Source organism: Muntiacus reevesi, chromosome 1 (genome assembly GCF_963930625.1).
Source record: "Muntiacus reevesi chromosome 1, mMunRee1.1, whole genome shotgun sequence".
NCBI classification, from domain to species: Eukaryota; Metazoa; Chordata; class Mammalia; order Artiodactyla; family Cervidae; genus Muntiacus; species Muntiacus reevesi.
This window is the reverse complement of record NC_089249.1, coordinates 164,286,536-164,347,483: the sequence shown is the minus strand read 5'-3', so window position 1 is coordinate 164,347,483 and position 60,948 is coordinate 164,286,536. Positions and strand designations below refer to the sequence as shown.

The window sequence follows — 60,948 nt, the reverse complement described above, 5'->3', positions numbered from 1 at the left end:
TTTGCATCACGTGACCGAAGTATTGGAGCTTCAACTTCATGACATCAGTCCTTCCAATGAATACTCAGGGTTGATTTCCTTTAAGATTGACTGGTTTGATCTCCTCGCTGTTCAAGGGACTCTCAAGAGTCTTATCCAGCGCCACAGTTGGAAAGCATCAATTCTTCGGTTCTCAGCCTTTTTTATGTTCCAACTCTCACATCCATAATGACTAGTGGAGAAACCATAGCTTTGGCTATATGGATCTCTGTTAAGAGGTTTAGAAGGTAGTGAAGTCGCTCAGTCGTGTGCGACTCTTTGCGACCCCATGGACTGTAGCCCACCAGGCTCCTCCATCCATGGAATTTTCTAGGCAAGAGTACTGGAGTGGGTTGCCATTTCCTTCTCCAGGGGATTGGATCTTCCTGACCCGGGTCTCCCGCATTGCGGGCAGACGCTTTACCGTCTGAGCCACCAAAGAAAGTAGGACCCTTCTATTTGACTGTTGAAGGAAAGAAGCAGCTTTGGAGCATTCACAACCCAAAGGTTACATAAGGATGGTAAAATTTTAACTCAGAGAGGTTTGGGGGCTTATATTGGGGTCATTCATACAAAGCGCTCAGCACAGTGCCTGGCACGTAGTAAGAGCTCAGTTATTTGTTGTTTCCCTTCACTTTCCTCCACTGCCTCCACCCGCTCTCCGCTTGCTCCATTCATTCTTTTCCAAGGACATGCAGGGGGCGTGCCCAATCCTCTCTCCGCCCCATCCAAGCCCCACCCCTCACTTCTGCCCGGATTGGTTCTTGAGAAGCGGAGCGGAGGGAAGAGCCCAGTCCGGAGCGGTGGGGGAGGGGCGCATGCGCGGGTTGGGCTGGGTGGAGGAGGAGAGGAAGAGCTGCCGGAAGTAGGCGGCCGAGGTGGTGGCAGAGCAGGCGGCAGCTGCCAGGGAAACCGAGGCGCGGGAGCCGTAGCCCGCTGACAGGCAGGCCCGGGGTCGTCTCTGCGCCCGGCAAAAGCAGGAGGCCCGGGCGTCCCTGTTGCCTGGGCCGAGGGTCCCTGCCTATCCGGCTGCCTCGTTGGGACCCGGGCCTTTCCCTAAGCCCGCCAGGGGGCGCCGCTCTGAGGGGGCTGCAGAGTTGGGGGGCGGGCGCGGCAGACTGGAGAAGGGGCGCTGGACTGGGCAAGGGGAGAGGTCTCCCTCGTTCTCAAGAGGTGCCCTGGGCCGGGGACCGGGAGTCCTCACCTTCGGACTGAGGCAGGGGTTTCTGGGGGCTAGGAGGGCGCGTCGCCCTCTGCCCCCGCCGGCACCCTGGCCATGACGGGCAAATCGGTGAAGGACGTGGATCGGTACCAGGCGGTCCTGGCCAACCTGCTGCTGGAGGAGGATAACAAGTTTTGTGCGGACTGCCAGTCTAAAGGTAGCGCATCCTTCCCTGCGGGCGAGGGGTCCAGCCTCCGGGCGGCACGGGGGAGGCGGCCTGGGTGGGGAGGGGGAGTCTGTAGAGCTTAGGGGGCCCCGATCGTCTAAATGGTAACGCGTGCTACCCTATTGAGGAGGCTGCTAGGTGTTCTGGGGCGCCGGGTTTGGTGTGGGGAGAGGTTGCGAGGGCGAGTGTGTGTGTTGAGGCTGGGGTGGGGGGCGGGGGCGGGGATGGTCGGTGTTGGGGGAAGTGGCATGGTGTGTGTGGGTGAGAAGGTCTATATTTCAGGGCTCTGAATGAGTTCTGCGCCGACTGTCAGTGCAGGTCGCAGCCTTCCACTTGCAAAGCTGGGGGTGAACTGCAGCGGGGCGCGGAGGGGGTGGGGAGGAGAGGGAAGTGAGATGACGGGGAGGAAAACTGCTTAAATGGTTTTTAAAGGTGGTGAGCGTGGCTGCCTGCTATTTGGTTAGCAGTTCCTTCTGTCATTTTACAGCCTTGCTGAGATCTGACAGAGTGCTTAGGTGGCTTTCCTCTTCCAGGATGTGTGGAGGGGGGAACTGGCTTATGCAGTGACACAGTGCGGATTTCTAGACAGCCTAACCCTGGCTTGTGGAGTGTGTTGGAGGCCTGATGTGTGTGTGGTGGCAGGAACTAGCAGATTATGGCTGTAGTGCAGGATCGGTTTAATCAGTGCAGAGAAGGAAACAAGGGCTGCATCGAATTTATTACTTCCATGGTGATCATCCTTCTAAAGGTGAAATATGATCATGGCAGAGCTATTTAGTCTTTGTTTTCTGTGTCCTCAAAGATTCATGATTTGATACAGTTACAAATCAGTATGCTACCAAAGCTTGGTTATTAGTGAAGTATTTGCACTCGAAATTGATAGATTATAAATATTTTGTTTCCTTATTTTCTTTCTGAATTCTTTGGAATATAAATTGGAGTTCGGAAAATTCCTTTTTTGGTTTGGGAGCTATTGCTAATTTACTTTTGTTCATAACGCAGTGAATTTATCTGGATTGTTTGCCGTATAGCATGTTGGGCATATAGTACACAACAAAGATTCGAATGTATTTGTCTTTATCAGTATTGAGAAATGAATTCCATGCTTAATTGATACTTTCACTTAGTTACCTTTTATTTTGAAGAAGTAAGGTTATGTAAGGAGATGGGGAGAGAGACTTTGGACACCGAGTAGTATATTTTAGTGTCCTTTACCAATGACTAAAAGGCATGTGCCTTTAGGAAAGTAGATCCCCCGACTTCTTTCCTGAATTTTTGCATTGGCAAGAATTCATTTTAAAAAGTATTATAGAATCAGTTTATGTTGAGTAGGTTAATTTCTTATAGTTGACTCTCGTGAGATCTTCTGCTAGCTCTATGGGAAGATTTGGCTTAAAATTTGGGAGTATATCTCTTTGACTTGACTCCAATTCCCTTGTGTCCTCAGTTGACAGATCTTGAGTCACAGTGAAGCAACCCTCTGAGTGAGCACTGCTCCGTTTGGGGAGTCAGATACCATTTTGATAATCAGTACCACCCCCATCCCCCGTTTCCCATACCACTCTTGTACTTACTCATTTCCAACAAAACATAGCACATGGAAGAGAGGTTGATTCATCACCTCCAAATTTTCTGTTGCTCTTTATCAACAGAATTACTGGGGATCAGGTAATAAAACATTAGTCAGTTCATTCTTAATGAGAGATGGTATCTGCTGGCCTGTAAACTTTATTAACTGCTCTTGATAGTAGAATCCTGGGTCCTGAAATGATTTCTTTTCACGAATTAGCTTTACATTTTGGCTTGGTGGCTTCAGTGACTTGGCCATTCTATTAAAAATGAGATGACCATGTGTCAGTCAGTCATCGTTCAGTTCAGGTCAGTGAGATATTTGTGGCCTCAGTTTTCACAGTCTGTGAATTAACTAGCCCCTTCTACTCTTTGAACTCCTCCCATTCATTTTCCCTCTCCTTTTTCCTGATTGTGATTGTCGTAATGGTCATGTGGACAAATGTCAGATCGTGGAAGGAAGAGACACTTGAATCCGTAGATTAAGTTATCTCTTAGCTCTGGTAAAAAACACATTTAGTGGGAGGAGGAATTTTAAAGCTGCAGGCTAAAATGAGGTTTGTACTTGGGTATTTATCTCTAGGTCTCATGTCCTTTCTTACTGAGAAAACTGAGAGCTTAATTGTATAGGACCTGGTGAGTGATTGCTTACTAATCCATTAACATAAAATCAGATGATGTAACCCTGAACTGCAGACCTATGAACAGGTATTTTTGTAATGTTTCAAAATAACTCTGGCAGTAATTCTTTTTTTTTGGCAGTAATTCTTAAAAAAGAATCTTATACTGATTTAAGAATAATATTATAAGATACATAATTTGAATATCAGAATAGAGAATAAACATGTGTTCTCTTTGTGTAGTATAAGTTTTGTTGGTTCTGGGTTTTTTGTTTTTGTTTTTAACTCTCTCGAGCATGAGACTCACAAGTTTCCAGTACCTCTAAGGCATTGAAATAATTTATGTGGGAATGGAGGCTACTTTGGTACTGCCTTTAAAATAAATGCTTCAACTTGCTTTAGGCTGAATGATGTGGTTTCATCACCCAAAGCCTTTAACTTGCTGTGACCTTTAGGGTAAAATTTTGGGCTGACTGAAGTTGTGGTAGAAGAGAGGACAAACATACTGAAAATTTCAGATATGTTAATGGTTAACTCCACCTTGTTGAGGCCAGGTCCCATTTTTGGAGGTTTAGTCTGTAGCTCTGCAGTTCCATATTTTATCTGTATGCCTGGAATAACTCCTAATCACCTCTTCAGAGAGTGGTTTAAGCTGGACACTATCCTATTTACCATGAAAGGATCTATCTTTCTGATGACCTGCATACTTACGTCCAGTGTTGGGATGTTCCTTTCTTGGTATCAAGGTTCGTGAAAAATTGAGAGCTGTTTAATGAGCAAAGAATTAGAATGGAAGAAATTTGAGGGTCTTGAGGAATATTTACTTTCAACTGTGAAATACCACATATAATTTTGGAGTCTGACAAAAACTTTGTAATACCTTTTTACTTCTCTGTTCTCCTACACCCCATCTCAGAAATGTTTCACTTCAAATCTCCTGGCCACTGCCTTTATTCCAACTCCCATTACGTGTTCTTAAATTCAAATTTCCTTTTTGAAAAACCACTTTCATGTGGTTCAAAATTCAGAAAGTTCAAAAGGGAATATATTCAGTGAAAAGTTGTGTTCCTGTCCCTGACCCCTTAACCAACTTTTCCCAGTGCTTCTGGAGGTAGCCCCTGCTGTTATGTGACTTTTAAGAGATGATACATACATAGACAACTTCATTTAAGTATATTCCTTTTCAGTGCTTTTATGCAAATAATAGCATGTTACCCAAAGTCCATGGCACCCTGCATTCTTTTTCTTCTTCTTTAATATTTACTTATTTTATTTTATTTTTTGGCTTCATCAGGTCTTAGTTGCAGCCCACGGGATCTTTCATTGTGGTGCTTGGGCTGAGTAGCTGCAGCGGGTCCAGTAGTTGGGGCACACAGGTTTTAGTTGCCCTGCTGCATATGGAGTCTTTGTTCCCTGACCAGGGATTGAACCTGCATCCCTGCACTAGCACACAGATTTTTAATCACTGGACCACCAGGGAAGTCCCATCCTTTCACATTTTCAGTCAAGTGTATAACATGAAGGGCATGGAGATTCCCTCTCCACACACAGTAAGGTGTGTCCCTGTTCTCACAGGGTATAAAGCTGAAAGATATGCATGATTTGGAAACATCTGCTCTCATTGAAGTCATCTTAGACAGTGCCCTAGCCCCCATCCATAACACCTGTAAGCTCACCTTTCAGGTGCAAAGAATCAGAGCTGTAGACTTTTAAAAATATGTATTTATTTATTTATTTTTTACCTCCTCAGGTCTTAGTTGCCCCAAGGCATGTGGGATCTTAGTTCTCCATAAGGGATCACACCCACATCCCCTTCATTGGAAGACAGATTCTTCCAATGGAAGGACTTCCAATGGAAGTCACTGGATCACCAAGGAAGTCCCAGAGCTGTAGACTTTTGTTGGAAAGTGAAAGTCATGTCTGACTCTTTGTGACCCCACAGTCTATACAGTCCATGGAATTCTCCAGGCCAGAATACTGGAGTGGGTAGACTTTCCCTTCTCCAGGGGAATCTTCCCAACCCAGGGATCAAACCTAGGTCTCCCGCATTGTAGGCAGATTCTTTACCAGCTGAGTCACAAGGGAAACACAAGAATACTGGAGTGGGTAGCCTATTTCGTCTCCAGGACATCTTCCTGACCAAGGGATTGAACCGGGGTCTCCTGCGTTGCAGGCAGATTCTTTATCAACTGAGCAATCAGGGAAGCCCTTTGATGTTGGAACATCCAGTTAAAGTCTGTTATTCTGCTTATTTTAGCTTTGGGATCTTCAGCATACCACCTGACTTTCTCAGTTTAATTTTCCTCATTTGAAAAATAAAAATGCCTTGTAAACTAAAGTGTTACACACACGTAAGCACTATTTATCATTACTATTGCTGAATTCATTTATTTCGTCTTAATTTTATTCATTCATTCCACTTTCAGACTTTATTCCCTTAAATACCCTAGTTACTGGAAGCCACAGTTAGAATGACTCACTGAATAACTCACTGAATAAAAAAACTCACCTAGTTTTTAAGCCAAAACCATCTCCTGTATATGGGTTTTTAGCATTTTTGCAAATGCACTTTATGTACTCTTGATGATGGTCCCTGGATGTTGCTTGACACTTAAAAGTTGTATGAAAGATTAGACCAGGATATCTTTGTGTAGACATTTTTAAAATATTAGTCCTAAATTCTAACTCTGGTAAATTCATCTCTAGTTTTGCTTTACTTTTGTTTTCTGTCAATAGCTAAATCATTGCTTGTTGAATATCATTCCTTAGAATATGACCATTGTTATTAGTTTTTAATTATTTTAGCTGTATCTGTGGCACCTTTTAAGAGATTTTTTTCTTAATTGCCACAGACCTGGACAGTAGAAGGTATTTTCCTTCCATCTCTAGTTGTTAGACACCCTTCTCCAGCCAAGATCAAATAACTCTCTTATCTTTTTACAGCTCATGCATCTTAACGCTGACCATTGTAGTTAGGCTGACAGAGTTATACTGAAAGTAATTAAAGTTATTAGGTTGTCATTTATTTTATTTTACTTATTTATTTGGTTGAGGCACACCAGATCTTGGCTGTAGCTCACAGGCTTAGGTGCCGCGCGGCATGTGGGATCTTAGTTCCCTCACCAGGGATTGAACTGGCATCCCCTGCACTGCAAGGTAGATTCTTAACCACTGGACCACCAGGGAAGTCCCTAGGTTATCTTTTAATATCAACTTGTTCAACCTGTTCCCTGGGAGACACTTTCCTATTCGTTCTCCCTGTCCTTTAAATATCATCCAGTGGCAGTGGGATAGGTAGTACAAAATGCCTTGTCTTCTGAGAGTGCAATCCCACACTGTATGTATTCATCCAGAAAATGCTCTTAAGCACCTGCTTTGTGTCAGACACTACCAAGACATGTAGATTAAAAGATAGGGCCTTTGGTCTCAGGGATTTTATAGTCTAATGGGCAAGCAGATGTGTAAACAGATAAATGAGGCAATGTAGTAATTATCATTGTAGCATTGTGTGCAGGGAGAAATGAAAGCAAGGAAGGAAGGAAGCAAGTTGAAGGAAGCAAGCAAGTCTGCTTAGGAAGTCATGGCTCAGAGAGACAAGTAGGCTATGTCTTGAATGATAAGCATGATTTTGTCAGGTGAATTCAGGGGACTTTGCAGTCCAAGCCGGGGAAGAAGAATGTGCAAAGCCTCCAAGACATGCTGTAAGGTGTGTGTGAAGTTCTTTAGTATATTCTCACTACATGTTGGGGATTGACAAGGGCTAAGGTAGGCAGAGACATGTCAGCTTAGCTCTGTAATTGACTTGCTGTGTGGCATTGAAATTAGAAATATGCATTAGACTCTGTTATATAAGAAACCCACAGGATTAGAAGTCCACCTGCTACTCAAATGGAGTTGTAAATATAGCAAATGTGAAATGTTTTCTAATTGCTGAGTAGTAAGGAGGGTCAGAGTATTGTGCCCGCTAGATCTCCCTTCATAACTACTTTCACTTATCTTAAAGAAGTCTAGTGAAATACCAGCTGTAGATGTCATGCCATTTCTGGAGTTGATGACATTGAATTTTTGAGGCTGAGCATGCTCTTACACTTAAGCAGTCTAAGAATATTTCATGCGAGCCCTTGGTTGTTCAATGCTTGTGTGTGTGTTCAGTCGTTGTCTGACTCTTTGCGACCCCATGGACTGTAGCCCTCCAGGCTCTTCTGCCCATGGACCTTTCCAGGCAAGAATACTGGAGTGGGTTACCTTTTGCTTCTCCAGGGAATCTTTGCAACCCGGGGATCGAACCTGTATCTCTTGTGTCTCCTGTATTTGGCAGGTGAATTCTTTATCATGAGCGCCACTTGGGAAGCCAGATGTGTAAACAGGCAGCTGCAGCCACCTCTCTCAGTATACCTTTCAGCAAATCTATTGCTTTTAAATAAATCAGAAAACTACCTTCTTTCTGCATTTTTCATCTGATATCATGGTATGTAGGTGGCAGCTTTCTTGGGCAGAGTTGTCTGTATAACTGTTCACCACATGAGTCATTGTCTGTTTCTGTTCTGCCTAAAAATTCCATCTTGGAAATAATGTCGTGCAGTTGGAGACCACAACACTTGACTTGTTCTGTGCATTGTGGCTGGCTTTGTATGTGATACTGAAAGCTACCTGCGCCATAGGGAGGAGATAAAGTGACACTAAATGGACACAAACTCAATTCCTCCAAATGATAGCTCCTGGGAGAAAGATACCCAGCAAGAATCTGCATCAAACACTCATGTGTTTTTCATTAAAGCATACAGTGCCTAACTTTTGTTATTGTGACTGAAGTGACTTAGCAGCAGCAAATGCTTATCACAGTTGTATTTTTGTTTGAGCAAGTTGCCAGTTTAAGTAGATACTAACTTTGAAGAAGTTCTCTACTGGCCCCTGGAATGTGACATTTCAGCATACCACACTGAAAAGGTAGGAACCACATCAATGTAGAGTAGAACCCCTTAAAGTTAATTCACTTTTACCAAATTCCTCTATTTTTAAAGAAATACTCCTCTGCTAGTTAACTTCTTAAAATTGTAATTTGCCGCAGTTCACTAGAAGGCAAACTGCATGAGGGCAGGAGTTTTGTGCCTGTTTTGTTCAATACAGTATTCCCAGCACCCAGTATGGCCGGGCACAGGTCAGGCTCTCAGTAAATATTTGCTTGAATGATACAAATCCTTTGTTTCTTATTAAAAGAAATCCTTTATAATTTATCTGAATGTGTAATTCTTAGGAAATCTAAGTTTTAAAAATATATTTAAAAGTCAGGGACTCTTCAGAGAAACAGAAAACACCATAGGAGATACAAGCAGAGGAAATTTAATATGGAATAGGTTCCACGGGTGATTAAAGAGCCAAGAAGGTCAGTGGGCTGGTGAGACAACCCAGAGATTGGCAACACCTGGGACCTCCTGTGCCCTAAGGAAGTTAGAAGGTGCTGGTGCCAGCCAAGGCCAGAAGCCTGAGCCATCTGCGGTGACCAAGAAGAGTGGAGAGTAGAGCTGTCTGGTGGCAGCTGGAACTCGGACCAAGTCAGATAGAGAGTGTTACCCTGGCTTCCCCCCTTCTCCTGCCTCTTATCCTTATCAGTGCCTCCCATTGATGGAACTTACCGAGAAATTAGTTGGCAAGGGAGCCTGGGAGATGTAGTTCCCCATGATAGTGTGGAGGAAGGGGAGGATCCAAGTTGAGACAGGCAAAGGCACTTAAATCTCCAAGATGCAGTTCTTTCTGCTTGTAAGAAAACAGTTGAGTTATTTTGGATAAAGGATAAGAAGGGTGTTCAGGCCAATGCTTCTAAAGGAGCTTAACTGTTGCCAAAACAATAATTAGTCCTGGGAAGTAATATAACAACTCAGTCATTGCCTGTTTAATTAGGATGCATGACTTCTGTGAAATCTGTATTTGACTTTCTGTCTGTGCCAGGAGCAGTTTATCGTTTGGTTACTTGGAAAATAAGTTCCCACCCTGCTAGTTCTGGGAAGCCTTAGGCATGATGTGTGGATACTGAGCTTGCCCCATCCACAACTAAAAACTCGAGTGGGTAGCACTTAAGATGTGCAAAGAGTTTTGAGGATTGCAGCCTTAAAACATGGTACGGATTAGACTTTTCTGATTGTTAAGCTGGAGCCGATTTTCCTTGTGTTGGGTATCTCTTTGAAATAGTTAGATTGGTTTGTCTGTTCCCCTCCCTCAACAAGCTTAGATCAGTTACCACTGGGTGAGAGAGGTGAGATCGCTGGACATACTGTCTTCTATGTTGTTGTTGCTCAGTGACCGAGTCGTATCCGACTCTTGCGACACCACGGACTGCAGTCTGCCAGGCCTTACCGTCTCCCGAAGTTTGCTGAAGTTCGCTGTCCTCTATACTGGACCTGAAAAATATTTTGTCTTATTCAGAAGGTTGCTGCTGCTCCTTATAAAGACAAAGCTTCTCAGGTTATTGCTACTAGTTTTCTTCTTGATGATGAGGTGTTTAATGAGTTATGTGATACAAATTGAGCACTTTGTAGAAGTGCTTTTTTTGTCAATCAGGTCATCTGCCTTTGGGCACCTGCCACATTATTGGCATTGGTGGAACTAGGCCAGCAAGGGTTTTTCAGTGGAGTGTGAGTATGCTTTTGCTTTTAGGTGGTTATTTTCCCGCAGAAGCTATGGGTAAGGACCTCTCATTGAGTAAATTTACCATTGGTAAAAATTGCATAGATTTCATTGTTTTTCTCTTCTTTTCTAAAAATTAGTTTCCTCATAGCAGGTACTACTGTAATTCACACATGTGATTGAAGTGTAATTTGATATTGTAAAAAGCATATCTGCCTGCTTCCCAGAGTACCAGTTCTTCCCAGCCAGTCCCTTTCACCTTAAGAGGTACACCTATGTGTTCTTGAAGCCCTATATTTATTAATTACAATATTTCACTACTGTATTTGACTCTTTCATTTTCCAAACTTTCTTCTTTCCTACCCCACTCTTCTGGATCCTGTATTTTCCCCACAGGCTTTGTGGATGCTGCTCCATTGATGGCTGTACTGCAGGTCCCTTCCCAGTGGAAAACCCCAGAGATGAGCCAAATCTGCCTTCAGCTGTGGCCACCCATCAGCGTAAGGTCACCCTGGTGGTCGTCTTCAGTTTGTGCATCACTCCCCTGAACCCCCATGCTCCCTCTTGTGTGGCTAGAACTTGTCCTGGGGTCCCACCTCTGCAGCCTGTTGCTGGGATTTTATTGTTGCTGCTCGTTTTCAAATAATGTTAAGTAGTTTTCTGACCATTTTTGTTGACCATAGCCCTCTTTCCCCCATTTGTATATTTCCTATGGATATTCTGGTTTGCTTTTTAAATAGCTGTTGGATATGGTTTATTTAGAAAGTACTGGATTTCATAAGTACACTTGGAGAACGTCTTGTTTATCCTTACCTAATTTCAAGTAAAAACTTTCAAAAAGAACTGTCTTAATCAGAAACAATGAGAACTGGATCCCTCAGGCTTCATGTCATTTCTCCTCACCCAGGGAACAAGCATGTAACTTTTCCATTTTATGATATATTGAAAATAATAGAGCAAATACAGGAGGAGAGACCTACTCTCAGCTGCAGCTGATAAGCCTGTCCCCACATAGAGATGTGAGGAGATAGAGCACCTTTTCTTTCCCTTTATTGCAAACAGCCACACTGTCTTTCATGGCAGTTGCTGGTGATGGGAAGTCCATAAATATCCCCACGCCTGTATCACAGAGCTTGCATCTTGAGATGTGGGTTTACATGTTAGTCCTACAGTGTTATTTCCTGAATGCTCACAGTGAACTTTAACTCCTTCCGCTTTTCTTATCTTAGTGGAAGTCCCCTCTGTGTGTGTGTAAATTTAGAAATGCGTTCTCTAGTGTTTCAAGTCTTGAGTTAAAAATTGTGTATTAATATTATTTAGACGGTTCTTGTTCGAGTGCCTGAAAAAAATAATTACCTACAGAATTTTCCATCCTGTGCTGTTGATGGAGGGGACATTGGTGTCTTTTCATGTTGACACTTTACCACTTGGGTTATCACTGACCCAAGCCCTCTGATGAGAAAGAGGAAGGAAACTCCCTATTCTTATCATGATGCTTGTGTTCAAAATAGCTGGAAACAATGGACTTAATGGAGACCATTTGAAGTGTGACAGCCGATTTGAAAAAGAAGGAATGAAAAGACTCAGCCTCTTCTGCTGTGTTGAAAGCGTTTTTATTGAGAGAATAGCTGTAAGGGACTGGGAACTTTGTCTCTCCCAAGGTAGATGTCAGGAGTTGAGTTAGAGGAACTGTTTCAGACTGAGGGGAATTTTGAGGTCTTTCTGGTAGTGTGAGTGCGGTGTTAACATTCCTAGCTTTCCTGTGAGAAAAAGGAAGCATCATTAAATACAGCATTGGAATCCGGAAGATTCCAGATCAGCTCCTCTGAGCCTTCTGACTTGGTTTTGAGCCTTGTCTGTGAATAGGCATCTGACGTAAGTGACTCAAATTAAGGATCAATAGGAAGATTCCCAGGCCAGTTGTGCTTATTAGTTAAACATCATTAAATGCTATTTCCTTAAAAAAGAAAAACTATCTTTTTCTCATTACGAAAGTTATTCATATTTGTGATGGAAATCATTGGAAAGTGTGAAAAAGTTTAGTAATGTAGAAGATATTTCATATAATCCTTATCACCCATTTTTACTTCAGCTTATACTATAATATAATTTTATATCATTATTGTTTTGCTTAATATTTATCATAAGCATTTTTTCTGACATTAAAAACATTTAAATGCCTTTATTGTGCTCCATTGTTTGAATATATCATTACTTAATTCTTGCCCAGTTGTTGAATATTTGGGTCTTAAATTTTCAGTGTTACAAATTTTTTTGTAATGAGACAATGTGAATTTTGGTGTTGCTGTTAGACTCATGGGTTATTTATGCATTCAGAGTTGAGTAGTGATGTGTGCCTTTTAATTTTAAGGAGTTGTCAGGGAGTTCTCCAGTTGAGCCCCTGTAGAGAAGGAGATCCAGCCAGTCCATCCTAAAGGAGATCAGTCCTGCGTGTTCATTGGAAGGACTGATGCTGAAACTGAAATTCCAATACTTTGGCCACCTCATGCGAAGAGTTGACTCATTGGAAAAGACCCTGATGCTGGGAGGGATTGGGGGCAGGAGGAGAAGGGGACGACAAAAGATGAGATGGCTGGATGGCATCACCGACTCGATGGACATGAGTTTGAATAAACTCCGGGAGTTGGTAATGGACAGGGAGGCCTGGCATGCTGCGATTCATGGGGTCGCAAAGAGTCGGACATGACTGAGCGACTGAACTGAACTGAACTGAACTGAGAGGTGGCCTTGCTGTGGGGGCTGCCGTTTTGAACTGCCTCATTGTAGTGGACATTTGAGACAGCAAAGAGCTGGGGAGAATCCAAGCTTAACCATAAGGAACAGATTTACAGGACATGATCACAGCAAGATGAGCCAAGATATATTTTTATATCTGACGTGCACTTTGCACATTATGTACTTGATAAGTGGAACTGTTCTGTCGGGCCATTGATCAGCATCTTATGCTGTTCGTACAGGCCTCCTTCACTTAAACTCAGGCCACTGGGAAGAAGGATTAGAAGCCCTACTATGGTGGAAAGGGGATAACAGCCACTGGTTTTGGTTTTGGTTTTACAAGGCTTTCTTTAGATTGTGGATTCCATAAGGACAGGGACCGTGTTCCATGTTTCCCTGTTACCTAATGCTCAACATCTGCTGCATAGTGTCTGTGTTTCTGTAACCACTTTTTTGGAGTATAATTTGCAACATTGTGTTAGTTTCAGATGTACCGCAAAATGATTCAGGTACACACAGAGACACTCACACATACATGTGTGTGTGTGTGTGTGTGTGTATACACGTTCTTTTTCATTCTTTTCCTTTATAGGTTATTAAAAGATATTAAATATAGTTCCCTGTGCCATACAGTAGGTCCTTGTTGTTTATCTATCTTATATATAGTAGTGTGTATATCTTAATTCCAGACTCCTAATTTATCTTCCTACCCCCCAAAATTTTGCTTTTAGGTTGAATTGCTTTACATTTGTCCCCAGTATCATCTTTTTCTCATCTCTTTCCAATCCGCACTCTTGACTGGGTTGGTGCAGAATGATGTTGTTTGCTGAATGGGGTAGACTGTGTTCTGTGAGCATCGTGAGCACTATCCTAGTCATGCATGTTCAGGTCATGCTCTTTTTCCTGTTTTATTTCTTGAAAGTCACCTTTATCCTCTCAACTCAGATATTTGAAGCTCTGTGACATTGCAGGAGGCCCAGCAGGTGAATTTCCTGGTTGCTTTGTGGTCATTGCTTTTGTGTGCCATTTCTTCTGTGTGCTCCTGGCATCTGTGCCACGTTGAAAGCTGGAGCCAGTCACAAACCTAGTACTCTGTCCTTTCCATAGGAGGTTTTATTGTGACACGTCACTGGGTGGGGGAAGGGGGCGGGATGTAGCAGGGGGCATGAAGCTGGAGGCTGAAATAGTAGCCCTTTAGCCTTTTTTGTGGGATGGGAGTGAATATTTAGACACTGTTCTCAGGTGCTGTAGAAATTAATCATAACCTTGCAGCGCTTTTAGAAGCTATCCTTGTCCCTGCTGGAACAGGTTTGTCTAATTTGAAGAACACTGGTTTGGCTCTTTTGAAGCTGTGGTTTTTCCTTGAGACCTGCCCTGGTTCCCCTGCATAAAGTTCCCTTTGCAGGAACTTTCTATACACACAGCTGGCATCTTGCCCCACCCGCTTCTGACCTGTACCTCATCATACCCAATTCTGAAACACCTGGCTTGTGAAACCTTGTAGTGAATGTCTTCCTCTGGAAGGGCAGAGCTCCACCTTTGCTCCGCTCCTTTAAGCCAGGGCTGTTTCGATGACGAACATTCTGTGTGTCCCTGAACTAACTGGCTGTACTTTGATCCTGGGATTCATTTCTGTTCTGCTGTTTGTTGAGGAATGAAGGTTCTCTAGCTTTTGCATTCGGTTGTGATGCAATTAACCTGGCCCTGGTTTTCCGTCTGTGCTCTTGGCTGGGGGCTCCTCTGATGTGCTGGGAAAGCCGGCGTGGGAGGGAGGAGCTCACGGGTCTGTGTTCTTGTGCACGAGTTCATCTGCTGACTCGGAAGGTTTTGTGTAAAGCCTCTCTCTGCCTGTGTGAAAAGCATGAGCTTCCCTTCAAACAACTGAAAAATGGGTTCTGCCTGGCCGCTTGTTCTTCACTCTCCTCCACTTCTGGGCTTCCTCTGAGGAGGAGGACTGTGGGTGAGGAAGGGTGGGAGATGAACCTTCACACACAAGCTCAGGCATTGGGCTTTCCAGGAGCAGAGAGCAAAAAGTATGTGGTAAGAGAAAAGAGCACTTGAAGAACAGGGTGTCGATATAGTGACTATTATTGAGCATCTTCTGTGTATGACACATTTCAGGCGGAGAAAGATGATTCTAATTCCAGTCCAGCTGATGATTTCTTCTATGAACTTGGGTAAATGACTTGACCTCTCTGGGTCTTAGATTCTCCAGCTGTGCTTGGACTAGATAATTTCTTAAAGTTCTTTCCAGCTTTGGAATTCTGTATCTCAGTGTTTATCTCTTTGTTATGGAACAAGAGGGGCAGCTTTTCCACAGGATTGGTTTATTCTTATATCTCACATGCTCCAAACTAAATGGCTTAAAATAAAGATGGCTTCTCTAGGGCAGAACCTCTCAACCTGAGCACTATTCATGTTTGGATACTTTGTTCAGAGGTTGTCCTGTGTAGGAGGTTAGGGATTACCCCTGGCCTCACCTGTTAGGTTCCAGTCCCACTGTCTGCCAGTTGTGACAACTAAAAATGTCTCCAGACACTGAAGTTGCCACCTGGGGGGAGGTTACTTCATTTGAGAAGTACTGCTGTAGAGGAAGAAGAGTGGGAGTGGAGGATGAAGAGCTGTTTCATTGGTGAAGAGCTCTATCACCCCTCTTTGGCAGCTTATTCTAAAGATATGCCTCCCCCAAATGGGCAGGCTCACTTTGCATCTTCAGTATTTTTTTCAGGATATGAATAGATACTGGTTGTTGCAAAGAGGAAGTTAAAGCTTTAACCGGAAGTAACTAAAGAATTAAATGTCCCCAGAGGGTGAAGACAATACCTTCTGGTGAATCAAGTTAACGTCCGTTTCCTGAAGTGAGGTCATGAGTGATAGGAAATTAGTTTAATTATAATGTCAAGTTTTGAAATATCAGGTCCACCTGGCCTTGAAATAATTGCCCAGCTGTCAGCTCAGTGATCCATCTCTATATGCCTCCTCCCCCCAGCCTGATGAAAGCCATTGAGATAGTGACCGAAATGTTCTAGCTTTCTTACAAGATCTGGGTTTTCTCCTTATTACTCTTGCTACAAAATGTTGGTTTTATTTTATTCTTTAAAATATTTTAAATTTTTTAACCATTTTTTGAGGTACAATTTGTAACATTATGTAATTTTCGATCTACAGCAAAGTGATTCAGTTATACTTGTATATATACGTGTGTGTGTGATTCTTTTCCATTATAGATCATTAAAGATATTGAATATAGTTCCTTGTACTATACAGTAGGTTCTTGGTGTTTATCTTATGTATAATAGTGTGTATATGTTAATCCCGGGGCTTTCCAGGTGGCTCAGTGATAAAGAATTTGCCTGTTAAGCAGGAGATGCAGGTTGAATCCCTGTGTCAGGAAGATCCCCTGGAGAAGGAAATGGCAACCCATTACAGTATTCTTGCCTAGGAAATCCCCTGGACAGAGGAGCCTGGCAGGCTACTGTCCAGGGGGTCACAGAAGAGTCAGACACAACTGAGCAACTGAGCATAATACACTTTTACTTGTCCCCAGGGTCATCTTTTTCTCACCCCTTTTCAACCCACATTCTTGACTAGGTTGGGTGCAGAATGTTGCTGTTTGCTGGTTGGGGTGGAGTGAGCTCTGTGAGCATCCTTGGGATGTTCTGGGCCCCCAGAGCCATGACTGAGACACGTGAGCCTGTGTCAGTGTCGGTCCCTCAGTCCTGGCAGGCTCTGTGTTCCATTCCAGCTGAGCCTCCGCGGGAGTAATTGGCCACATGGAGCCTTCAAGCCAAACAATTGTTTGTACTGAGATAGTCTCACTGTTTAGCTCCTAATGAAATAATCTCCTTCCTGCCCCCAATGAAAGCAGCTCTTTTTCATTTCCTCCCTCCCCTTTTCAGAGAAGCCATGCCTCAGCTACCACTCTCCTGGCTTATTCATAAATGCTTTAAGCAGGGTCTTTGTGTAGAGGAAATTAGCTAGAGCCAAAATATCCCGGCTAACTGGGATACAAGGAACATTAAGCATCCTTCTTCCTAATTTTCTGTGTAGGATATTTAAATCATCTTTGTGTGATTTTCTGAGTAATAAGGGATTCAAACCTCAGGTCCACATAGGAGAAATACTCATACTAGGTTTTTTTTAAAAGTATGCCATCTTAGGCAGTTATTACCTAAAGAGCTGACAAAATAAAAACATACAGAACCCAGCAACAGAAAAACTGTAGATGAGTGCCATAGGAGTACTGAGAGAGTCAGAATAGGAAGGAAAAAAGACTTGCTGGAGAAAGTGGATGGAGCAAGATTTTCACAAAATGATGTTTTGCAAGTAATAGCTCATGTAGAGCTGTTTGTGAGCTATGTTAAGTTCATTCAGAAAGTGTAAGTAATCCAGTTTTCCTTGCTTGTCAAAACTGAGGACCTCCAAAACGTAAATCCAGGAAAGTGAATCCACAGGAGAGATGGAAAGGCATCCAGGTGACCCCAGCGTGTCCTGCTTCTCTTTCCGTTTTATGTGCCTCTCCTGGATTATTAATGCTCTCAGCACACTGCTGCCTCTGCGCTAAAGCTCTGGCTCATACATAGACACCATCATTTCCTTTGATTCTTTGCTCTTAGTCCAATTAGCACCATTCAGAACTCTGAGTACAAAGAGGGAGCAAAAAAGAAAACTTACCACAAAATATATGAAGCTGAAAAACAGTCACCCTTTGAAAGTTTAATTGCTCATCCTGCCTCGACTTCTTCTCAGTCCATGTTCAGCTTCATAATCCTGAGGTCGCTTGCCTTAGCTTACAACCAGTGTAGATGCTTGATTACCTTGCTTGATTTTTCTTTTTCCTCAGCACCAGGCCCTCCTCCATGGGAATGGTGCTATTTAAGAACCCACCACCAGGAATTTTCTCTCTAGAGAGCTCGACCCAGAGCATAAAGCCAAACTAGCCTTCTTGTGGTGCTGCTGCTCACTTAAGGCTCTTTTACTCATTTCTCAGCAGATAGAGAAATCCGGGCCTCTTCCTATGGTTACTGGTGTAGTCAGAGACCTGATCCTGCAGGCGGATCTCAAGATTCTGGAGGATCTTGAGGGTCTTCCCACTTGGAGGTCCACCACTCTGTACCACAACTTTCATAATGGTCTCTCGTGGGAGCATTTATTTAAAAAGAACTGTGAACATACTGTTTTTGTTTTTTTTAAGAAGGTAAAACTATTTTGATGGCATAAAATTTTAAAACATTTAAACAGCAAAGCATATGCTAAACAAAATAACAGAGGTTAAAGAGAAATTAGAAAAAAAAAAAAAGAAAAAAAAAAAAGAGAAATTAGAAAATCAAAAAACAAAAAAAGTTGCAAAATGAGTTCTCCTAATCTATGCATTTATGGCTGAACCAATAAAAATAGTATTGTTTTTAGCTGGGAATGTTTTGTTTTTACATTCTTTTAAAAACCAATAAAAAATTTTGGGGATAAATATTGTTACTTTTATAGATTTTTAATAAGTTTATTACACTTCTTGTATTGTTTCAAATGCCTCCACCCAGTCATATCAAGCTTCAATTAATGAATTAAGTAATAGAGGGTCTTTTATTGCAGCCAAAGTACAACAGTTATACTATCTAATTCTAGAGAGCCCAATAAAGCAGGACTACTATGTTCTTAGGTATATTAGGCTCCCCAGGTAGCTTAGTGGTAGCTTAGCAAGAATCTGCTTGCCAATGCAGGAGACCCTGATTTGATCCCTGAGTGGAGATGATCCCCTGGAGAAGGAAACAGCAACCCACTCCAGTGTTCTTGCCTGGGAAATCCTGTGGACAGAGGAGCCTGGCAGACTATAGTCCATAGGGTCACAAAGAGTCAGACATGACTTAGCAACTAACAACAACAACAATAACAAGCATTATATTAAATCCTATCTTAGAAATTATAATAAGAGCAAAGGTAACATCAATTGAATAACAGCCATTAAGTAAAAAGAGAGAAAACAAGGTAACTTTTGAAGAGAGGAAACAGACAAATGTCCTGCTGTGGTTGTGAATATTGAGGACGGTGGCTGCTGTGGAATTAAAGCCAGACATGACCCTGGGTCCCTCAGCCTTCAGGGTTTAACTCCCCCTTCCCTGGGAACCTGATGAAAGAGAGGGATGCCCTGACCTCTCTGGCCTCTGCTTGCTGGTCGGGGGTGGGGATGGGGGTGGGTGGGGAGAAGCTAGGGTTTAAATTCTGCTTTGGCCAATTTGTGTCTCCATTTCTTTTCTTAGCTCATTGAGCTTTCTCTCAGTCAACGGAGATGCCAGCCAACTTTGTTGAGGATTTTTTTTCTCATGGGACATGATCCATCTTTGATAGAAGGAAGTGTTTCTTTCCAATTCTCCCTCGAGGTCTTTGGCCAGTTTTCTGTAGGAGTTGCACTTCTGGTGTACACTGCTGATGTTTTTGTACACTTTTGGAAGTTTCTTCTTTTTAAGTTTTTGTGGTTTTTCAAAAAAAATTTTTTTAGTTTGTTTATTTTTGGCTGTACTGGGTCCTCATTGCTGCGTGTGGGCTAGTTGCAGCAAGCAGGGGCTATTCTTTAGTTGTGCATAGGCTTCTCACTGCGGTGGCTTCTCGTGTTTCGGAGCACGGACTCTAGTACTGGCCTCAGAAGTTGTGGTACACAGGGTTAGTTGCTCCCTGGCATGTGGGATCTTCGCAGACCAGGGATCAAACCTGTGTCCTCAGCTGGCATTGGCAGGCTGATTCTTAACCGCAGGACCACCAGGGAAGTCCAGTTTCTTCTTTATTTCTAAGCAGTAAATTCTCTGCTTGATTACCTTTGAGCAAAGTTTCATTATATATTCTTGGTGTGGTTCAGTCAGTATTTCAAGTTTCAGCAGAAGTTTTTGAATTTCACTTTCAGGTTATGAATATTCAAATTGCAGAGAGGCTTGTTCAGTTTGGAAATTTCTCATTTGACTTGTAAGCTCTTTTTCATTTGATTGTCTTCACATAATTTTAAAAATGTTCCTTGCTTTTCTCCTTCAAACCTTTTTAAGAAAGTATTTAAATAACAGCATAATGAGTTTCTTTGAATTGACTTCTCACTCATAGTCTAGGTGGTCTCCATATTCTGATCCATTTCTTTTTTTTGTTTTTAACTTTTTATTTTATACTGGGGTATAGTCAGGAGAAGGAAATGGCAACCCACTCCAGTGTTCTAGCCTGGAGAATCCCAGGGACGGGGGAGCCTGGTGGGCTGCCGTCTATGGGGTCGCACAGAGTGGAACACGACTGAAGTGACTTAGCAGCATAGTCGGTTAACAATGTTGTGATAGTTTCAGGTGAACAATGAAGTGACTCAGTCATACATATACACATATCCATTCTCTCCCAAACTCTCCTCCCGTTCAGGCTGCCACATGACGCAGAGCAGAGTTCCCTGTGCTGTAAGTAGGTCTTTGCTGGTTAACCATTTTAAATATAGGATCCATTCTTTTTATGTAATTCCAAATTACTGTCATCCATAAAATCTCTAAAGAGAGCAGGGAAATTTATCCTATTTGTCACAGATTTTTAGCTGGCTCTTTTTATCATTTACAGTCTATTTCATCCATGTATTTGAGTTTTCAAGCATTTTTTCCCCTTCCGTTCCCACACTCTTTGCCTCCATCATGCAGCTTGTTGGGAAAGCAATCCTAGGTTTTTCTAGAATGAGTGTTTTCAACCATACCATCCATTCTTTCCCTCTGAAGTTATGCATTCTTCTGGGATGCTTTTAGGGTGTTTTGGCACCAGTCACTAGGGTTTGGAGAGATTTTGATGTATATTTGAGTGGCCATGTATGTCCTTGAAAGCAAGCCACCATCACTCTGTGAAATGAAAGGGGGTTTTCATTTCACATTTAGTTCTTTTTCGGGGGCTTACGTTTAGTTCTTTTTAGACAAAATCTACTGTGTCCTCAAGTAAAGAGGTGGACCTGTTCAGGTTTTTACTACATTTTGCCATACCCAGTGTTTGTAATAGCAGAGGACTGGGCTCCAGTGGAGGGAAGCACCAACTTGTGTGAGATTCTTCACCCCAGCGGAAGATGTTTTGGCCAGCTCTTTCCCTCTCCTTAGAATATATCTGCTCTCTATTATGAAAACAACCATAGCATCACATACCAGAACCTCCCAGGGAAACCCCAGGAGATTTGGGCTTTGTCTCAAGCTTTCAGAGAGCACCGCTAGCAGTAGCGCACAGCTGCTGCTCCCGGACTGGCTGGAAAGGTACCTCTGTGGCAGTTGAAGACCTTCTGGGCAGAATCAGGGACTTACCTTGTCCAGGAAGGAGTCCCACAGTCTGTCTCAAATCAGAAAAAGGTATCTGGGTGTCTGTGGGTAGGAGTTACCCTCTCAAATTTTTCTGTGTGGCTGGAACCTGGCAATTGGCAGCTGCACACACAGTTTTAGGGGAAGTGATGTCTTTGTTGGTGTATAGAAGTGAGAAAAGGAGTAATAAAAGTTGATTCTACAAAGGCCCAAATCATGGAGGAATTTAAGCCACATTTAGAAATTTGGAGTTCAGTTAACAGTGGGGGTGTAAGTTACATGTCTTTGAATGGGACAGTGGCATCATTAGAACATACCTTGGCAGAATGTCGTTTTCAAAGCCAAACAAAAAACAAAGTTCAAACTTGGACCTGGTCCTTTCCCTTCTGAAGTATTCTGGGAAGTAGAATTGAGTAATAATGGTACAGATTGGTTGATTTAGGAGTTTAGAAGTTCTTTAGTACTAGAAATATCACCTGAGTATACATTACCATCCACTGATGGGATAGCCAGAAAGGAAGAGTTAGAGCCTAAAATGAAAGTGAAGTCACTCAGTCGTGTCCGACTCTTTGTGACCCTATGGACTGTACCCCTCCAGGCTTCTCCGTCCATGGGATTTTCCAGGCAAGAATACTGGAGTGGGTTGCCATTTCCTTCTCCAGGGGATCTTCCCGAGCCAGGGATCGAACCCAGGTCTCCCACATTGTAGGCAGACACTTTACCCTCTAAGCCAATCCCTGCCACCTAGTAATGCTACTGCTAAGTCCGACTCTGTGCGACCCCATCCCTGGGATTCTCCAGGCAAGAACACTGGAGTGGGTTGCCATTTCCTTCTCCAGTGCATGAAAGTGAAAAGTGAAAATGAAGTCTCTCAGTAGTGTCCAACTCTTTGCGACCCCATGGACTGCGGCCTACCAGGCTCCTCCGTCCATGGGATTTTCCAGGCAAGAGTACTGGAGTGGGGTGCCATTGCCTTCTCTGAATAATAAAATAAGGCAAATAAGCTAAATTTACTGAAAGTTAACTGCCCTTCCTTCGGTCTTTTCAGAGCAGTTTAATGAATTTTAGAGATACAGTTACTCTCTTTTAGGCCATAGCTTTGTGGCTAGCTAAATAACATGAGATATGTACAAGCATGTTACTGGACTAGTTCACAGCAAGGACTGGTTTTCCTAGACTTTAAAGAAGATGGATAGCCAGTGTGTGAAGAAGCTGAGAATGTTGCTGCACCCAGCTGTAGACAGGTGCCTTGTTTTAGCTCTGGCCCTTTGACTGTTTTATTGTTTTAGACTTATTCCTTTCTGTAGGCTCTTTTTCAGTTATATTTAACTTTCTGTATCACCACCCCGCCTCCAGAGCAAAGTCAAGGCTGGTGTTTTGTCTCTAAGCAAGCTCTGCTTAACAACAAGAGAAAGATGAAGAATGTCCTCCTTTTTTCCCACTAGTCCCCAGTCTGCTTCCCTGTTGACTTCCTAGTGTTGCAAGCTTTAATGTCTTTAGAGAAAGACCATTTTAAGTTAACTACTGAAATGGGTTTAGATGTAGATTGACTCCTTATTTCATCAGTGACTGCTCAGCAGTGTTCTGCTTCACTCACCACCTTTTTCTGGTTACCTGGTGGGAGGATAGTGTTGCTTTGCTTCATTTCCACGGATGTCATAGCAGTTTGTTTGCGTCGTCTGTCTTATCGTTCGTTGACCTCCTGGATTAAGTTGGTTCAATTGGCTTGTATTTTGGTTGAGTGTAGAATAGCTGCTCTCTCTAGAATCTCCAAACCTCTATCTTTATCTTACATTTATTGTTATTTTATATAAATATGGGAGGAGTATAGAAGCAGCACCAGGAGGTAAAAGTGATAAGAAGGCAAATTAATGGGACGCAACATAAAGAAGACATCACTAATATTCAGTGCCATCCAGCAGTAAAATGGCCTTCCATTCAGGGAGGAACCAGATTGAAGGATCTCAGTAACTAATGAGAAGTTTAGACTCAGTGGCTTTTTCTTCCTTTTATTTTTTTAAAAAAGAAATTATTTATTTATTTATCTGGCAGTTCTGGGTCATACTTGAGGCATGTGAGATCTAGTTCCCTAACCAGAGATCAAACTCTGCCCCCACCTCCACCCTGGTTGGGAGCGCAGAGTCTTAGCCACTGGATCACCAGGGAAGTCCCTAGACTCAATGACTTCTAATGTTCTTTCCACCTCTGATTTTCCAATTTTCAATTCCTTGGTATAGTATTTACCTTTATTCTCTAATCAGTCTCAGAAATCTTTCAATATGTTTTGTCTCAAACATTTACAAAGTGTCTAGCTTCTTTTTTCAAAAATGTGAATATGGATAGTGTCTCTTTTTGACAGAAGGAAATAACATTTTTGCAAGATGAACCAGGTGGAAAGGGACTGACTTCTCTTGCAGAGCAATCTGAGAGCAGTGGTTGATTGAGTAAGCTCTTGTTTTGGCCTCATGGTTCCTTAAAATGTTTGTGCTTACAGAAGTTCAAAGTAACTGTTGTTATTTTGGAATAGGGAACTAGGTGAATTCTCTTTTGGGTAGATAGAAGTAGGCTGGTAAACATACCCCCTGAGTAGCCCTATGTAATTTCTCCAAGATGCCTCTGGTGTTTATGTGTATTCTTCTTTGTAGTAAATCAGGGGTTGAAGGGATATAATGAAAAAAAAAAAAAAAAAAAAAAAAGAAGGGATATAATGAATGGAACTGAGATAACTAGCATTAGAATTATTCTTAAGACAAGTATGGCCTCTTCTTCACTTTGACCCCAGTTTCATGTTGCGGTTAATGACAGGCCAAGTCCAAGAGAAACTGAGGTCTGTTTTTCAGACCAGAACATGTTGATGGAGGTTCTTCCTTATGTGTCTATCACATTTCAGTGCCAGTCATAGGTTTCATGAACTGAATTTGATCTCATTTTTTTAGATTCATCAGGACATCTTTGTATGTTAGTTAGCTCACATTACATTTTCAGAACCACTGAATTTCCAACAGGAAAGGATCAGCCAGTAGAACTGTAGTAGCTGGAGAACAATTATAGTTAATGGCTCTCCCTGAGAGTTGATCATCCAGCTTCTTCTTGAACACTTACTCTTATTGGTATTCCACTTTTTCCGGATATGCTGCATTTGCTTTCACACAACCTTAATTTTGAGTTAGGAAATTCTTCCCCAGAGTGTGCCAAAATCAACTTCTACTCATTGGTAATAGTGCTGCCTTTGGAGCCCCATCAAAGTAACCTAATCCCTTTCCTGTGTAATATCTTGGCCTTGCAGGTGTTTGAAAACTTTTCCCTTCATTTTGCAACACAGGAAAAAATGGTATGCTTTTTATCTTGCTAATTGGTGACTTCATTTACCAAAGGAAGTACATTTTGCATGTACTGCTTGCAAGCGCTGTGCTAGATGTTTGGGATAAATGATGAAGAAATGAGGTTGTTGCCTTCCAGAGCTGATAGTCTATTTAGGGCAAGAGAGTCTTGTAAGCAACCAACTTTAATAAGATATTCAGTTTGGGAAGAGCAAAGCATGCAGCCATAGCGAAGGTCAAGATTTATTCCCTTGATGGCCTCGCAGAAAAAGGTGCCACTGGACTAGACTTTGGAGTTTGTCCAGCGGGGAATAGGGGAGAAAGCTGTTCCAGGTAGGAACAAGGTGTAGTCAAAGAGAGGCATGAGTCATGACATGTTTCAGAATGATGACTTGCGCATCCTGCATGAAGCACAGGCTCTTAAAGGGCTTTACTGTCATGCTAAGGTGTTTCAACTTATCTTGCAGCCACTAAGGAGTCATAGATGACTGTGTTATTTTGTTTTTAAAATACCTGTACTGTTTTTTCTCATTACAAAAGTAATACAAGTTCCTTGCAAATAAGTCAGAGAATGTATAAAAAAATAGGAAAACAAATATTTCACAATCCCACTATCCATAAATATTAAATAGCTTCTAATATTTTACATATATTCTTGTAGACATTTTCTTCTGTACATACATATACATTTATTCGCATCCTTAAAAATGGGTTGATTTGTTCTGTGTCTACTGTTTAAAATCAGATTTTATCACTCCAGGGTTCTGTTCTTGCCTTGGAAATCTCATGGACAGAGTAGCCTGGCAGGCTATAGTCCATGGCATCACAAAGAGTCAGACACAACTTAGCAAGTGAACAACAACACACAATCAGGCAGACTGGGATTTGGGGAAGTAGCTCTTGATGGAAATGTGGCATAAAATGGAGAGTGAAGTGACCTAGAAATATGGAATATAGAATTTGGTAAGAAATTAAAATTTGTGTATAGAATAATAGCTGCAAATATTCAAACAATAAAGTCCATGGCTAAAGGAAAAAGGAGATCAGATTTTATATAATTACTATAACTTGTACATGTTTCTTTATTAAATAAAGAGCTATAAATTTTCCCCTTAATTTTATAGTGATATCATAGTTCTTTTATGTAATCTGTTGATATTTTTTGTTAGAACATGAATATTTTAAGAACATTCTTAATGTATTTCTTTGTGTATTTGACCTATTGTTTCCCTGATGAATTCTTACAAGGGTAGAAAAGGAGGGTTCAAAGGATTTACTTACTTCTAATTAATTTTTAAACAAATTTTGCCTCCCTGTTATGTGCTAGCAACTGTGTTATGTGCTGGAAATGTGACAATGAACAGCACAGATCTGTCTGCTCTTGTGGCGCTTATAGTTTAGTGGAAAAGACATGTTCAGCAATCACACAAATAAATATATGATTAAATATGATACAACTTAGAAAAAAATAAGGGTAAGTGAAAGTTTATAACCTTTAAAAAGTCCTTATTTCTAGAGATATATACCAAAGTATATATAGATAGAATGGTATGATATTTGGGGTTTGCTTCAAAATATTCCAAGGTTGGGACTTGAGTATGTGGAAGTATATTTAAAATAAGATTGGCCAGGGGTTGGTAATTGCTGAAGCTGCTGGTTAATTACACTCAGCTTGTTTGAAATTTTCCATAATGAAATGTAAAAACTAGAAGAAAAGATGGAAATGAGAATATAATCTGGTTTAAGTTGAGGGACTGAGGAAAAGCTCTTTTGAGGAGGAAACTTTTCAGCTGAGACTTTCATGATATATGGGCGTTGACCAGGCTCTCAGAAATGGATGGTGCTTGGGGAAAGAGCTATTTAGGCAGTGGGAGTGACTTGTACAAAGGCCAAAAGCACTAAGTAAGGAACAGATTGGTGTTTTGAGGAAATGAAAGAAGACTGGTGTGACTGGAACTGAAAAGCTGGACCAGTTAAGGATTTTGTACTTTAATCCAACCATGATAGAAGGCTTCCCTAGAAAGGTTTTAAGCAACTGAGTGACAGGGTCACTTTTGCTTCTTTAAGAGCTTAATCTGGCATATGGGAAAAGAATCTAAAAAATAGTAGATATATGTGTATATATATAACAGATTCATTTTACTCTGTACCTGAAACTAACACAGCGTTGTAAATCAACCACATTAAAATTAAAATTAAAAAAAAAAAGGAGTTCAAGCTGACTGTTTCACAGAGAATGGTTTTTGGTTTGGTTTGGAGGAGAGAGGAATGTAAAAGTGGAGAGACATTCATTAGGAGGTTATTGCACTAGTCCAAGAGATCTGGTGGGTTTGAATTAGAGAAATAGTGTTGCAGATGGAGAGGAGACACACCAATTTGAGAGAGACTTGGTTTTGGTGATGCTATAGAGATGGTGGTTGAAAGAGAGGTATAAATGAGGTATGAATTTTTGACTGCTGCATTTGATTGAATGGAGGTGAGATGGAGATGAATAGATCAAGATGGAGAAGAATGGAGACAGAAGATTTTGTGGCAAGAGATTGAGAGTTCAGTTTGGAATACACCATTCAGAAAACTTGCACCAATTTATATTTTCACCTCTATGTTTGAGACTGTGTGAAAAGTTTTTATCTGGGGCCTGATTTGTACAGTTCTGTGTTTCAGAGAGATTTTCCTGGTGGGAGCCTGGAGTTACTAGTCTATGAGCTCTTTGAGTTAGAGAATCTCATCTTCACTGTCTCTGCCTTTGTATTCCTGGTACCCAGCAGGCAGAGTGTTTGGCCCATAAAAGGTACTCAGTGAAAAATGAAAGTCGCTTAGTCATGTCCAACTCTTTGTGACCCTATGGACTGAGCCCGCCAGGCTCTTCTGCCCATGGAATTCTCCAGGCAAGAATACTGGAGTGGGTAGCAGTTCCCTTCTCCAGGGGATCTTCTCAACCCAGGAATCAAACCCAGGTTTCCCACATTGCAGGTGGATTCTTTACCATCTACCAAATAAATAATATTAAAAGAATAAATGCCCAGGACATGGAAGCAACCCAGATGCCCATCAGCAGATGAATGGATAAGGAAGCTGTGGTACATATACACCATGGAATATTATTCAGCCGTTAAAAAGAATTCATTTGAATCAGTTCTAATGAGATGGATGAAACTGGAGCCCATTATACAGAGTGAAGTAAGCCAGAAAGATAAAGAACATTACAGCATACTAACACATATATACGGAATTTAGATAGATGGTAGCGATAACCCTATATGCAAAACAGAAAAAGAGACACAGAAGTACAGAACAGACTTTTGAACTCTGGGGGAGAACGTGAGGGTGGGATGTTTTGAAAGAACAGCATGTATATTATCTATGGTGAAACAGACCACCAGCCCAGGTGGGATGCATGAGTCAAGTGCTCGGGCCTGGTGCACTGGGAGGACCCTGAGGAGTCGGGTGGAGAGGGAGGTGGGAGGGGGGATCGGGATGGGGAATACGTGTAACTATATGGCTGATTCATGTCAATGTATGACAAAACCCACTGAAATGTTGTGAAGTGATTGGCCTCCAACTAATAAAATAATATTAAAAAAAAATAAATAAATTAAAAAAAAAAGAATAAATGCTTAACACAACATTGTAAATCAATTATTTTTCAATAAAAACTTTTTAAAAGCTCCAACAAGAAAAAAATCTTATGCCATTAAAAAAGAGAGATTGAATGCTTATGGGTGAGATAGGAGAAGGTCTAGGTAGAAATGGATAGTTTCTGGGAAAGTTTCCAAGGTAGATTCAACAGGGCTTGAATGGAAGATGGAAGAGCGTTTCTCTCCCTTCCTGGACCCTTCCTGTTGAAGAGCTTCTCAACAGCTCCAAGATGCTGGCAGTTCTAATTATGGGTAACCATCGATTTAGCAGGTTTTTTTTCTTTTTTCGCCTCAACATTTATTTTTTGGAACTCTACAAGTTAGAGATTCATGAGTTGTAATTATTATAATAGTGACTTCAAGCTATCTGTAAGTCTAGTTCTTTTGTCTCTGCTGATTTCTCAAGCCCAGACAGAACACTTCTAGGCCCAGCAGCTCTTGTGATGAGGGAAATTTTAGCAAGGAAAATTTGCAGCCAAGCATCAGTAGTTAACTCAGTTATGCAGAAGCCATCCAGTAGTTGAATGTAAATTGGATTTACTCATATGCTTTCCATTTTACAAATGGAGAAATAAACCCTCCAGATACTTGTTAGAAGGCGTGCAAATAGTTAGGGCAAGCCCAGATTTCCCTGATACTGGGTTGGTACTTATTAGAGCCGATTTCTTGACAGATTTGCCAAATCCAAATACTTTCTTCATTTTTACTGATCCCTTATTGCAGAGTGATTATTTGTTAATTTTAATATTGCTTAATGCTTCCTGAGCCCGCTCATAGGCCCCTGTTGAATATGTTCACTTAGCCATGACTTTGTCCTTATGTTGTGCTAATTGCTACCAGTTTATGTCACTATCTATCCTCTTTGGTTTCAAAACAGTTCAGAATATTGCCTCTCAGAGTCTCTTTCTATTTTCAACTTCAAAATGGCATCTTTTGTATATTTTCTCCTTGGTTGCCATGACCAGTGTGTATGGAACAACTGGATTATCTTTGCCTGTAATGCCATATTCCAGCAGGTTGGCCTTGTAGCAGCAATACAGGGTACTGTGTAATCCAGACACGTCAAATAGTTGTCAGCTTCTCGTCTTCCTTTGTGTGTGTATTGGAGGCATGTGTGGACACAAAGGCAGAGTGCGGGTGTATAACAGAAAAGGGTAACAGGTGGGGGTTTAGGGAGTACATTTCAAGGAATATTTGGGGGGAGATTTAGAAAACTGCTTCAAATTTCATGTTTTCTAGAAGACTTTGAAATTGTATCAAGGGAAAATTTCTTCTTTCTCCTGTTCAGTCAGTTGATTCTGGTTCTGATGTTTTAGGACTGGAGCTCACATTTCTGTCTAACAAGAGCGTTCTGTGGTCTTGCATGGTGTTGATATATACATATGAGTGCGTTAACATGCCCTTATTGATGAAAGTAGATGAATGGGAAGTGGGTTCCAGAAATCTCACTATGTACCATGTTCTTTTAATGTTGCTCTCTTTTATTATTATCCCTCCATAGTCTCAGCACTGTAAGATGAATATTAGTGTACACATTTTGAAGATGAGGAAACTGAGGCTTAGGAGGTTTCAGTGTCTCTCTGAAGGTCACACAGCTAATTGTTATTGAAGCTGACCTTCAAACCTCAGTTTTTTCCTGGCTGCAAAGATTATGCTTTCATTTTTTTTTTTTTATTAGTTGGAGGCTAATTACTTCAGAACATTTCAGTGGGTTTTGTCATACATTGATATGAATCAGCCATAGAGTTACACGTATTCCCCATCCCGATCCCCCCTCCCACCTCCCTCTCCACCCGACTCCTCTGGGTCCTCCCAGCCCACCAGGCCCGAGCACTTGTCTCATGCATCCCACCTGGGCTGGTGATCTGTTTCACCACAGATAATATACATGCTGTTCTTTCGAAACATCCCACCCTCACCTTCTCCCACAGAGTTCAAAAGTCTGTTCTGTACATCTGTGTCTCTTTTTCTGTTTTGCATATAGGGTTATCATTACCATCTTTCTAAATTCCATATATATGTGTTAGTATGCTGTAATGTTCTTTATCTTTCTGGCTTACTTCACTCTGTATAATGGGCTCCAGTTTCATCCATCTCATTAGAACTGATTCAAATGAATTCTTTTTAACGGCTGAATAATATTCCATGGTGTATATGTACCACAGCTTCCTTATCCATTCGTCTGCTGATGGGCATCTAGGTTGCTTCCATGTCCTGGCTATTGTAAACAGTGCTGCGATGAACATTGGGGTGCACGTGTCTCTTTCAGATCTGGTTTCCTCAGTGTGTATGCCCAGAAGTGGTATTGCTGGGTCATATGGCAGTTCTATTTCCAGTTTTTTAAGAAATCTCCACACTGTTTTCCATAGTGGCTGTACTAGTTTGCATTCCCACCAACAGTGTAAGAGGGTTCCCTTTTCTCCACACCCTATGCTTTCAATAACAACCCTGTTTCCCTATATTTTCAGCCATATAAGTAACTGTCTCTCCCGTGTTTTCCTTTTTTTAAATTTTGGAATCCTTTATGGAGCATAAAGTTACAGCTTAATAAATCAAGCAGTGTAAAACTAAAGGAAGCTGAGTGTCCGAGATGGAACAGCCTATATTTCACTGGGAAAAGGTCGTAGGAGAGATGTGGGAGTGGGGCAGAGGAGGCTCTCCTTTGACTTTTCATGAAAATATTATTGCCTGTGTTTCTATACTGAGGCCTTGTTGGCAGCTCCAGGATATCAGGATTTAGTCCTGTATTCCTCAGAGACTTTATACTCTGGAATGCGATCTGGAGAAATTCCACAGTTGTGACAGTGGCTTTGATGTTTGGGAATCACCTTCTCCAGACTTAGGGTCAGGAAGCAAATAGCGTAACACTTCACAGCTAACTTTTAATTAGTGTTTTTGGCTTGTGATTTTGTAGCAAACAAGTACAATTTAGCTATCTTATCATGAGTTCTAGAATCTAGAGCAAAGGGAAAATGGTAAAGAGACATGAAATATTAACTTTTGGTCCCACTTTTAATCCTGTATAATTTCTATTTTATCTTGAGTTCCTTTATAAAAACTGTAACCCGAAATAGACCCACAGCACCCTAAAGAATCTCATTTCCATCTATTTAGGTTTTCCACTTTGTGTTTATGTAACTCACTGCCACTGAAAGAAGTGTCTGGATCATTTGTGTGCTTGTTAGTTACATGGCAGATCTACTGTGCAAATCTGGGGATTTGAAGGGACTGAAGGTCTTTTTAGAAGATAAACCTGAGTGTATCAAGATTATAGCAGTAAGAGGGTATTGGGATAAAATTTCAGGCAGAGAACACCACCTGGTGGTTGTAAGGAGGACGTGAGCCTTCTGTATTTGCAGTTTTTAACCATAGTATCTGAGTGATATCTTTATCCAGAAATTCCCTTTTTATTTATAATAGCTACAGATTCAAATTTCTAAGAATAATCTTCTTCCATATGACTCTAGCACTCCTTCATTAAATTCTGTCAAGGAATCTAGAAAAATGGTACTGAAGAATTTATTTACAGGGCAGCAATGGAGAAACAGTAATAGAGAATAGACTTATGGACATGGGGAGAAGGGAGGAGAGGCTGAAATGTATGGAAAGAGTAACATGGAAACTTACATTACCATATGTAAAATAGATAGCCAACAGGAATTGCTGTATGGCTCAGGAAACTCAAACAAACAGGGGCTCTGTATCAATTTAGAGGGGTGGGATGGGGCAGGAGACGGGAGGGAGGTTCAAAAGGGGGGACTATATGTATACCTGTGGCTGATTCATGTTGAGGTTTGACAGAAAACAACAAAATTCCATAAAGCAATTATCCTTCAATTAAAAACAAACAAACAAACTTCTGTTAAAACCCTCAGACTAACCACACTGTTGTCTGTGTTCAGCAGAACCAAAACCTTGTGTCCTTTTTTGTTCCAAATGCAGGTCCTTCCTGTTTATCTCTGTAGAAAACCAGTTAGTGTCTTTTCACTTCTTTTTCACAACCTCTAGCTCTTGACATCATGCTTCTTTTATGAGGTGAATTTCTGTCTATTGGAGTGGTGGCAAAAGAAATATTAGTGATTTTTCAGTAAATCTTTGGCAGATGTCATATAAAAGTAAGTCGCTTTTACCCTGTGTAAAAATTATGAAGAGGAGTTTGAAATTTCTCCAGAATGATTATTAGGGTGAGCAAAGTTGGCAGGGGATGAGAGATTATGTAACAGACTTTTATTAAAATACATGTCTGAGATTTTTTTTTTTTTTGCTATAAGCATCTTTATTATATGATAATTTTTAATCTAGATAATGCCGTAGTTGGGTAAAGTAGGGACATTAGCCCTAGAGAAAAGGATCCTATTAAGTGAATCTGGATGCATATTTTATAGTCCTGGTGGGGAGGAGAGGATAAACAGTTTCAAATTTCAGGCTTAGCCTTGAGCTGGCATGGCATGTCTGTATCTTTTTTCCTAGTAGGAAAATTGAATCCAGGTCTCACCACCATTGAAAAGTTTCTTGAGGGAGGGCTGTTCATGAAACATATTAAATAGAATGTGACATGACCTGCCACTGTTTTCCTGGGATTTTTAAAAACATAAGTAACAATGTTATAATATTTGCAGTTCAACCTTTATGAGACTCTAAAAAAAGCTATTGTTCCATACACAAATGTCCACATGTTATATAATTCTATTTCTATGAAATGTCCAAAATTGGCAAGTCTATAGAAAGAAAAAGTAGATTTGTGGTTGCCAGGGGCTGGGGTGGGGGGAAGTTTGGAGGAAATGGGGAATGCCTGCTACTGGGCTTGAGATTTCTTCTTGGGGATGATGAAGACATTTTGGAATTAGATAGTGGTGATGGTACATAACTGTGTGAATATACTAAAGACCACCATATTGTACACTTAAAAACTTTAAACCTTTTTTAAAAAGGCTCATTTTTGGAAAAATGAACAAAACAATGACCAAAAAAAGGTGATTGTAGGAATTCCCTGGCAGTCCAGTGGTTAGGACTCAGAGCTTTCCCTGCTAGGCCTGGGGTTCAATCCTTGTTCAGGGAACTAAAATCCCACAAGCCTCACAGTGCAGTCAAAAAAATAAAAACAAAATTTTAAAAAATCTAAAAAGTGATCATGGTAACAATTCTCTCACTTATATATATTCTAACTGAAATGTTATCTCATAACCTAAATAATTCTGGTTTGGGTCTTGAATGTTGTTTTAATTTTTACTTTATTGCCCTGCTCCTGACCTCCACAGGGCCACGATGGGCCTCCTGGAATATTGGTGTGTTCATCTGCATTCGATGTGCTGGAATCCACAGGAATCTCGGGGTGCACATATCCAGGGTAAAATCGGTTAACCTCGACCAGTGGACTCAAGAACAGATCCAGGTACTTACACAACCCAGGAGCGAGTCAACCACTCTCATACTTCATGTGAAAGTAGTTCCAGATGAATTTCAGTCAAACTGGGCACAAAGGTGAAGATGGAGGGAAGTTTAAGTGTTCAACACTAATGCCATGTTAAAAAATTTTTATCTTTATATTTAAGACACAAGTTATTCCACTTATATTTTACCTCCTTCAAAACACAAATGCTCTATGGACTAGGACCCCATGGATTCATGAAGACATGAAGGAGGATCTTTGTATTATTTTCTAAGGCCCTTGGCATTTTCAGATCTAATGTTTGTAATTTTAGATACTCACTTAAAAAAAAAGTCCAACACCTATACTTTTAATGTTTTTTATTGCAGAAATGCATATATGAATCCTGCTTGCTGTTAGGTTGGTGGGCTGAGTGTGAGACACTTAAGTTAGTGAATCCAGCCTGGCTGGAGAGCTGCAGCTTGATGTGGCTTCCCTGTTTTTTGTTCTCTTCCTGCATTGAAACTTCTTAAAGTAATTTATAGAAATATATATATATATATATATATATATATATATATATATATTTTGTTTGGGGGAAATCTCCTGGCTCCAAAGAAAACCAGTTGCTAAAGTTGATGTTGTAAATAAGAGGTTATTCTTGACAGAAAATGGCTTTAGAAGTTACTTTAGGTTATCTTTATAGATTCACTGAAGGACTAAAAGATTAGTTATATTTTTCAGTTATACTTGACTGTATCTTATGGAGGAAATTACATGCCATGGAGATAGTTGAGAATTTGAAGATGTTTAAAACTCTTGGAATTTATCTCTCACAAATGTTAAGGAGTCTTTCAAAAGCCTAATGAGAAACATATTTGTTGGTAATACAGTGGATAGGTTAATTACTACTATAAACTCAGAATTGTAGTTGTTCCTAATTACTGCCTGCCTGATTAGACACTGATTATTGCCTGCCAAGTAGGCATTTGGATTGGCAGCTCTATGTCTTGGACTTTCAAATGGGATCTTAAATTACTATTGAATCAAATATATCTTGTTAGACAAATCTTTCAATAAAAGGAGACAGAGTGGCAGGAAAGACGGCTGTGGAAGGAAATGGTTGGGAGCAGAGCAGAGAGAATCATGGATTGGAAATCAGAATACGCAAGTTTAAATCTAGATTCTGCCACTCCCTCAGTTGGTTCTTCAATTGTAAAATGATGCAGTTGGATAAGAAGTTTTTCAGTTCTTCCCTAATGTGACATTCCTTGTTTCCACATCTCTTTGATTGCAGTGCATGCAAGAGATGGGGAATGGAAAGGCAAACCGACTTTATGAAGCCTACCTGCCTGAGACCTTTCGGCGACCTCAAATAGACCAGTATCTTTTTTGGAGTAACTTTGAAGGCTGAATGGTTTTATTGGTAGTGGTGGTGGTGGTAGTGTCTTGGGAGAGTTACGAAGACTCAGGACCCATGATCTGACTGGGCCGTCTTTATATGTGGATGAGTTGAAGTCTGGCTTTTCCTCTCTCCTGCAACCAAGACATATAGAAAGCCCACGTATACTCTCTAATGTCAGAATGGTGGTGTCACACAGGGGCAACGCAGCCAGAAATTAAGACTGCTGTGGTTCACTGTGAATTCTTCCAGAGAGTGACATCTCCAATAGTCTTTGGATCTCTGAAACTGTTGTTTGATAAAAAGAATAGTTTATTGTGCTATGTTGATTCAGCAAAACTGCCACTAATTTTTAATGCCTTTTTATGCCCTACCTGAAAGAATTAACTTATTGACCAGTTAATCCATAACTTTCCCAGCCCCTCAAATGGAGATAGCACCCAGCTCATAAAACCAAACTCCCTGAAGGCAGTGCTTCTCAAAATATGGCTTGTAGACCATCTTGTTAGAGTTTGATTTGGGTGGGTACAGGGGGAACGTACTAAATGTAGATTTGGAGCCCTGCAGAGGACCCCAGATCAGAATCTGGCAGTGGGGCATGGGAGTCCCGTATATTTTTTTTAAGGGGCACTCAGATGTCTGTTTCAGTCCTGTTGACTTAAGGACTTTAAAATAGATAACTGACTGCTTTACCTATATTCTCTCAGTAGAACAGCCACAGGCTCCACTGATGTCAAAATGAAGAGTGACCCCATTTCTGCTCTCATTTCTCTGAAGGAAGATCGTAGGAAATGGTGATTCCCTGCAGTAGCCATGAAGGAGGCATTTTAAGGTTTTGGTTAGGGATAGGCCAGAAGAGACAGGAGCCACATGGGGAAACCAGGCAGAAGGAAGATGGGAGAACAATGCTCATGGGATACCAATTGACCTTTTATAGTCATTCTGTGAGAAAGATTTGTTTGCTTTATCCTTAATAAGCTTCTTACAGTGCGGTCGAGGGATTTATTCGAGATAAGTATGAGAAGAAGAAATACATGGACCGAAGTCTGGACATCAATGCCTTTAGGGTTGGTTTTAAATCCTTCAAGTTTTGTTTATAATAAATAATTTGCTTATTAATCAGGCCTGGGGAGAATTTGAAGAACAGCTACCAAAATACTCTAAGACCATAAAAACAAAAATTGTTGAATAAAGCCAGCTATTGAATCAAGACCATGAGATATCATGGAGCAAACTTTTGCCTCAGGGATGGACCAACCATCAGTGAATTCTTTACCATGATCTGAATTTAGATGTCAGTGATTCCCAGTTCCAAATTATTTCTTTATATGGATATGTTGGGCATACTAGATCAAATAGAATAGTATGTGTGTGCATATATACGTGTGTGTGCATTTTTTTTCTGTAAATGAAGTCATCAAAATTAGTGTAATTATATCACCAGAGTTTCCTCAAATTTGACCAGCATATATTTATTTCTATTGTGTTAGTGGACTGACCACCAATGGAATGCTTGTTCTCGAGAGGAGTTTTAGGAGACTCCCAGTTGCCAAATACACTCTGCATCCTAGACATGTGGTTAGAATCTGAAATACAGCATACAGGAGGAAATATAACATGGTTTCTGGAAGAAGAAAATATGCCTAATGACAGCTAGAGGGGAACCAATAAATATGACTAACTTAAACCTTCAAAAAGCCTTTGACAAGACTGTAATAAATTTGCTTTGAAATAATCGACTGTTTCTCTAGCTAAGGAAGTGTGGAGAATATGGGATTCTCCAGTTCCAGCAAAAGACCTATATACCTATCATCTGTCCTCTGTCTGTTATTTATTTTAGTGGAAGAGGTACTAGCCAATGAAATCATTACATTTACACGGGGCTCTAAGCCCTTCCAGATAAAGTCAAACTAATTGGAATTAGCTCAAGACTGATCTTTTGATCTTGTGTGAAAAGGGGCTCTAACCAGTAGTTGATTTCAATGTGGGCAAGCAAGTGCAGGGTAATACATGTAGTTAGGTAATGATGATTCCTTCTCAGCTTTGTGTGAAGGACTCTTATGCCACAGTCAACCAGAAAAGGGATGTGTCGTGTCTCTTCCAAGAAAGACTTAACCCAGCGTGCGTTTACGGCTTGGATGGCACCATCAAGAAGAGTTTGAAACCAAAAGAAGCAGACATTTTCTTTCCTTTGTAGAGAACTGTAGTCTGTCTGCTTAGCTCTATTTTTTGTACCAGAACATATGAAATCAGACAAGGTCAAAAAAAAGGTATCTGAGGTAATTCAGAAGGTAGGAGAAGAGGAAAGAGTTGCTGTATGGAGATAGATGGTATTCATTCATAGTTATGTTGCTGTTGTACCATACCCATGAAAGCAGCCTGTTTTACTCACTAAATGTTTTCACTTAGAAAGGAAATGTCTCCTGTGTGCCAAAGAGCTATTTCAAAGCTTTTTATTTGATGTATTTAGAGTTTTAAAAAAATATCTTCATGAAGATTTATATGCCAAGAATTAATATTTGCTAAGTGAAGGCATTTAATATCAAATCTAAAAGAAACTGGCTTTGTTGAAGAGTATTCTTTTTAAATGGACAGATAAGATGTTTTTAATTTTGAGAAATAAAGTGTTCTGTATTAAAGTGTTACACTATGTATGCAACAAGCATAGCTGCGTGTGTTCTTCATGATTATAATATCACTTTACAGATAATATGAACGTTAAAGTAGAAAATCTGTGCCTACTCTTAACTTCATAATGACTGTCATCCCTGTGTTTCCCCCATTTTCCCCTGTGTAGTTACGTTTGGGAGGCATAATTGTAACATAGTTGGATAGAGTGTCTCCTGTTTTCCTTTAACTTAGCACATCATGTGTTTTACCTGTCACCTGTTTACTTGTTACTTTTCACAACTTGTAATCATTGCCTCTTGTTCAGTGAGTAGCTAGATCACAGTTTATTTTACTATTCCCCTCTGTGGCATAAAGTTTAAGTTTTTCTTCAGATATGTTATTCTGGAATGAATTTCTTGGCATATGTAACTTTTTCCATGTTTTGGATTATTTTTCTTAAGGTACATTACAAGATACAATCTTGGTCAAAGGGTTTCAATATTTGTCTCTTCGTACTTTTGCCAGTATATTTTTTAGAAGTTGTTTTGTTTTATACTGTCTTCTTAGCATTGGATGAGTAGAGTAGTTTTACTCCATCCCTACCAATATTAGATAGTACTATTAAGATTTTTTTCTCCTCCCCAAAATGGGGAGCCTCAAGCCATGCCTCCTGGCTTGAAATCCTATTTCTCCAACCAGAGATCAAACCTGGACTCTCAGCATTAAAAGTTCAGAGTCCTAACCACTGGACTGCCAGGGAATTCTGCCCAAAAGTACATTTTAAATTTCATTTTTTGATCATTGTCAGGCTGACCATTTTTCATGTGTTTGTTGTTCAGTGGCTAAATGGTGTCCAACTCTTTGTGACCCCATGGACTGCAGCATGCCAGGCCTCCCTGTCCTTCACCGTCTCCTGGAGTTCACCCAGGTTCATGTCCTTTGAATTGGTGCTGCGATCCAACCATCTCATCCTCTGCCACCCACTTCTCCTTTTGCCTTCAGTTTTTCTCAGCATCAGGGTCTTTTCCAATGAGTCAACTCTTTGCATCAGGTGGCCAAAGTATTGGAGCTTCAGCTCCAGTTGTGCTGCATTTTACAAATAAGATTAGTGAGGGCAGGAGAAGGGGGTGACAGAGGATGAGATGGTTGGATGACATCATTGACTCAATGGGCATGAGTTTGAGCAAACTGTGGGAGATAGTGAAGGACAGGGTAGCCTGGCGTGCTACAGTCCATGGGGTCACAGAGTCAGACACGACTGAGTGACTAAACAACAAAACCCTCTGGCTAGAAGAGGCAGATGGGGGACTTCAAACTTTAGTCATTGTATTTATACAATATCCTTTAATATATAGCAAATTACATTTGTGTTCTGTTGTTCTTTTGATCCAGGTGATAGCCCTGTGGGGTTAGTTCACAGCTCTTATTACTCACATTTATATATAAGGAAACACTTCACACTTGGCTCATATTTGTAAGGGAGAGAACCTTTGATTGAAGCCTATATGTCAAGTAAGATGAACATTTTTCACTACTGTACCATGATGAGCAAGTTAAACTTGGGTCCAAAAGGGACAACAAACCGGTGAAATGTTTTAACCTCAATAGATAACCCGGTCTTCACACTAACAGTCATACATGGATTAGACAGAACAAGGAGGGAGGTACTTAAGAAATTTGAAAGATGCCTTTCTACAGCCTTGAGGCCAGAGTGGAAGACGCCAGTGCTCATGCCCCACAAAAGACCCTCCCACAGTCCGTCAGACTGCTGCATCAGATTCAGTAGGGATTTGTGTGTCCTTTTGAGACATTTAGGATTATAATTTGTTGAACTGTTAGTCACCATGGGGCCTGTTCTTTGTCTTGTTTTTTTAAATCATCGTAGAAAGAAAAAGATAACAAGTGGAAAAGAGGGAGCGAACCAGCTCCAGAGAAAAAAATGGAACCTGTTGTTTTTGAGAAAGTGAAAATGGTAAGTGGGGGAAGTATGTGTGCTGTGTGGATGGGTTAGGGTGTGTTGACACGTGTGGAGGAGAGGAGGTGGGAGGGGAGGGGTGCGGAGGGGGAGGGCCAGTTGAGAGCACATTGCACCATGACACCTGGGCCTAAAAGAGGGCCACATGCAGATTAGATCACCCACTGCCATTCCTGCTGCTTTCCCATCGCCTTGTTGCTACCTGATCTGCTCTGTCACGTTGCCTTTGAAGTCCAGATGGGAGCTTGGGAACGGCACCTGTCCCATCTGAGCAAGAGGCACGTTTCATGGCAGAATGCCAAGGCTCTGTGACACCTTCTGAGCAGATGCTACATTAGTCCTTCTCTCCTTAGGCCTTCTGTACCTCATTTTCCTGTTGCTGTTAAGAACAGTCCAGAAGCCAGGCCATACTAATTCATTTTAAACCATCCCTTCTTGTATTCTCGCTCTGTCATAATGAAGTAGGCACCTTTCTTTTCCCACTGGACACCTTATGGCTGTGGTAGTAGATACTCTAAGATGGGGCTTCCCAGGTGGTGCTAGTGGTAAAGAACCTGCCTGCCAGTGTAGATGTAAGAGACAAGGGTTCAATCCCTGGGTCACAACTCCTTTAACAAAGGAGTTTGGAATCTTGGGAAAGAAGACTTTTTACTGTTTTCCTTCGAGGGTCTTTTAGCATCATTGTGAATCATAGTGTCTTCAGAACACAGTCCGTAGTGATATTGGCAGAGCGAATTAGGTAACCTATAAAATGAGTTCCCTTTTGGTATTAAAGGCTTTCTAATCACTGGGAGAAGTGTTGACCATTACCTTTTGTACCATCAGACACCTGCCTTTATTCTTTGCTTCTCCTGGGACCAAAATCTGCTGCTTCTGTTGGATACCCTGGTCTGTGGTTGTCTTGGTTTTGGAAAGATCTGTCTCTTTAGAAAGCCAGACAAGTGCAGATGACAGTTTTGTTTTTCACTTTAGGTTTGATTTCTGCACTATGCCTTCTGATTTGGTTTTTTTCACACACCACTTCCTGAGTTCTGTTTCTTTGGTAACTCTCTTTGAATAACAGCATCCATGCCACAAGAATCCCTGTGGCTTTACGGTTGGAGAGGGGAATAGAGGCTTCAAAAACACCTGCTTATTTCTTTCTGTAACATATTTTAACCCTAGCCACAGAAAAAAGAAGATCCACAGCTACCTCGGAAAACCTCCCCGAAATCCAAAGCTCCTGTGGTGGATCTCTTGGGCCTTGGTAAGAGCTAGACTTTTCCACACCTGTAATCTCACCAATGTTGATGAATCCTCTGTGATCCAGGGGAGGTAGTTAGAGATGGGGTTCTTCAGTTGGTGGCTTCATCACTAAGGTTGTTCCCGCCTATTCTTCCTGTTGTTTTATATCTAAGCAGTTGTTCTAAGAAGTGCTGACATTCTCTAGGAAGACAGTACAGTAATAGAGGAGTGATTAAGTCCAGTACCGGTTAAGCATGGCCTTTGAAGCCAGAGTCCCAGCTCTGCCACGTACTGTCTTTGTGATCTTGGGTAGCTTGCTCAACCTCTCAACATTACTTTCTTCCTGTAGTAAGGATGATGAGTCTACATCAGAGATGTTGTTGGAAGGACTAAATGAGATAATGCCTCTAAAGCTCTTAGCTCCTTGCCCCCACACACTGAGCATTCAGTAAGTGTTTGCAAGTTTCACTAGACCAGCCCCTGTGAGCCCTGCCCCCAACCCTTGTTTTCCAGGTGCATCCTGTTTCTGAGATGGCCCCTTACCTTGTGGTCATTTTCCTCCAGACTTTTGAAACCCTGAGCTAGTGGTTCTGCCCCTTTCAGAAATAGAGCCTATTCTTACCTTTCATGGTACTGATGGCTGTACTTTGTTTCAGTCCATTCCCGCTGATTACTGGCTACTTCAGCTTCTAATGTCTGTACTTGTCATTTCTCTCTGAGAATAAATCCTACACAGCTTTGCCGCTCAAATAGCTAGAAGGGAGCCAGCCAGCTCCTTTGCAATGGTGCTAATGTAGCCTTCAAGCCCAAGTTCCTCCTGTCCTCTGCCTGAGCTACAGGCTTTTCCAGTGTGTTCTCGGGAATCTTGTGAGATGCCTCATCCAAGCTGTATGGTTCCAGAGCCTAGATTTCAGGGTCTGTGATTGGAGCATGTGGGCCTTCTCTACTTTGTGTCTGGAAAAGAAGAAAGGAATGGGCTTAATAAGCAGGGCTACATTTTAACTTTGGTCTCTTTTTCCAGATGCTCCTGTATCCTGCTCCATTGCAAATGGTAAGACCAGTAGTACCCTAGAGAAGGATTTAGATCTTTTGGCCTCTGTTTCATCTCCCTCTTCTTCAGTTTCCAGAAAGGTGAGTCTTGTGGGTGCCTCAGGAGGAAATAGCATTCTGTAAACGGTGCTTTTGATAACTTTAATCCTGGAATCAAGTCACGCGTTCTTGGTGGAGTTTGACTTTGGTTTTCTTGATTCTTCCCTTAACCCTGTCATCTCTGTTACAGCCTACTCATTCCATTTTGTCTCTTGCCCAAAAAGAGTGGGCCCTTTATGTGAACTTCTGTTGAAGATGTGTCAGATTGTAAAGGCTAATCCTATAAGTCACCTCCTCAGCCTGAGTTATTTCCAGAGAGTTTGTAAATAGGAAAGGCTTGAAACCGTCAGTGACTCCCATTTGTGGAATACCAGCTGTGTACACCAGGCACAGTGCCAGGTGATTTTGTGTATTTCACTTATGATTTAAAATATTCACCACAATCCTGCAAAATGGGTCTTCTGGATGAGGAAAGAGTTCAGAAAAGTTACATGACTAGCCTGTCGTTACACAGCCAGTAAACAGTGGTTCTGGGATCTTAGTTCTCTCTGACTGCATCATTTGTAGGTCATTTTAATTTGTTAGTTTTTCCCCAAATCACATTGTTTTGCTAAGGAGCAAAGAATTGTACCAGAGCTTAACTATCAGGTATTTCCAGATGTTTGTATGGTAAAAGTGTCAGGAAGCTACTAACTCGAGCCATGTTTTCTCATGGCAAATGTTAGAAGCAGCAGAGAGACGAGGGACATCCTTACAGAGAACCCCAGGAGGACCATTCCAATTCCTCCCTGCCCTTTATCCTAAGGTTGTAGGTTCCATGCCAGCCCCAGGGAGTGCTGGCTCAGTTCCGGAAAACCTGAACCTGTTTCCAGAGCCAGGGAGCAAATCAGAAGAAACAAGCAAGAAGCAGCTGTCTAAAGACTCCATCCTGTCACTGTATGGATCCCAGACGCCTCAGATGCCCACCCAAGGTAGAGTTCATAGGGGTCACAGCAGTGTGCCAGGTAGAAACGGGAGGCCTTCCATGCAGGAATTATTTCTTGTGCCAGGGCCCTGACATAATACTCCAAACAAGCCTGAACATGACTTTTCTTGTGAAGCCACTGAGTATTAGGAGATGGATATTAATGTAACTCAGAGCCATGCTTCTGTGGGGTCGGCCTCTCTGAAGCCTGACTTGGGGTCTGGATCTGGACCCTAAAGGGGAAGTGCTTGGGTCTGCAGCCCACTGGAAGCCAGAGCAAGTCTTGTAGAGAATCTGTCTGAGGAATTCTAGCTGGAAGGAGTAGCCAGTGAGCGTTTGGATTGACCTCGTGTGCATTCCTCTTTCACAGATCTGTATGTCTGTTCTCTTGGCAGCAATGTTCATGGCTCCTGCTCAGATGGCGTATCCCACTGCCTACCCCAGCTTCCCTGGGGTTACACCTCCTAGCAACCTAATGGGGAGCATGATGCCTCCACCAGTAGGCATGGTAGCTCAGCCGGGAGCTTCTGGGATGGTTGCCCCAATGGCCATGCCTGCAGGCTATATGGGGGGCATGCAGGCCTCCATGATGGGTGTGCCAAACGGAATGATGACCACCCAGCAGGCCAGCTACATGGCAGGCATGGCAGCTATGCCCCAGACTGTGTATGGGGTTCAGCCAGCTCAGCAGCTGCAGTGGAACCTAACTCAGGTAAGCTGCTCCATTCCACTCAGGACGAGAGTTCTGAGCCTCCCTCAAGGCCGTCTCACTTAGTGTCTGCCCCCTTATCCTTTGAATCCTTATAGTGTAAATGAGATCTCGCCAGAGATATTCTTGGGTTTGCTTCATTTATTTATTTATTTTAACAGAAGGTCTATCTAACCTCAGACTTTCAGAGGCATTTTGGATTCCTGTAGAATAAGGGTAATTGCCTAATTCTAGAACTCTCCACACAGTCATCAAAACAAAACAACCTGTACAGATAAACAAGAGGTGGCAATAAAAGCACCCATAAGCAATGACTGTCGCATCTAATAGAATACTACAAACCTCAAATTACACGATTATAGACACCGAAATTCAGGGCTTCCCTGGTGGCTCAATGGTAAAGAATTTGCCTGCCAAGGCAAGAGACACAGGTTCAATCCCTGGTCCAGGAAGATCCCACATCCCGAGGAGCAACTGAGGCCATGTGCCACAACTATTGAGCATGAGCTCTAACGTCCAGGAAGTGCAGCTACTGAGCCCCAGTGCCGCAAGTACTGAGGCCTGTGCGCTCTAGAGTCTGTGCTCTGCAACAAGAGAAGCCACAGCGGTGGGAAGCCTGCATGCTGCAACCAGAGAGTAGCACTGCTCGCAGCTAGAGAAAAGCCCTCATAGCACCAAAGACCCAGCACAGCCAAAAATAAATAAATTTTTAAAAACACCAAAATCAAGCAGAGCCAGCACAACAGAGAGACCATGTGAAAAGAGGAGAAGGAGCAGAGGGCTAGAGGTGACAGAGCATAGATAAAACACCCCCAAGAAAGAGAAAGCCCTGCCCTGATTAGAGACGTGCTGAGAAGTGTTCTGAGACTTGGTGGAGTATAACTCTGTTACTTGGAGAATCAAAAATAAAGGACTTGAAATAGATAGGACTATAGGGGGTAGCTTTGGCAAAGCATTGTTTCTAGGAGAGATGAGGATGACTTAGAATGAGGGGGTGCTCTTTGGGGACCTTGTGGTGAAGAAGTAAGAAGTGAGAATCACAAAATCATCTACCATCCTCCTCCCCACCAAATAGTCATTTCACTTTACTAAAGGAAGAGGGCGCTCTTGAACTAAGAGATGTAGTAAGTCTCCCCAGATCCTTTCACCTGTGCTGATTCAGAAAAATAAGGTTCTACAAAGAATCTGCCTGCCAATGTAGGAGATGCAAGAGATGAGGGGTTTATCCCTGGGTGGAGAAGATTCCCTGGAGGAGGAAATGGCAACCTACTCCAGTATTCTTGCCTGGAAAATTCCATGGACAGGGAAGCCTGAGGGGCTGCAGTTCATGGGGTCACAAAGAGCCAGACACGACTGAACATGCACACACACACAAAATAAACAGAAAGTAGCAAGTGACATTTATGCAAAACTATTATGAGAAGAAAATAGAAGACGAAGTCTAACATTTTGAGAAATGAAAATTCTTTCTCCAAAACCAGTCACGAAGTAGAAGAAAACTGTTACACAATCCTGAATTAAGTGTCCTCAGCAGCAGCAGCAACAAACACTTGCAGGTAAGACAAAACAGCTTGAATCAAAAAGTGAAAAGCTTAGAACCAAAATGGACAAATAACTGGAAGATGTGAAATGAAAGTTTACCGAACTCAAGAAGCAAATTGAGAAACGACACAATTATCTTAAAAATAGACTGAATTACAAGTTAGTCAGAGGAGAATAGATTCAACTGAAAATATATTTGGCATAGAGGAAAGGCATGAAGTAGCTCAGAGAAAAGAAACTAAATATAGAGAGCACTAAAAAGAGTCAGAAAGAAAGAAAGAACTTAGGCAAAGAAGATCTAACAGAAATATGTTTGTTTGGCGACCCCCAAAGGTGGCACTAGTGCTGAAGAACCTGCCTGCCAGTGCAGGTTCTCTTACGTCTGGGAAGGTCCCCGGAGGAGGGCATGGCAGCCCACTCCAGTATTCTTGCCTGGAGAATCCCATGGACAGAGGAGCCTGGTGGAGTCCATAGGGTCACAAAGGGTCAGACATGACTGAAGAGACTTAGCACTTACACAAAGAAGAAAGATAAAATAGTAGAACAGGACTAATATATTTAAAACTTAATATAAGAACATTTCCTAGAAATAAAAGACTTGAATACAATGTTGAAAGAAACTACTGTGTGTGTATCTGGAAGAACTGACTCAGAATGGTCACCTCGAACATATCCCAGTAAACTTTTAGGCTTTGTATGATAAGAAAAAAAATCCATGAGTCCATATTTTTTAAAAAATGGGTGTGGGATAGAGGGAGAGAAAGCCTTCTTTGCAGAAGAATGACAACTAATAATTATAGAAAGAACAATGTATTCACATATTTGCAAAGATATACCCTTCAGATTACTTAGTAATTACAATGAAAGGACATATGATAGATACAACCTTAGATAAGTGATCAAACATAAAATTGTCAACAGTAGGACAACATTAGTTTTATGCATTTCTTGGTATCTTGTACTAAGAAGGATATAATATCACTTACATAGAATTTTGGGGGTCTTCCCTGGTGGTCCAGTGGTTAAAATTTCACTTTCCAATGCAGGGGGTATGGGTTTGATCCCTAGTTGGGGAAGCTAAGATTCCACATGCCTCACATGCCAAAACAAAATATAAAACAGAAGCAGTATTGTAACAAATTCAATAGACTTTAAAAGTAGTCCACATCAAAAAATATATATATATTAGAATTTTTGCCAAAAATATCTAACTTGGATCCAATTATAAGAAAACATGAGATAAATCTAAATTAAAGGATTTTCTCTAAAATAACTGGCCTGGATTCTTCAAATGGTGTTAGGAAAAAATGGCGGGGAAACTCCTCTAGGTTAAAGGAGGCTAAAGAGATGAAAAATGAAATATAATGTATGTTAGAATATAGTATAATGTGAAATATCTTGGACATGTTCATTGTATTGTGATTCTAGGAAAGTCTTCTTTCATATGAGACCTGAGAGTCAGACTCTTTGCAACCCCTTGGACTGTAGCCCACCAGGCTCCTCTGTCCATGGGATTTCCCAGGCAAGGATACTGGAATGGGCTGCCATTTCCTTGTCCAGGGGATCTTCATCTCCTTCATTGACAGGCTGGTTTTTTTTTTTACCACTAGCACCACCTGGGAAGCTTCTTATGAGATGCCTCCTGACTTATTAAGAGGTGAAACGTCACAATATCTGCAATTTTCAATGTCTATCAAAAATTTTTTAAAGCTGATACATATGTATATATCAAAGATAAAATAAAGCAAAAATGTTACCAGTTGTTGAATTTAAGGAAAGATGTATGGGTCTCATTACCCTAATCTTTCAACCTTTCTGTAAATTTGAAATTTTCTTTAAAAGTTGGTGGAAGAAAAAAAGTTAGCCTTTCTCCTAAAGAAAAAGATCTTATACAGAAAATGTACCAGACTTGGGAAATTTAAGTCATTTTTCTTTGATAAATAGTTTTGTCTGTTCACTGCCAGGAGCCAGTCTTTTAATCAAATTCCTAAAGGGGCATCAACCCCACCCAGGCCTGATGCCACCAACCCTTTTCTCCCAGCAACTTGCTTTCTCATACTGTGAAGACATGTTGGTCTTTTTTTTTTCTGCCTGTCTTTGTTCTTTCTGAAAAGTCGTTTCCTTTTCTTTGTCTTCTGTCTACTGGAGCAGGCACTGCACTTTCCCTGACACTCTGGATAATGACTTTGCTGGAGAAAAGACAGGAGTGCTGGCTGGCTGGGGGCTTCTCTTTATACTCTTAGGGTTGGCTCCAGCCAGTTCACAATAGGCCCCTTCTTTTCAGAATGAGAGTGGAAAGGAAACAAAATAACCTCCTGTGCCGCTTTTATGTCAGCTCGCTCCAGGATTCCCCCTTCCCCTCCCTGAGCATTAGTCTCAGACAGCATCTCCCTTTGGCAGAGGCCTCCGTCGTCATGGTCTGGTGTCCCCGGAATGGTCTGTGCAGGTTCAGGACAGTTCTGTCCACGACAGAGCTCCCCTTTGTCTCACTCTCCTCTCCCCGCAGGCGGAAGGATTTCTTCCCGCTCTTTGCTCTAATTGGCCCCGTGCCCACCGCCTGTCTGAAAGCCTCCTCTCTCCCTTTCAGATGACCCAGCAGATGGCCGGGATGAGCTTCTGTGGCACCAACGGCATGCTGAGCTATGGACAGTCCATGAACGGTGGGAATGGACAGGCAGCAAATCAGACGCTCAGCCCTCAGATGTGGAAATAAGAACAGCACACCTGGATGACTACCACTCTCCCCATCGCCCGGTCTCCCTGTGTTTCCTCTTCCCCATCCCCCGCTCCTACTTCTCTCTGTTTGGTTTAGAAGTCACTCGGTCCGGGTCACTTAGCACTCGGCATCCTGCCTAGCCCAGCCGCATCGCAAACCTGCAGACCTCTCTGTTGCTTGTCCCCCAGCTGTCCTGATTCCGTCCCCAGCCTCAGGCCAGGCTCTCTGCTGGCAGCCGCACCTTAGGAACCGTTGGCAGAAGGCACTTAGACTGCAGGATAGATGTGCACACCTTTGAGCACCTCTCCCACAACGTGGAACTTCTGTCAGGCTCAGAAAGGTCTGTAGGGGATGTATTTTAGGCAAAGAGGGGAGAGTTTAGAGGTCCTTCTATATGTGATGATAAGTTATTGGGTTGACCAAAAGAATGTTTTGGCCAACCCAGTATTTCCATAGGTTTAAATTTTGGGGGGTGAGAAAGGAGGCATCATGCTCCCCTGATTTATGGAAATTAAAGAAGTACTGAAATCGAATTAAAACAGTCTTAGAGCGGTTTGGCCCCAGCCCTGGGGCAAGGATGAGCAAAAATCTGACTCTACTTCACGCTGAATTGTTTCCTGGATCTGAGACTTCAGGACTTGCTGCTTCGGTCAGCCTTTCTTAGCACCAAAGACTCTTCAAAGGTCCCACACGAAGACACACACCCCGCTCCCTGCCTTCATCCGGTAGGATCTGGCTTTGTGGCTGGAGGACCAGCCCCTCCAGTGGGGATGCAGAGCTTAACATGTGTACGCTTGTGTGCGTGTGTGGATTCCATCTCCCACTCTCTCCCCATCTGCGCTGGGTATTTTTGTTTTTGTTTTTTTAGTTTTAGGTTTACAACAGAGAGGAGTTAATTTATCAGCAGCCTAAAACTGTTGCCAGTTTTTCTTTAGTTAAAAGAAAAAATTTACCATCTCATTGGTAGTTCCCTTCCTCCTTTCCCCTCTCCGACCTGCCAGTCGCTGTTTCATACTGGTGTGTCCAGGCTGCCCTGCGCCCCTATCTGTCCAGGTGTATGAGGCAGGACGCCTGGGCAGCCTTCCTCTCAGTCATAGTTCACCCCACTTGAAAATTAAAACAAGAAAACGTTGCTTAAAAGATTTCATCTGTGGGAACCACAACTCCTGGTTGCCTTTCTCCTGTGTATGTGTAAATTCCTTAATAAATATTGCAGGGAAGCACTGCTCGCTCATTCTCACCGTGTGTCACTCGTGGAGGAGGGTGAGTTCTACCCAGGTTTTCTGCTTTCCAGAGGCAGTTCCCTCAACTTTCTGTATTTTAAAAAGCGATTACATTTAGAATGGATAAACAAGGTCCTACCATAGCATAGGAAACTGTAGCCAGTCTCCTGGGATAAACCAGAATGGAAAAGAATATTTAGAAAAGAATGTAAATATATATATATATGTGTGTGTGTGTGTGTGTGTATAACTGAGTCACTTTTCTGTACAGCAGAGATTGGCACAACATTGTAAATCAACTGTATTTTAATTAAAAAAAAAAAAACTGCATAGGGAGCATACCCAAGGGCCAGGTCAAGACTCAGGCAGTCAGAAAGGTGACCTTTTCCCAGTGGAATCTAGAGTTGTGAGGGAGTGGATTCTGGATGTCTGTGCGGGCTGGAGTTCCGAACTATCGGAACTCATCGGAACTAGAAGTACCCCCCACAATGAAAAACTGAGGCCTCTCCCCCTTTCCTCCCTTCGAGTACACCTTTTGAATACTTCCAGGTATGAGAGGATAGCACAATGGCTCGGAAAGCGCTGAACCAGGCTGCCAGTGTTCATATCCCTTCTTGGTCTGTGACCTGGCTACTAAAGCCCTGTGTATCAGTGTAAAATGAGGCTTGTGTAAAATGAAGCAATTCCTATGGTACATTTAGCACACAGAGCACTTTGCCTGCAAATGTTAGCAAATATTACGTGTCAGGCCTATGTCAATTCATTCAACAAGTGTTTAAAGAAAGCTTTCAATGTGCCCAGCACTGTCTTAGGCTCTGGAATAAAACAGTGAATCAAAACTCCCTGAACTCATGGGATGGTGTGGGTAGGAGAGATGGACAATAAACAAGTAAATGAATGATCTGATTTTGGGTGGTAATAATACAAGGTAAGACAAGATTAGGGGAGAGGGTGGGTATGGGACCATTTGAGTGGAGCAGTCAGAAGGAGGTTGCATTTCAGCTGAGACCTGAACAAGGAGCCAGTTGTGTGGAGATCTGTAAAAAGAGCAGAGCAAAGGTTGATGCTGCATTGAAAATGGTTTGGTGGAGGTATTGGGTTGAGAGTCACCAGAGTGTGGATGGTATATAAAGCCTTGAGACCGGGTGAAGTCGTCTAAGGAGAAAGCATGAAGAGAAGACTGAGCCTTAAGGTCCATCAGCTTTTAGAATTTGAAGAGATAAGAAAAAAACATTTTGAAGAGAAAAAAATGAATCACAGTCCCTGCTCTTAAGACGCTCACGGAGTCATGGGGCAACAGACTGAATCTCTTAGACATGCTTTATGGGAGCTAGGAAGGTCGGGGAATCATTCCTAAGGAGAGAGGCACTTGAGCTGAGTCCTGGGGGCAAGTCAGGAGTTAACAATCAAGTGGTGTGGAGCGGGGAGAATAGTCCAGGCAGATTGTAGCATGTGATCAGAGAGAGAGAGACCTGCAAAAGCTCAGAACATTCCAAGAAGCACAGGCAGTTCTGTTTCTAAGGTCTGGTATTAGTCAAGCTGTCGTGAGAGGTGGGACCTTGCTGGGATTGGACCAGACCAACCCTGCAGGGGGGTTTCCTGCAGCCCAGGAATGAGTTTAGCCTCAACTGTGGTAAACAGTGGAGTGACACAATCAGATCTGAGATTCAGGCAGCTCACTCTTGCCTTGCTGACAACATGTTTGAGAAACAAGACCAGATCTAGGGGACCAGAGAAGGGCAAGAGCTGAATAAGGACCAAGTTATTAGGGCATAGGAAAAATGAAGCCGCTCAGAACAGCATCTCATGAGGCACATGAGATGCTAACAGGTGCGGCACAAAAACGCTAAAATAAGCTTGGGAAAGATTGCATGTCATATCAGCTCTTGTACATCTAGAATATAAATATCCAAGTAGAAATGGCTCTGAAAAGTTCTGTGGTAAAGACTTTTTACAGAAAAGTTAGTAGATTATATTTTTTAGAGCAGTTTTAGGTTCACAACAAAATTGAGCAGAAAGTATAGAGTTCCCAAACACCTCTGTCCCTCACCTAGCCTCCTCCACTTTTGACATTCTGCACCAGAGGAGTACATTTGTTACAGTGAACCCATAGCAACAGATCGGATCATCCAAAATCCATAATTTACATTAAGGTTCGTTCTGGTGTTGTGTAATCTATGGGTTTTGGCAAAGGTACAATGGCAATATAGCCATCATTACAGTATCACACAGAGTCGTTTCACATTTTGAAAATTTGCTGTGCTCTGCCTCTCCATGCCTCGCTCCCCCATAACTCCTGGAAGCTACTGATTTTTTTTTTTCACTGTCTCCATAGTTTGGGCTTTTCCAGAATGTCATATACCTAGAATCATACTGTTTGTGGCCTTTTTCAGATTGACTGCTTTCACTTAGTAATATGCATTTTTGTCTTTTCATGGCTTGATAGCTCATTTCTTTTTAGTGCTGGATAACATTTCAGTGTCTGAATGTACCATAATTTATTTGAATCTATTCACTTACTGAAGGACATCTTGATTGCTTCCAAGTTTCGGCAATTATAAATAAAGTTGCTATAAACATCTGTGTGCAGGTTTTTGTGTAGACATAATTTCCAATTCCTTTGAGTAATTACCAGGGAACATGGTTATTGGATCATAAGTGTATATTTAGTTTTGTAAGAAAGTGTCTTCCAAAGCAGCTGAACCATTTGCATTCCTACCAGAGATGAGTGAGTCCCTATCGCTCTGCATCCTTGCCAGCACTTGGTGTTCTCACTGTTTGGGGATTCAGGCCATTCTAGTAGGTGTGTGGTGGTATCTCACTGCTGTTTTAGTTTATAATTACCTAAAGCATAATGTTGAGTATCTTTTCATGTGTTTGTTTGCCATCTGTATACCTTAAGTAGATTAAGTTTAAGAATTGTTTATTAAAAGAGTAGAAAAGTTTATCTCAGAGTAAGGAAAAATATCTTTTTATTTATTCCTGGCTGTACTGGGTCTTCGTTGCTGCTAACAGGCTTTCTCTGGTTGCAGTGAGTGTGGACTTCTCATCGCAGTGGGTTTCCTTTGCAGAGCACAGGCTCTAGAGCATGCCGGCTTCGGCTCAGTAGTTCTGGCGCATGGGCTTAGTTGTACCAAGGCATTGTGGAATCCACCCAGACCAGGGATAGAACCCGTGTTCCCTGCACTGGTTGGTGGATTCTTAACCACGGGACCTCTAGGGGAGTCCCCCTGGGCATATTATAAATAGATAACGCTTAACATTATATTAGGGTATTCCCAGGTGGCTCAGTGGTAAAGAATCCACCTGCCAATGCAGGAGACACAGGAGACATGGATTCAGTCCCTGGGTCTGTAAGATCCCCTGGAGGAGGAAATGGCAACCCATTCCAGCATTCTTGCCTGGAAGATTCCATGGACAGGGGAGCCTGGGGGACTACAGTCCATGGGGTCTTGAAGAGTCGGACACGACTTAGCGACTAAACACATACGCATGCACACAAACCTTATATTGGCCAATCCTAAAAGCTGGGATGACAGAAATTCCTTTGTATAATGTAGAGAAAAGATTCCAAAACTCAAGGAATTCTGGGACGAATTACCAAATATATCATTCCTTTTCCCAACCTGATAAAACACTGAAGGCATTCCCTTTACCCAATGGCTTGAGACAATACTTTGTTATAGAAGTGCTAGAATCACTAAAACACGACTTAGTAGGTGTTCTCTGTAGGCCAAGAGTACTAGCGAAGTGTGCTTCCTATTTTCAGTGGACTTGAGCTTTTCCAATAATAGCCTTTAATAGTGGCCCACCTGCAATTTGTGATAATCAGAATGGATACCAAGATCTTTGGAGGTGATTAATTAATTGAAGCTAGGGACCCAGACAAATGGCAGCTCACTAAAGCCCCACTTGATCTGTATAGCCAGATTTTCTCAGGGTTTGGAGACAGATGTCAGTAAGATAGAAATACAGCCCTATGTTCTGTTGCTAGACCTGAGTTCACAGCCTATTGAATAATGGAGAGACAGGTATTCTTGAGGATGGAGCTTGTAAAAGCCTTATTACTGTGTAATGTTTGTCTTCTGGCTTTCCCCAAAAGGACCCACTACCATTTTATCTGGGTAAATACACTAGAGAAACTACACAAGCACCTGGGCAACAGTTGGACACTAGCTGTTAACTGTTGCTATGTCCTACTCATAGTATTTTTGTCCATGTGTCAGAGTGGGAGCGTATGGGGGTCAGGTAATGATGGAGTTTTGACCTAAGTCAGCCTCACCATAGGCCAAGTGGAATCTTAAACCCCTCCTGTAGCAGTTCCCCCCAAGTTTCTGAGTGTCCAGCTAGAAAAAGATGCCCTTAACAACTGATAGATTTCTTACATTGACTTGACCTGTGAAGTAAGGACTGTTGAGGAAAGAGTGGAGGAAGAGGAAGACCCTGAAACTCTTCCTCACTAAAATAATAAACCAATACAGTATTACATCTCTGGGGGAAATTTAAGAGACCACAGGTCCATTCAACCTGAAGTCTAGCTGGTGCAAAAGGTGGATGGGTTTGGAAGAATGATAGTAAATTATGGTAAACTTCTCTGGGTTAATACCTCCAAAGTGGGTTATCCTCATGACAGGTGCTGTTCTAGAAGGCATCTCCTTATTGAATTTAATCAAGATAATGCTTGACATGTCACATATGTCTATTAACATTATACTTTTGGAGAAGTAATTTATCCTGATAAGCAAAAATATCAGAAACAACCTGCTTCCATGTGATAGAACATCAGTGTGAGTTTACTACCCAATCTGAGGAATGTGCCATCGCTTAGATCTATGCAGTAGTTCAGTGTGTAGAGGCTTTGGCTCTCTCTTCAAAGTAGATTGTATTTTCCAAAGATGGCCTCACTGGCATACACCCCGTCCCACATGCTCATCTTATAATTGTGACATTGGCCTTCTTCCATTGAAGAGGTCTATTTTCTCTCCCTTTGAACATGAATAGACCTTTATAACTGCCTTAACTAACAGAATACAGCAGATACAACACTGACTCTCTTCCCAGGCTAGGTTATACAAGGGCTGTATGGTCTCTTCCTGGTTCTCTCTCTCAGGACTCTTGCCCTTTATACCGAGCCAATACATTTTAAGGAAGCTCAGGCCACATGGAGAGGTCACATGTGGGTTTCTGGTCAACAGCCCTGGCCAGGCCCACGTGACAGTGAATAACCTTCAGATGACTCCAGTTCTTTGCCTTTGTGTCTTCCAGTTAGGCTCCCAACATCATGGTGCAAGGACAAGCTGTCTGCTCTGTGCCCTGTCTGAATTTCTGACTTACAGAAACTGTGCGAGATGATAAAAGATTATTGTTGTTTTAAGCAGGAAATAATAGGCAATCTATCATATAAACCAATCTGTAAGGAATCCTGCCACATCAATGAATTATTTGAGGCATGTTGGGCTAATCCTTTTAAAGGAAGGAACAAGTCGTTTTCTGTCCTCTCTATTAAAAAGAGAAGTACCACACCAGATGAGTCCCTTTGGATTTGTGAAGCATATACACGATAGATGTGTTGACCCAACCAGTTTTGGGGGTGATGTGAAAAGCTGCCTATTTCAAGTAGAGCCCAGAACGACAGATGTTTCTCTTATTCAGGCTACAGGCACTTCTTCCCTCAGCCCTTGTGAGTCAGTAGCTCAGTAGTAGATCAGGATACTGTATGGACCCTCTTACAAGCCCTAAGTAAAGAACCAATAATGGGACTTCCATGGTGGTCCAGTGGCTAAGATTCTGCACTCCCATAGCAGGGGCCTGGGTTCGATCCCTGGTCAGGGAACTAGATCCCACATGCTGCAACTAAGAGTTCACATGCCGCAACTAAAGATACTGCATGCCGTGACGAAGACCTGGTGCAGCCAAATAAATAAATATTAGAAATGGAACAGAACCACCAAGGAGGCAATTATGGTTTTCAAAACTAAGCTCTCTTTGGCGAGCAACTCTTTTCCTACTTGGCCTTGGTGTGGATTGAATGCCAGATCAAGAGATCCCAGGTGCCATCGGCTTCCCTGGTGGCCTCAGACAGTAAAGAATCTGCCTGCACTGTGGGAGACCTGGGTTTGAACCCTGGGTTGGGAAAATTCCCTGGAGGAGGGCATGGCAACCCACTTCAGTATTCTTGCCTGGAGAATCCCCATGGATAGAGGAACCTGGCGGGCTACAGTCCATGGGGCCTCAAAGAGTCGGACACAACTCGGCGACTTAGCACAGCACAGCACATGGGGCCAGAGCTGCCCAAAACTGAACCGAGTAACGGCCTGCCTGCATATCCTTGGAGAACCTTCAATGCCAGCATCCTTAGATCTTTTTCTCTTTGGCCGGGTGGGGTCACTGGAGAAGTTTTTCAAATTTGCTGCCCAGGGAGTATAGACCTGGGTAGAAGCATTCTGGAAAGAAGACTGGGAATCTCAAGTTCAGCGTGTAAATGTTCACACATCCTTGCCCTGTTCCCTGTATTTCCAGCATAGTGCCCACCCCTCAACTCTGCCTGTGGTTCTTCCGTTCAGAGTCCCATCTGTTTTATCTTTTCCTTAAATGACTCCTCTAGTCTCCTGCAGAGATGGTGAAAGGACAGTCACCTGACTGGAGTAGTGGAGAGACACCGAGAATCTGCTTCTAACAGATTTGCAACCAATGTTCTATGGTGAGCATGGCCTGAGCTCCCCATTTTCAGAGAGACCCCTAGGCGACCAGTGTGTTTGCTTCTGGGGATTCTGGAATGTAAATTAGGTTGCTTCTTGGCTTTCCCACTGCTCACTAAGGAGTCAGACTTTTCTGGACTCATAAGGCTGTCGGCACTCATCCGTTCGTTGTTCAGTTGCCAAAGTTTTGTTTTTCTCCTCTCTATTCAATGTATCCTTGGGTTTATGCCTTTGGTTTTAAGTCCTTTTTTTCTGCAGTTATGATGGGATTTTTGTGAGGGAGTGGAGCTAAATACATGTGTTCCATCTGCTCCCTTTAACTAGAACTTAAGACCATATGACAAGGACTAAGAAGGCAGAAAGGACACGGGGTGAGACCCTTCTTCTGGAAAGGGGTGTAGTTTTCTCAGGGAAGAGAGTTATGGACTGACAGCCTCAAAGAAAAGCACACCTGTAGGATGAGGGTTGTAACTACAGTCCCTGAGAAGTTCAAAGTGCCAAGTACTTTCTTTTTAAGAGAGGTCAAGTTAATTACGATTGTAATTATGAATTTCCCTGACTCTCCTATAAAAGTTATCATAAAACTATTCAGTCTGGCTTATGAATCCTGTGAGGGTTTAAGGAAAGCAGGAAGAAAATGGCCTTATTCTGTCCTACTGTCTCCCAAGATGGAGAAAGGGCATTAACTTTGAGTGCCCACCCGCTAGTGAAAGCAATAGATCCTGGAAGATTGTTTCAGAGAGGACAAGAGAAGAAAGAAAATCATCTGTTTACTCTCATGTGTTAGCAAAGATTGTTCCTTTGAGGAGAAAGAACTCCAGCAAAATCCTGAATTATTTAAGTGGAGTGGCAAGTTGATTTATAAACTAAATGAATTCACTGGAAGCAGAAGCTCAAAGCTGGGGTGACTGTGACGCTGAAAGACAATTTTTATTTTTAGTTTTTTATTGTGATTGATTTAAAATGTGTTGATTTCATCTCCATAGCAAATTAACTCAGTAATATAAATTATACACTCTTTTTTATATTCTTTTCCATTATGGTTTATCCCAGAACATTGAATATTGTTCCCTGTGTTATACAGAATACCATGTTGTCTGTCCATTCAATATATTATAGTTTGCATCTAATAACCCCAGACTCCCTGTCTATCCCTCCCCCTCTCCCATATATGAAAGTACACAAATTGTAAATGTGCTCATATTTATTTTTAATGTGTATTAGGAGAAATAGAATTGGTACATTAAATATAGAATATAGGATATTATTGCTCGGGATGAGGGTAGTGTTCACTGGTAAGGCACTCACTTTATAGGGACTGTATGGAAATACCCTGGGGGTCCAGGGGTTGAGACTCCGCTCTTCCACTACAGGGAGTGAAGATTCAGTCCCTAGTCCGGGAACTAAGATCTCACATGCCACACAGTGTGGCCAAAACAAAAACAAAAATACAAAGACCATATGACTTGTAGGATCACTGCTCCTGCCTTCAGTGACCATCTGATTTGGGTTCTCTCAGAAACATACTCTGACAAAGGATTGGGCCCAAGTAGTTTATTTGGGAAATACCAATAGGAAATGGGGGAAGGAGGTGGAAAGGAAGGTAGCCGGTGAAAGGCACATTATTAAGCTAGTCACCTCTGTAGGAGTGTTGTGTCCTTAGCTGCTGTTGTGTCTGACTCTTTGAGACCCCATGGACTGCAGCCTGCCAGGCATCTCTGTCCAGGGGGATTCTCCAGGCAGCAACCCTGGGTTGCCATGCCCTCCTCCAGGGCATCTTCCCAACTGAGGGATCGAACCCAGGGTCTCCCGCATTGCAGATTGGATACTTAACCATCTGAGCTCCCAGGGAAGCCCCCTCTGTAGGAGACTGGAGTTTAATCTCACTGAAACTCTGGGAAACTGCATAATAACCTGAGAATCATGCCATCTGGTGGTGAGCAGTCTGGGTACTGTCAAACCAACTGATGAGAGTCACTGTTTGAAGGCTGGTGGTGGGGGTGCTTGTATGTCTGCTCAGTCGCATCCAACTCTTTTCAACACCATGGACTATAACCTGCCAGGCTCCTCTGTCCATGGGGCTTCTCCAGGCAAGAAGTGGGTTGCTGTACCCTCCTCCAGGGGATCTTACCAACCCGGAGACTGAATCCACATCTCCTGTGTCTCCTGCATTGAGGGCAGATTCTTTACCCACTGAGCCACCTGGGAAACCTGGTGGTGGGGGTAGTGGGAGGGTAATCAGTGTTAATTCCCTGCCCAGCTGCAGAGATGCAAATATAGGCAGCTGGCATCGCTGAAGCACACTGGAAAGTCTGAAAGGTATGCATACGACAAAACAGCATCAGCTCCTGCAACTAAACTTACCATTGTAAGTGCTTGGAAACGATAGTATAGATAATTATGAGTGCTAGCATAGATTCCTCCTGCATTTTTTCCATCATTCTTCTGCTGGAAGTTGACAATTATTTGTGATGGAAAATACTTAGAAAGTTAAATAATTATAAATTGAAATTGGGGCTCACTCTGTCATTAGTCATAATGTTAATTTCTATTTGACCCTATCAGAAAGCAGTGGTGAAAGTGGTAATTCTAAAGAATAAGGCTGAACATTGTAACAGAAATGTGAATAGCAATTGTGATTTGAATAAAGTTTACAGATGGAAAAGATTAGTTTTCATTCTAATCCTAAAGAAGGGCAATACCAAACAATGTTCAAACTATCATACAATTGTACTCATTTCACATGCTAGTAAGGTTATGCTCAAAGTCCTTCAAGCTAGGCTTCAGTGGTACATGAACCAAGGACTTCCAGATGTACAAGTTGGGTATGGAAAGGCAGAGGAACCAGAGATCAAATTGCCAACATTCCTTGGATCACAGAAAAAGCAAAGGAATTCCAGAAAAACACCTACTTCTGCTTCACTGACTATGCTAAAGCCTTTGACTGTGTGGATCAAAACAAACTGTGGGAAATTCTGAAAGAGATGGGAATACCAGACCACCTTATCTGCCTCCTGAGAAATCTGTATGCAGGTCAAGAAGCAACAGTTAGAACTGGATATGGAACAACGAACTAGCTCAAAATTGCGAAAAGAGTATGTCAAGGCCGTGTATTGTCACCCTGCTTATTTAACTTATATGCAGAGTACATCATGCAAAATGCCAGACTAGATGAATCACAAGCTGGAATCAAGATTGCTGGGAGAAATATCTATAACCTCAGATATGCAAATGATACCACCAAAATCAATGCAGATGGTGACTGCAGCTACAAAATTAAAAGATGCTTGCTGCTTGGAAGAATAGCTATGACAAACCTAGACAGTGTATTAAAAAGCAGAGACATCACTTAACTGACAAAGGTCCACATAGTCAAAGCTATGGTTCTTCCAGTAGTCATGTACGGATGGGCTTCCGCAATAGCTCAGTTGGTAAAGAATCCGCCTGCAATGCAGCAGACTCCGGTTCAATTCCTGGGTCAGGAAGATCCCCTGGAGAAGGGATAGGCTACCCACTCCAGTATTCTTGGGCTTCCCTTGTGGCTCAGCTGGTAAAGATGTGGGAGACCTGTGTTAGATTCTTGGGTTGGGAAGATCACCTGGAGAAGGCAAAAGCTACCACCCACTCCAGTATTCCAGCCTGGAGAATTCCATGGACTATATAGTCCATGGGGTTGCAAAGAGTCTGACATGACTGAGCATCTTTCAGTTTTGCTTTCATGTAGGGATGTGAGTTAGACCATACAGAAGGCTGAGCACTGAAGAATTGATGCTTTTGAACTGTGGTGCTGGAGAAGAGTCTTGAGAGTCCCTTGGACTACAAGGAGATCAAACTAGTGAATCCTAAAGTGAATCCTAAAGTCAACCATGAATATTTATTGGAAGGACTTCTGCTGAAACTGAAGCTCCAATACTTTGGCCACCTGATGTGAACAGCCACCTCATTGGAATAGACACTGATGCTGGAAAAGATAGAAGACAGGAGGAGAAGGGGGTGACAGAGGATGAGATGGTTGGATGGCATCACTGACTCTACAGACATGAGTTTGAGCAAACTCCAGGACACGATGAAGGACAGGGAAGCCTGGGCTACTGCTGTCCACGGGGTTGCAAAGAGTCGGATAAAACTGAGCGACTGAACAACAAGCCATCCAATCTGTGGTATTTAGTTGTAGCAGCCCAAGCAGACTACTCAGTTCAGTTCAGTCACTCAGTCATGTCCGACCCCATGAATTGCAGCACGCCAGGCCTCCCTGTCCATCACAAACTCCCAGAGTTTACTCAAACTCATGTCCATCGAGTTGGTGATGCCATCCAGCCATCTCATTCTTTGTCGTCCCCTTCTCCTCCTGCCCCCAATCCCTCCCAGCATCAGGGTCTTTTCCAATGAGTCAACTCTTCGCATGAGGTGGCCAAAGTATTGGAGTTTCAGCTTCAGCATCAGTCCTTCCAATGAACACCCAGGACTGATCTCCTTCAGGATGGACTGGTTGGATCTCCTTGCAGTCCAAGGGACCCTCAAGAGTCTTCTCCAACACCACAGTTCAAAAGCATCAATTCTTCGGCTCTCAGCTTTCTTCACAGTCCAACTCTCAAATCCATACATGACCCCTGGAAAAACCATAGCCTTGATTAGACGGATCTTTGTTGGCAAAGTAATGTCTCTGCTTTTTAATATGCTATCTAGGTTGGTCATAACTTTCCTTCCAAGGAGTAAGCGTCTTTTAATTTCATGGCTGCAATCACCATCTGCAGTGATTTTGGAGCCCCCCAAAATAAAGTCTGACACTGTTTCCCCATCTATTTGCCATGAAGTGATGGGACCAGATGCCATGATCTTAGTTTTCTGGATGTTGAGCTTTAAGCCAACTTTTTCACTCTCCTCTTTTACTTTCATCTAAATGGCTAACTAGTTGTCTTCACGACACTTAATGAATAATCATCATCACTTTGCTAATTTGAAATTCCACTTTTATAATATATTAAGTTTAAGTAAACTAATAAGTCTGTTTGGAGGGTTTCAATTTAATTTTATTAGTTTCAGAGTATATTTTGGTGCTGGTTTTATCTTATTTTGATTGTCAAGCCTTGTATTATATTGGTAAAACAATTTATATAAGTTATATTGGTAGGTCAAATCTGACATCATTATTGTTGGAAAATTTTATTGGCCATTCTGGAATAATTACCATTCCTGGTAAACTTTAGAATCATTTAACTCATTAAAAGGAAAAGTT

The 60,948-nt window shown here is 42.0% G+C and overlaps 1 protein-coding gene across 1 annotated transcript; it reads left to right on the top strand.

Moving 5' to 3' along the window:
- The first annotated feature begins 868 nt into the window (after positions 1-868).
- SMAP2 (small ArfGAP2) lies at positions 869-51,902 on the top strand. Its single transcript, XM_065915589.1, has 10 exons — positions 869-1,397; positions 33,451-33,584; positions 34,858-34,943; positions 35,951-36,029; positions 39,458-39,544; positions 40,712-40,793; positions 41,793-41,902; positions 42,666-42,831; positions 43,220-43,536; positions 47,663-51,902. Exons 1-10 carry the CDS (start codon positions 1,295-1,297, stop codon positions 47,786-47,788), a joined length of 1,290 nt encoding a protein of 429 aa, XP_065771661.1. The 5' UTR covers positions 869-1,294; the 3' UTR covers positions 47,789-51,902.
- The last annotated feature ends 9,046 nt before the right edge of the window (positions 51,903-60,948 follow it).

Coding starts and splice junctions, on each gene's coding strand:
- SMAP2 (XM_065915589.1), top strand. CDS start 1,295: ATGACGGGCAAATCGGTGAAGGACGTGGATCGGTACCAGGCGGTCCTG. Junction 1,398..33,450: donor TGCGGACTGCCAGTCTAAAG/GTAGCGCATCCT, acceptor TGACCTCCACAG/GGCCACGATGGGCCTCCTGG. Junction 33,585..34,857: donor GGACTCAAGAACAGATCCAG/GTACTTACACAA, acceptor CTTTGATTGCAG/TGCATGCAAGAGATGGGGAA.